Genomic DNA, 72,089 nt, shown 5'->3' with positions numbered 1-72,089 from the left:
AACTATTAACCTTGTCCTTAGTCAACTCTTCATCTTATGTGAGTATTTACTCATTTTTGGGGGATTTTTCTTTTATTTCTTTATTTATCTCCTCCCTACATTTGGATGAATCTTATTGGTCCATAGGATCCTTAATTTAAAATTTCAAAAAAATCTTCACCCCCAGGATAATGCCTCTTGAACAGATTATACTTAATTTCTAATGCACCTTCTGAAAATCTTTTTGAACTTCTATTTCAGGGGAACTTATTTTAATAAGATGAGGTATTTTTCTATCCAAAAATATTTAAAATCTAAATAACCACTCTCTAGAAGATTTTCTCTCTCTAGGCCAAAACTGATAGAAACAAGGTCTTTTATATTTCTGAAGAAGAGATTGATTACAGGGGAAGATACTAGACATCATGAGGGCTGGGGGGAGGAATCTTACATTCTACTCCACTTAAAAAACGCGAGATGTCCTCATCTCGCAGGTGGAGTATGATCTTTTTCATCTTCTTCTTCTTCTTCTTCAATCACTTCCAGCATTACTGCTTTGGAAGTGGACGGCCGATTTGGGAACAACTCTCTTTGACTTCCCCTATTCTGAGGTGGAGGTCTTGCATTACTTTGGGTTTTGGGTTGAAACTGCAGGTTGGATAGAGGGTCTGCCTCTGGGACTTCCCTGATTTTGGCGGATAGAACCATGATTACTCTGGATAGAAGGGGCTGGAGTCTGGAATCTTGATCTAAAAGGAGTTGGGCAATCCATGCTGTGATGTCTAAATCCTTGATAGTTATAGCATTTCACTCTCTTGTTCAAGGGTGGAACTTCTGAAGTTGAAATCCAGGGGTTCGGGAACAGGACATTTCTTCCATTCTGGAACTTCCCATATCCTGGGTTTTTGATCCTGATATCTCTTAGGTGGAGGAAGGCTGGAATCACCTTCTGGAAATAAAAATCTTTTGAAAGGCGATGGTGCTAGCTTTGGCGGGACTTTGACATCAAAGGCTTTGGCGAAATCCTTCGCCATCCGAACTGCTTCGGCCATGGAAATAGGTTTGGCATTCTTGACTAAAGTATCCAATGGCTCGTTCATTCCCCGAATGAACCTAGCCATCAACTGCTCTTCATCCAATTGAGGGGAGTATTTAAGGAGAAGGGCAAAAGCCTGATGGTACTCTTCAATTGTCCAGCTTTCCTGCTTTAGTTCCAAGAACTCATTCATCTTAGTTTCAAGAAAGCATGGGGAACAAAATCTCTTTCTGAGGCAAGCCTTGAGATCGGTCTAGGTTTGGGTATTTCGGTCGAGACAGTTTGTCTCACAGTGGTTTCTCCATGCCACTCTAGCTGTCTCCACTATCTTTAGCCTTGCAAGAGCCATTTTTCTCTTCTCATTGTACCCAATGACATCGAAGTATTCTTCCATTGATTCGATCCACTTCTCCACAGTCTCACCCAAGTTTTCCCCTTCACCTTTGAAAGGTCCAGGCTGCGAACTATGAAGAGTTTTATGAACATCCAGGTCAAGCTCTTCTTCATCGAGTTGGGGGTTAACATTTCTACCACGACGACCTCGATCCATGTTCCTATCAATACGAAAATTCTTGTTAAGTCTCTTTATTTATGATTCAATCCAAATTTTGATTCAACTGTCCGGGGTTCTCTAAATAGTTCAGCTCCCTACAGAATCAAGGGATAAAGATACTCATATAGAATGCATTATCAGTTAATAATTCATTCAGAATATCTCATTCATATCTTTAACACAGTAATGGTCCATCATCAGACTAAATTTTTTCATCTGAACAGTCCTCCATGGGGATTTCAAATTTTCAGATTTTTAATTTATTATCCCTTAACTTGATCCACTGATCAAAAGTTAACAGTAGTAATCTGGCAGCACAATCCACTAATTTGATAGTGATTGGCTGAAGTCATTAACTTCATTCTAGCTACGAACATTATCACAGGGACTCGTCCCATCTCATTACAGTTTCGCTCAGCTTATTACATTTCAACCAATTTTCAGGGATCATCATTTTTCAATCAGAATCCAAATCAACTCATCAGTTCTCAACCAGAATTTAGAAATCATATCAATCACATTCGAATTCATCAACTGGATAGCATTAATGCTTATAATTTCAAGTCTTAGATTTACTCGTATATACTGCCAGTAAAGAGCTGCAATTATACCCTTGGTATATACGGGTAGTCATGGTTCTTGGAACTATAAGGTAAATACCATCATGTCTAGGCCTCAAGCAAGTCAGGGATTCCATACAATTGCGGTACTTTCGTCTGAAGACCCAATTACCAATTTACGAATTTTAGTTTGAATATCAAATTGTATGAATTTTATCACACAATTACATCCTTTTAGTGCTTCTTGATAAATTTTTGACATATTTGGCTTCTTGGTTGATCCTCATTAACCAAATTGCTCTGATACCAACTGTGAGATCCCTGTCCCCACCACTGTGCAACGGATTCGGGGGTGCTAGCAGCGGAAGTAGCACTTCTTGCGTGGGGTAGGGTCCCACACTCGGGGCCTCGCCCCCACGGATATCCGGACTAGAGACGAATCCATCGGTTTTTCCAAAACCGAACCCAGAAAAATTCCTTTGCCCGGAAAGCACAGGTGATTCCACCAGGATAACTTTTTCCTAACATAGTCAAAAGCCTTAACTAATTGAACCGATCTAACCGATCTCATAAGTTCCATAGTCAGATCAAGGGACAGATTGCACTTGGATCATAGAGACACGCTTTTTTCCTCATGGTCGAGAGGCACAGCCGTTGATCCTTTTTCCATAGAACAATTTTTGTCCGGGATTTACTTCATCTATCGAACTAAACAGAAATTGAGTCTCGATTTAAGGATCCATCAGTCCAGCCTAACCCCATCTAGTCCCATGGGTTAGCCAATCGCCCAACCACTGTAGGTAGTGATGGGATCCAATTAGGAATTTGGTTAGGTTTTGTCCTAGGTACCAGGGAAAAGAGTTCCCAGGTCCCAGCTGGAAGTTCATGCAAACATAAAACTCGTCACACCACTTACATACCCAATATAAAATTGCCTTTTTCTCAGCATCAGCTAACTTTAAAACAATCCTTTAATGAAACCATTATGTCACTAATGACAATCCTCAAAATCTCTGGTTGAATCCATATTTCCAATCATACATTCATCGGTGCACTTATGGCATCATTGGCAACCAGAACGCTCACCACCTGTTCACTCAGGGGCCTTTTCAATAGTTCCTAGCTCATAGTACCCGACAATATTTTCACATATAAAAATCAAGATGGAATCCTCGTTGACGATCAGCAAGATCAATCAATAGATCCATATAAGAGAGCCATGGACTCATCCGTTGAGGACCAGCAAGGTCAATCAACCAGATCCATGCCCGGTTTCAGAAAACAACTCTTACTCCTTGTTCCAATATCTTCCACGATGCACGTGTGGGTATCTTCGGCGACCCAGAGCGCCCGAGCACCGTATGGTCAGCACCCTCTAGGATCCTTTGCAGGTCACCTAGCGCTTCACTCATAGGCCGCTTCCTTGGTCCTTCATCCACCGTACTGGAAGCTCACCATTTAAATCGAACCGAGGCTGGTCAAGACCTCGGCCGACCTTGCTACGCGAGACATCCTCCATTAACTCTCCGTCAGTAAATGCAACTTTATCAGTTAGGTCTCCACGACCTTAATCACAAGATGGTCAAAATGCTTCCCCAGCATTCTGGACATAAAACAGTCATTTACAAACAGGTCACAAATACAGTTTCTATATTGAACTCTTGTCTTTCCACATTATTCCACATTAATCCATATTATTTAATCCAATTCCAATTCATATGTGTCCATTCTTGACTAGATACATCATTTTCTATCCCATCACATAGGATTCATTCACTTCACATAACATCCATTCATATCTTTCTCAATTTACATTACGTCTCCTCACATCCATTTCTCATTATATCTCATTCGTTCAGATCTTATATTATTCATTCACATTCTGATTCACATGACATCTCATCTCATCCATTCGCTCATATCGACTTCATATACATTCACATTCATATTTGCATTCATTATTCCACACACACATCCACATTCGTACATCCACATTCACATCTACATTTATACATCCATTTTCACATCCACATTCATACATCCATATCCAAATCCACATTCATACATCCACATCCACATCTACATTCATACATCCACATTCACATTCACATCCATACATCCATATCCACATTCCACATCCTCATTCACATTTACATACATCCACATCCACATTCCATATCTACATCCATATCCCCATTCACACATCCACATTCATATTCACATGCATCCACATTCACATTCCATATCTACATCCATATCCCCGTTCACACATCCACATTCACATTCACATACATCCACATTCACATTCACATTCACATTCTCCATACATCCATATCCACATTCCACATCTACATCATTTCTTTCACATACATATAACTACATCTATTCTTTCACATACATACATCTCCATCTATTCCTCGTTCATTTTCATCTAATTGATTCGTTTCACATCCTCATATCTATTTATAGAATACAAGAGAATTCTATAAATAGATATGATTGATTCGTTTCACATCCTCATATCTATTTATAGAATACAAGAGAATTCTTATTTTCGATATAAGATTTCTTTACACATTTATTTATGTATAAATATCATTTTAAGGAGACACACACTTTCGAAATAAAAATCAATCTTTTATGCATCTTCCTATGCATAAATTCATTTTAAATGAGAATGACACTTTTGAATAGAAAATAAAATCTTTAATGCATCTTCCTATGTATAAAATCAAAATTGACGAAAATAGCTCTTTTGAACTAAAAATAGATTTCTTTATGCATCTTTTGATGCATAAATCCAATTTAGTAGGAATTACACTTTTAGAATAAAAGAATTTTTCTTATGCATCCTATTTATGCATAAAATCATTTATGATGAAAATCACTCTTTTAATATAAAAGAATTTCTTTTATGCATCTAATTTATGCATAAAATCATTTATGATGAAAGTAACTCTTTTATAAAAAAAATAATCTTTTATGCTAGCATACTTCTATTCATGAAAATCAAATATGATAAAAGTAACACTTTTATAATAAAATAATAATCTTTTATGCATACCTTTATGCATGAAAATCAAATATGATAGAAGTAACACTTTTATAATAAAATAATAATCTTTTATGCATACCTTTATGCATGAAAATTAAATATGGTAAAAGTAAGATTTTTATGCATAAAATGATGCATAAAAGAATTTTTTTATTATAAAAGTGTTACTTTCATCATTATTGTTTTTTATGCATAAAATGATGCATAAAAGATTTTTTTTATAAAAGTGTTACTTTCATCAATATTTATTTTTATGCATAAAATGATGCATAAAATAATTTTTTAAATTATAAAAGTGTTACTTTCACCAATATTGATTTTTATGCATAAAATGATGCATAAAAGAAATTTTTTAATTATAAAAGTGTTACTTTAACCAATATTAATTTTTATGCATAAAATGATGCATAAAAGATTTTTTTAAATTATAAAAGTGTTACTTTCATCATTATTGATTTTATGCATAAAAATGATGCATAAAAGATTTTTTTATTATAAAAGTGTTACTTTCATCAATATTGATTTTATGCATAAAAATGATGCATAAAAGATTTTTTATTATTATAAAAGTGTAACTTTCACCAATATTGATTTTTATGCATAAATAGATGCATAAAAGGATTTTCTTGTTTGTAAAAGTGTTATTTCCATAGAAGTTGGATTTTATGGATAAATAGATGCATACATAATTTTTTATATCAAAATAAGAGTTCTCTTTAATCCTATGTTTAAATCCCATGAATATTGGAAAATGAATAAGTAAATACTCTGTGAAGGAAAATTCTACCGTTTCATATTCTCTAGGATGATAATGAGAAAATTTAGTGAAGCTATCAAAGTCAGAATTTTAGATAAATGATTGATTCCTCATAGGAATTCGTGACTAGTTTTGAATTCAGTTAAGCAAAATACTCAATGAATGAAATTCACTAAAGTAGTAATTGAAATATTACTCTTCTAGAAAGATAGTTTAGGGAGAACCTTTCTAGACTCAAACAACCCTGAATCAAACCATGAACAAGACGTAACTCCTTCGTCAGTTTCAAGAAAAGACGATGTGATCAGGGAAGCCCTAGGTATGATCTACTCAATTACAAAGTTCAAGCACTACTTGGGTAATAAATTTACCTTCCATGTCGATCACTTTGTCTTGTTATACTTGGTGGATAAGCAGAGTATAGCAGGAAAATTGGCTAGATGGATACTAATACTCCAAGAATTTGACTTCACAATAGTCCACATAGTAGGTGCCAATCATACAGTAGCGGACTATCTTTCCTATGTGCCTGGAGTCCAAAGAAGCCCCAAGTGGAGTAGCAGATAATCTACCAGATGGTGGGTTGTTCATAACTAATGCAGTCATCCCAATTCCCCAAACATGGTATGATGAAATGCTAACATTCATTACCACAGATATGATGATGGACAATGATTTGTCTAGGGATAGGCAAAAGCGGATTGCTCTCCGTAGCAGGCATTTCCAAGTCATAGCTGGTCACCTCTAATACAAGAAAGGGATTGACCAAATACTTCAAAGATGCATACCACCACATGAGCAGGAAGCTGTGCTCAGAGAGAAGCTCATCAAGGGATTAGCGGTCGCCAGAGATATCACTGGAAGGAAAATCCTTCAAGTAGGACTTTGGCAGCCCACAGCACTTGGTGATGCCTATACAACTAGGCCAAACAGTGTGATGTCTATCAACACCTCAGCCAGCCAACAAGTAGGGACAGAATGCCATATAAATTGATACTCCCATTAGAATCATTCCAAAATGGGGCCTCGACTTTGTTGAGCCATTCAAGCCTCCAGCCTGTTTTATCGGTCACAAGTATATCCTAGTAGCCACAAATTACAGCACCAAGTGGCTAGAAGCTCGTGCTCTTTGGGATAACACAGCACAATCAACTACCAAATTTCCCTATGAGATGATCATCACTCGTTTTGGATGTCCCATCGGGTTGATTAGTGATCAAGGTAAACACTTTGTCAATGATGTCATCAAATAGCTAGTCACCCAACATCTCATCATCCACAAACGATCCACAGTGTACTATCCTCCCCAAGCCAGTATTCAGCTTTATGGGCTTTCCGCACAGCATACAAAATCTCTATTGGAATTACTATTCAAATTAGTATATGGCACAAAAGCAGTCGTCCCAATGGAATTCAAAGTACCAAGTCTTCGCATTGCTATTTCAAAAAAGTTAAGCCCAGAAGAATCCCTACAGCATCGCTTGTATCAACTCCTTGCCTTGGATGAAGCACGCTTCCAAAGTTTTTTCATCACCAAGGTCATCTAGAAAAGAAGAAAGAAATGGGTTGACCGTCAGTCCAAGTTCTGGATATTCAAAGCAGAAGATCCAGTTCTCTCATTTCAGCCTGAATGGGCCTTGAAAAATTAAAGCTCCGATGGACAAGATCGTTTTGGATTGTTGAAATTTTCTATGATGGCACTTTTCTTCTCAGCACACTCAACGATGAGCGATTTCAGAAGCTAGTCAAGAGCTATTGCCTATGGCCCTACCACGTACCAATGCCACCAAATCCATCCATCGATGTGACAACCCCACTAATCCACCACCTGGGCATCCATCCCCTTGATAACATCATTCCTCTCCGAACAATCATGGAAGATTCACCTCAAGTGCTCACCGACATAATGCAGTCCCATCAAGAATCAACATTTAACTCCGTGCCAATGCTACATGGTAACTCTTTTTAAACCTCCACGGGATACAACTAATACAATTATCTTTGTTTGTTTGCATACATCAACCCTTTCCACCGCAAGCTATAAGCCCTCGCCTCCAACCATCCTCTACATTCTCTCTTCCCTTCCATCTGCACACAGTCATGAAGAATACCATCTATATCCCCAAGATCCACCTTCCCACTTTAGAAAATCTCACCCCCAAACCTACAACTAAAGTACCACCTAAATGTACATCCACCCCTGCTAAAGAACCCCACACTTCCCACATCCCATAGCCCATAGCTCCTTCTGTTGTTCTCTCCCCCAAGCCACACTTACAATCACCCTAAAAAGAAACCGACCACATACAGAGGCCATCCACAATCTTGAAGCAGTTCTTCAATGAAGGAAAACCATCAAGGGATGCTAGGCAATATCCTTACAACAAAGGGACAAGCCACCAGCAACCAGAAAGAAATCCATTTTTCTCACCAAACTGGAGATCAAGGCATAAAGTACAAAAACTCACTTCTGGATACTCCGACGATCAAAGTTCAAATGACAAAGATAGTTACCATGAAAGGAGATGGCAAAGAAACCAGGAACCTACACAAGGAAGATACATTACCAATAATACCAGCAGAACAATACAAAGAAGATAGAATGGGTCTGAAGGTACCAATAGCACTACAATCTTTGAAGGACAATAACACAAGAAGACTCATATTCACGGATCATGGGCAACTCCTTGGCCGCCCATCTCTGTACTCCTACCAGACGTAGCGGTCATATCATTAGAATAGCCATCCTCACCTTAGCCTGAAAAAAGCATCCCCGCATCCCAACATAAGGAGGCTGCAGTTGTTTGGAAGCACTGGAAGATTATTCCACGGCTCTCAAGAAGCACTATGGCAAATCCAAAATCGGCTATTCACCATCATGATGTCTTCCAACAAAAAACAAAGCAACAACCAGCAAGAAAGGAACAACATCCACCACTAGCCAAGTAGCATGGGAAGAAGTACTACCCTGAGATGTTTCTTCAGGATGTCCACTTACAGGAATCAATCCCCGAAATTCCTCTCATGGAAGGTATCCTTCAACTTCTGCCTTTCGGATCTCAATATAAGATTCCTCCTCAGCCTGAATAATGAAAAAGCTTTTACCTCAATCCCTTGTAATCATTCCCTATTTCAGAATGCAAGAAAATATTGTTTCTTCTTGTTTTTGCCTAGAGAGAAGAAAAATTCTAGAGAGAGGTAATTCAATATTAAGATATTTTTGGATATAAAAATTCTCCTAATATCTAAAATATATTTCCCTGAAATGAGCCTCCTTCACATGTGTGGAAGGTTTTTTAATTCTAAAAAATTGTGATATTTTTATCTCTCCTCGATCAAACTAGATCAAAAGGGGAGCCAAACTGGTCCAAATTGAGTCAAACTGAAGCTGGAAAATTTTAGAACCCAGTTGGACTCAGTTAGTGGCCTCCCTCACCTATAAATAGACCCTCATTCTTTTGTATTCTCATCTGTGAGCTATACCATGCCAGTATTACATTCAAATAATCATATTTTCTATTATCCCTAAAAAATCCTCTACTTTTGGGGAGCTTGGAGCTTCTCTCCCTCTTCAACAACTCTTGGACTCCACTTGCTAAACAAATTGATTGGTTGGGGGTTTCACTTCTAGAAAAGAAGCAAGCTAATCCTTGAGGTAAGAATGAATTTTATGGTTTTTTGTTAAATTTTCTCAAATGACTTCTCTTCTCAACCCCTCTCAGGCTTGAGAAGTTTTCTAATTGGTTGTTTTAAATTCAAATCAAGCTTTCCCTAAGAATTTTAATATGTAGTCAAGAAAAAGTTAATCTTTATGCTTAATTAGAATGCTTTCTTATGTATATCTCTCTCTCAAAAAGTTAATCTTCAATTAGAATGCTTTCTTATGTATATCTCTCTCTAAAAAAGAATAGTCATTCCTATGGCTAATTCTTTAGCAAAAGAATGCTTCTCATTGATAAATTCTTAATTCAAAATCAAACTCTAAGCTTGTTAGGCTAGAGAATAAGAAAATGGTATTTTTATGCTTTTATGTTAACAAAATAATGGTTAATTCTTTTAGATTATTTATAAGTAGTTAAAAACTACTTTAATTGATTCTAAATGGGAAAGAGATAATCCTATCAATTTGGGAAAAGAGGAATAATGGAAATAGCTGAATCTAGTAGAATAATCATGAATAATTAAGTTTATGATTATGATTTAAATTCATAGTTTAGATTTAAGTTTAAGAATGGATCTTCTATCATATTTGCATTACAATAATAGTAGCGAAGCTATGGTAAAATTTTTAAAAAATAATACATATCTTATTTTTATGAATAATGCGAAAAGAGGACTTCCTACCATATTCTTGGATTGGACATCCTATGTAAAAAGAATGATTTTCATTATATTCATGGAAAATAAATTTTTAGTATTTATGCATAAATGTTTAATTAAAAGAAAAGAGAAACTTTTGGTAAATTTATTTTTATGCAAAAAGAGGAATTCCTATCATAATTGAGATCCAAGTAATTAAATAGTAAAAGGGAAATTTTTGGCACATTTAAAATAATGGATATTTTTATTTAATTTTAAAAAAGATAAATTTTAGATAAAATTATTTTATGTATAAGAATTTTTAAATGATAAAAGAGAAATTTCCATGACATTTGGATTTAAATATAAAAAAGAGAAATTTTAAGCATATTAAAAAAAATAGATATTTGTATTTAGTTAAAAGAAGAATTTTTATGGTATTTTAAGTAGAGAAAGGTTTAAATTAAATTTTGGTGACAAAAGAGGAATTTTCACCATAATTCCACCTAGAAACTTAGGGTTGATAATTAAATTGGTAGAAAGAATATTCTTAGATATTTTAGGTGGATAAATCACCAAATTGATATTTACCCAAAATTAGATTAATGGAAGAAAAGTATTTTTATAAAAACCCGATATTCTCATATAGAACCATTTCTTAATCTATTATGGTTAGGAAGGAATGAAATTCATAAAGGTGGAATTTTCCTTACTGTTAGAAGTTCAGTAGATTTTTATTAGAAAATCCTTAAGAATCAAAGTTAGAAGTAAACCGAATAATTTTGGTTAGATCACGACCGTGATGACAGGGGCGGCCAGTAAACTACTTGTCCATCTCTCGAATCTGAATCAAGCAAAAACCTCGTGACCAATTCCAATTCTTGACATAAAGAATAGACTACCGTTAAATTAGCATAGCTTTCCCTTAACCGAGATCACCAAGAATCTAGTTGAAAATTCAGTCAAATGATGGGTAGATTACCCTGATGAGAGATCAATGATTCTCATTAAGAAAATCTGGATTAAGGAAAAAGGGTTTTGTGGAACCAATCTCGAACCAGGAATTCTACTTGTGCATAGAACCTCTGTTTTCTTTTAAAGGACTGTTTTACGCTAGAATGCTGGAGGAAGCATTTGGTATGTGATTAACTAAGGAGAGACTCGTTGCGCAACAGCTGGCGGCGGGGAGTCATGAAGGGACATCACTCTCGCGGGCAGCAAAGCCTGTCGAGGTCTTAACCAGCCTCGGTATGGTTAAAATGGTGTGTTTCCGGTACGATGGGCGAGAACCGACAAAGCGGTCCCTGAGTGAAGTGCTAGGACACCTAAGTAGAATCCTAGAGGGTTCTAACCAGGTGATGCACGGGCTCACGGTTGCTAGGACACCCATGCGTACGTTGAGGAAGATACAGATAAACTGAAAAGAATGACTTTTGTGAACTGAATTTTAATATTGGATCTCGTTGGTTGACCAGCTGGTCTTCAACAACGGAGAATCCGGACGATATATTTTGTAAAACAATAGACTCAATATTTTGGAAGATTATGATCAGTAATACTATGATTTTATTAAAATATTATTTTAAAAACAACCGAATCTGTTGAAATGGCAATTTTATATTGGGTGTGTAAGTGGTATGACTACCTTGAATTTTGCTTGAAGCGCCGGCTAGGGGGCATGGGAACTCATTTCCTTGGTACCCGAGTAAAACATAATGAGATCGGGGGATTTCTACGATATAAATAGTTACGATTAAGTTACGTTAGTTAGAATAAGTCCTAGGAAATTCCTTCTTCTATGAAGGGGAATCAGCGGGGTTGTGCCTTGCTAAAGGAGGAAAAAAGCGGTGATTCTATGGACCAAGTGCAAGTCTCTTCCTTGATCTGACCATGTGACATTCGGGTTCGGTCGGATCAGTTTGGTTAGTTAAGACTTTGACTCATTAGATCAATTCTCCCGTTAGATGATTTTCCTGGTGGAATCGCCTGTGCCTTCCGCGCGAGGGAAGTTTTTCCGAGTTCGAGTTTCGGAGGAACCGCCGGGCTAGTCTCTTGTCTGGATATCCATGGGCGAGGCACCGAGTGTGGATATCCCTGCCCCGCGTGAGAGACTGACGCTGCTTCTGCCGCCCTTGGAGGGGGCATCGCGAAGGGGGCAGAGGTCTCACAACAACTAATATCAGAGCTTTGTTGGAAGCTAATAAGAAAAAATGAATTCTTATCAGAAATTTATAATAAAAACTCTAAAAGAGCATTTACGTATTGTATTTTCATTCCTTAAGCTTCATTAATGAAGATTTTTAAATAAAGAATTTGGCTGGAAGTTCCTCACTTATCCGGTATTCATGATCTCACCCAGTCACAAGACATGACTGCTTTCGCCTTCAAGCATCTCATCTCTTCCGCTACAACTCGAATGAGTCGAGCCAGACTCGCAAACAAGCCATTTTGAGGATTTATATTTCCTAGACCCAGCGAAGAGACGGCAACACAAGTGGTTTGCAGGGCAGTATGTCCACGCCTTTTGCGACCAACGCGTGATTCTAAGGGAAAATATCTCGTTGGTCATGATTCTGATGAGGCTAAAAAAGATCATGGTGTTATTTTATATCACCCTACGCCTCGAGACTTCAAACTTTCCTACCATATCTACAGACTTCTTAGCCGCTTTATTCCAAAGGAGAAGATAGTAGCTCCCTTAGCAATAAGGGAACATTTGTATCAGGGCATGTTTGTAGCCCAGTATCGCCGTCTTATGCATTTCTCGAGGGGGTTTTGACTTTCTGGAGCCGAGATGCTCTATGACGAATTGATGAAGCAAAATGTGCTACTCGGACATATGTCATAGATCTCCAATAAGATCTTTTATCTTGTTTAAGAAATTATTTTCCAAACCTGTTAAGTCTTAGGATCTCGTTGACGAAATCAAAATAAAAATTTAATAATGTCTCATTTTTGACAGAATTATGAGGCGAGGGAACCGTGGCTGACAGCCAGATCCTCTCACTGATGAGGGGAAGAGCTTGACCCCGACGTTCATAAGGCTCTTCACAAAACTCAGTCCCAGGACCCTTCAAAGGTGAAGGGGAGAACTTAGGCGAGGCTGTGGAGAAGTGGATTGAGGCCATGGAGGAATACTTTGATGTCACCGGATACAATGAGAGGAGCAAAATGACTCTTGCTCGGCTAAAGATTGTGAAAACAGCTAGGGTGGCATGGAGAAACCATTGTGACACTAACCATCTGGATAGAAATACCCAATCCTAGAATGATCTCAAAGCCTATCTAAGGAAGAGATTTTGTCCCCCGAATTTTTAGAAACCAAGATGAATGAATTCTTAGAGCTAAACTAGGGGAGAAAAACTATTGAAGAATATCACCACACATTTGCTCTTCTCCTCAAGTACTCACCAACCACCACTAGATGAAGAGAAACTTATGGCCAGGTTCATTCAGGGAATGAACAAACCTTTAGACACCCTGGTCAAGAATGCCAAGCCAATTTCCATGGCTGAAGCTATAAGAATGGCAAAGGACTTCGCCAAATCCTTCATTGTTAAAGTCCCGCCAAAGCCAGTTCCCTCATCCTTTAAGAGATTCCAGACATCGGGAAGTTCTTCCAACCTTCCGCCTCCAAAGAGACACTAAGGTCCCAACCAGAATCTGGAGTCACGAAGTTTCAGGAATGAAGGAAGACCTTTTCCTCGAAGCTCTTTCTCAGGAACTCCAACTCTTTCAAGAATGCAGAGGGAAGAGCTTTGAAGTGAGAACGGGTGCTTCGGATGTCAGGGGTTTGGGCACCAGCTCAAGGATTGCCCGTCTCCTTCTATGGGCCAAGGAAACCAGGGTCCCAAAGTTCAGAGACAAACTCCTATCAGTCCAATCAAGGTCCCTCACGTAAAAATCAGGACAACCCCAGAAGAGTGCCAGCTCAGCCTACAGCCTCCATGCAAAGCAGTCTCCGAACTCCCTCCCAGAATTGGGGAAACCAAAGAGAGAGAGTTCCACCTCAGACTGTAGCAGCTAGAGCCGTCACTATAGCTAAGGAAGTGGAGGAAGAAAGGGGACAAATCTATGCCACAATTGAGCATCAGGGGAATAATCGTCAATTTTCAATCCTCCAGACTCCAGCAAAGTACCAAGGTAAGCAATTCAAGCTTTTGATTGATTCAGCCAGTACTCATTCTTTTATTTCCCCAGGATGTCTGCGTAAGTTAGTCCTAAATTAAAAATCAGGGAAACCTATGCAAGTGGAATTGACCAGTGGAAAGATTCTTTTCACACACCTTGAGATAGACCTTATTCAGTTTAATCTAGATGGGAACGTAAAAGAGTGCCCGTTCAGAGTCCTACCCTTGGGAATCTATGATGGAATCCTTGGAATGGATTGGCTCCATAAGAATTAGGCTGACATTCATTGTCACAATGGAACCATCTCTTTCCTTGACCTTCACGGGAATAAAGTTCAAGGAACTGGAATTTTTGGATCCCCAATGCTGCAATTAGTCAAGGCTTCTAAATTGTTAAAAGGGCTCAGAAAGAGGCAAGCTATTTATGTCATTAATATGAATCCGATATATATAAAACACAAGGCTAAAAAACCAGAGTGGTTAAGTGAGTATGCAGATGTGTTCCCAGAAGAGCTGACTGAGATGCCTCTATCTCACGAAGTAGATCATGAGATTGAGTTAACCCCTGGAGCTCAGCCAGTAGCCCAATGTGCATACAAAATGCCAGTCCCCTGAAGCCATAGAACTTAAGGATTAGTTAAGGCAACTGTTAGAGTAGGGATTCATCAGACCCAGTGTCTCACCTTGGGGTGCGCTCGTTCTCTTTTAAAAGAAGAGAGATGGAACGTTAAGACTCTGCATTGACTATAGAGGATTGAATCAATTAACAATTAAAAATAAGTATCCTATCCTGAGGATTGATGAACTTCTAGATCGATTAAGTGGGACCCAAATGTTCAAAAGATAGTTCTCAAATCCGGGTACTACTAGATCAAAATCAAGGAACAGGGCATCCCGAAGACAGCATTCAATACTCACTATGGGCATTATGCGTTCATAGTCATGAATATCGTGAAGAGAGAAGATCACCTCCGCACCCTAAGCTGTAAGAGCACTCACTGACAAAAGGTTAAATGCCAAATCTGGAATGTACAAAACGTCAAAGAAGTACCTCTTGTCCTCGGAGGAGTAGAAGATGGGGATGGCGCCATGTCCATGAGAACTGGCACGGAAGAAGAATCACCCAAAGTGATATTGCCTATCCTAGCAGTAAAGTCCTCGAACCAATCCCGATGAGGTGCCATGTGAGTAGTAGCACCACTATCCACAATCCAAGACCCCGACTAAGAAGTCACAAGAGACAATACACGATGAGCACCGGCAGCTAATAAAAGAATAGCATCATCCTTCTTGGTTTGGGCACCGCTGTAGAGGTGTGGACCATCAAGTTCTCCTTTACCTTGTAAACAAACCCTGTACCACTAGCAGAATCACCGGCGGATGGCTACTAATTCTAATGGATTTTGACTTCACCAAACACATAGAGGTCCATTATCACTTTGTCAGAGAGAAAGTGCTGGATGGTACAGTGGATCTACAGTATGTGAAGACTGAAGAGCAGGTGGCTGATATCTTTACAAAGCCACTTAGCAGGGAGAAGTTTGAGTACTTCCGTACTATGTTGGGAGTACGTGGGATGAGCTTGAGGGGGGGTGTTGAGAGCTTTGATAGCCCAAGCTCATCTACATCTTCATCTATGGCAGTACATCATGAGCTTGAGAGGGGTTGTTGAGATTCAAGCTCAATGTTAGTATGTGCCAGCTATGCTATGTCCTGGCATGTTAGGTAGGAACATGTGTGAGACATAAATGACCACGTCCAGCTGGTCATAGTGTGTGGACATTAGCTAGGGTTAGTAGTGTGTGGACACAACACATAGTGTGTCTTGTGTATTATGGATTATGGCTTTATGCATAGTGTGTAAGATTCCTCCCCAGCCTCTCAGGATATCCAGTATCTTCCCCTGTAGTCAAATCCCTCTTCAGAAATATAAAAGATCTTGTTTCTACCAGTTTTGGCCTAGAGAGAGAAAATCTTCTAGAGAGTGGTAATTCAGTTTTTAAATATTTTTGGATAAAAAAATATCTCATCTTATTAAAATAAGTTCCCTTGAAATAGAAGTTCAAAAATATTTTCAGAAGGTGCACTAGAAATCAAGAATAATCTGTTCAAGAGGCCTTATCCTAGGGGTCAAGATTTTTTCGAAATTTTAAATTAAGGTTCCTATGGACCAATAAGATTCATCCAAATGTAGGGAGATAAACAAAAGAATAAAAGGAAAATCTCCCAAATAATGAGATATTTTTATCTCTCCTCTCTCCTGTTTCAACCAAATCCAAAAAATGAGCTAAATTGACCTAAAAATGGTCAAAAATTGACCAAACTGATCTGAAAAATTCTAGAATCAGTTGCTTGGTTAGAGGCTCACTTTTTCCTATAAATATAAGCCTTCCCCTTTGTTAAAGCTTAATAGTGTTTTTGCACTGTTACTCTACTTCTCCCAAGAGCCAGAAAATTGTGAATTTACTCATAATTCATTAGTTTTTTGACCTTCCCTCTTCTAAAGATTGGTGGCCACTCTTGTTTCAAACAAGAGTAGAACCCTCAAACCATCAAGCCAAAGGAAAGCTCTCAAATTCCTTCATAAGTTGGAGATTCTTCTCTTTTCTTTTCATTTTATGGGTTTTTATGATTTTTGTCTTCCCTAAATTGAATATGATGTTACGCCTCATTGAAAAAAGGCATTCCCCTCTCTTCTTTAGTAAATCCAACCATTCTTATCCTAGATGAATGATTAATGGATAAAATCAAGTTTTTCATAATGTTTCTCTTTGACAAAGTAGAAAATGTTTACATTAGAATGTTTTAAATACTCTTGGTGAACTTCTAATTGATTTTAGAGAGTTAAAAATTTGAAAAATGGTCAGCCATACAAAGGAGGTTATGGCAAAATTTTTCTAAAATTGTGAAAAATAAGTTTTACTTTTTTATTCAAAAAGAGTAATTCCCATCGTATATGTATTCTTAAAGTGTTATTTTTCATCCTAGGTATAGAAAAATGCATACTAAAAATATTTTATTAAAAAAATATTACTTTCTTTAGAATTAAATTCTATGCATAGAAGGGAGCATATTGAAATTTTTATTTTGATTATAAAAGCGTTATTTTCATCATAAATAATTTGTATGCATAAACATATGCATAAAAGATTATTTTTTTATATTAAAAGAGTGATTTTCATCATAAATGATTTGTATGCATAAACATATGCATAAAAGATTATTTTTTTATATTAAAAGTGTGATTTTTATCATAAATGATTTTTATGCATAAATGGATGCATAAAAGAAATTATTTTATATTAAAAGAGTGATTTTCATTAAAATGATTTGTATGCATAAACATATGCATAAAAGATTTTTTATATATTAAAAGTGTCATTTTCATCATAAATGGATTTTATGCATAGATTAGATACATAAGAGAAATTCTTTTATTCTAAAAGTGTAATTCCTACTAATTTGGATTTATGCATGGAAAGATGCATAAAGAATTTATTTTAATCCAAAAGTGTTATTCTCATCAATTTTGATTTTATGCATAAAAAGATGCAGAAAGAAATCTATTTTTATTTCAAAAGAGTTATTTTCATCAATTTTGATTTTATGCATAAAGAATTTATTTTTAATTCAAAAGAGTTATTTTCATCAATTTTGATTTTATGCATAGAAAGATGCATAGATAATTTATTTTTATTTTGAAAGTATTATTTTCATTGAAATTAAATTTATGCATAGATAGATAAAAGATTTATTTTTATTTTGAAAGTGTTATTCTCATTAAAATGGAATTTATGCATAGTAAAATGCATAAAAGGTTTATTTTTAATTCGAAAGTGTTATTTTTCTTAAAATTGAATTCATGCCTAAATAGATGCATAAAAGGATTTTTATAAAAGTGTTATTCCTACTAAAGTTGTCTTTGTGCCTAATTAGATGCGTAAAGAATCTCTATATCAAAAAAAATTAGAATTCTCTTACATTCTATAAATAGATGTGATGAGATGTGATAGGAATCGGATAGATGTAAATGGATGGATGGAAGTGATATGACTCAGATAAATGAAAATGGATGAATGGATGTGATGTCCTGTGAATTAGGATGTGAATGAATGGTATAGGATGTGAAGGAATGTGAATCGTGATATAAATGAATGATAAGGGATGTGAATGAATGATAAGGGATGTGAATGAATGACGGCATGTGAATTGGATGTGAATGGATGATGTGGTTTGATGTGTGAATGATGTGGATTGATGTAGATGGATGAATGGATGATGTGGTTTGATGTGTGAATGATGTAGATTAATGTGGATGGATGTATGGATGATGTGGTTTGATGTGTGAATGATGTGGATTGATGTAGATGGATGAATGGATGATGTGGTTTGATGTGTGAATGATGTAGATTAATGTAGATTGATGTATGGATGATGTGGTTTGATATGTGAATGATGTGGGTTGATGTGTTAATGATGTAGATGGATGAATGGATGATGTGGATGTGGATGTATGAATGTGGGTGTGTGGATGTGGATGTGGATGTGGATATGAAAATGGATGTATGGATGTGGATGTGGATGTGGATGTATGAATGAGGATGTGGAAATGGATGTGTGGATGTATGAATGTAGATGTGGATGTGGATGTATGAATGAGAATGTGGATGTGGATGTATGAATGTGAATGGGGATGTGGATGTGGATGGATGAATGTGAATGGGGATGTGGATGTATGAATGTGGATGTGGATATGGATATGGATGTGGATGTGGATATGGATGTATGAATGTGGATGTGGATATGGATGTATGAATGTGGATGTGAAAATGGATGTATGGATGTATGTGGATGTGAAAATGGATGTATGGATGTGTATGTATGAATGCAGATGTGGAAGTGGATGTATGGATGTGGATGTACGAATGTGGATGTGGATGTGGAATAATGAATGCAAATGTGTATGTGAAATGATGTGACGTCGATATGAGTGAATGGATGAGATGTGATGACATGTGAATAAATGATATGTGATGTGAATGAATCTGATGTGATGAGATGGAAAAATGATGTGATTGGATGAGAATGAGTACACATATGAATGGAATGTGGAATAAGTAATGTGGACTAATGAGGGATAATGTGGAAAGATGAGAGTTCATTATAGAAACTATAATTGTGACCTACTTGTAAATGACTGTTTTATGTCAAGAATGCTGGGGAGGCATTTTGACCGTCTTGTGGATTAAGGTCATGGAGACCTAATTGATAAAGTTACAATTGCTGACGGAGAGTCAATAGAGGACGTCTCGCGTAGCAAGGTCGGCCAAGGTCTTGACCAGCCTCGGTTCGATTTAAATGGTGAGCTTCCAGTACGGTGGATGAGGGACCAAGGAAGCGGCCTATGAGTGAAGCGCTAGGTGACCTGCGAAGGATCCTAAAGGGTGCTGACCATACGGTGCTCGGGCTCTGGGTCGCCGAAGATACCCACACGTGCGTCGTGGAAGATATTGAATCAAGGAGTAAGAGTTGTTTTCTGAAATCGGGCATGGATCTGGTTGATTGACCTTGCTAGTCCTCAACGGATGAGTCCATGACGCTTTTATATGGATCTGTTGGTTGATCTTGCTGATCTTCCATGGAGATTCCATTTTGTTATGTGAATTTATTGCCGATTACTATGAGCTAGGAACTATCGAATAGGCCCCTGTGTGAACAGGTGGTGAGCGTTCTGGTTGCCAATGATGCCATAAGTACACCGATGAAGGAATGATTGGAAATAAGGATTCAACCAGAGATTTTGAGGATTGTGATCAGTGACACAATAGTTTCATTAAAGGATTGTTTTAAAGATAACTGATGCTGAGAAAAAGGCAATTTCATGTTGGGTGTGTAAGTGGTGTGACTAGTTTTGCATGAACATCCGGCTAGGAGGCTTGGGAACTCTTTTCCTTGGTACCCACGACCAAACCTAACCAAATTCCTAATTGGATCCCATCACTACAGTGGTTGGGTGGTTGGCTAACCCATGGGACTGGATGGGGTTAGGCTGGACTGATGGATCCGTAAATCGAGACTCTATTTCTATTTAGTTCGATAGATGAAGTAAATTTCGGACAAAAATTGTTCTATGGAAAAGAATCAACGGATGTGCCTCTCAATAAGGAAAAAAGCATTGATCTCTATGATCCAAGTACAGTCTTTTTCCCTGGTCTAACTATGGGGCTTACGGGTTCGGTCAGATGAGCTCAGTTAGTTAAGGCTTTTGACTATGGTAGGTGGATTAGTCTCTTGTCCGGATATCCGTGGGCGAGGCCCCAAGTGTGGGACCTTGCCCCGCGCAAGAAGTGCTACTTCCACTGCTAGTACCCCTGAATTTGTTGTGCGGTGGGGACAGGGATCTTACATAGTGTGAGAAGGGAGATGGCTTCCCTCTATGGTTAGGGTTTACAATATACATTAGGGTTTACTCCTGTGTGTGTGTCTCTTCTCCCTCTACCTGTTTTTCATCATCATAAGGCGTATCTCTCTCTTTGTGAGGGCGCTTATTTATACCCAAGTATGTATTGATGCCCAAGATTGATACCTTGAAGCCCAAGTCGAATGTTTTGTCATTCAAGCTAGATGCCTTGAGGCCCAAGCCGGGTGCCCTGCAAGTCAATTTGGGGATTATTTGTAAAGAGAAACCTTACAAGCGCACTGCCTTCATGTGCACATGGGTGTAGTCCGAAAAGTGTACCTTTCAGAGTGAGGTTACGCTACCGACATGCTCGGTAGATAGCATTGTTGTAACTTGTAGCATACTCTATCAACAAGCTCGATAGATAGCATTTTTATGTTATGTGGTGGACAAAAAGGTGCAACCACTCACCCAAGCCACGTGGGCTATGTTACATTAATTTTGGAGCAATGTGCGTATAATGATTCCACTGACCCTTCGCAAGTCAGCATGTTAGCAACACAGTTATTTGTGCCTTTGACACGTTTGCATTTGAGCTTCCAGTAGGTAAACCATCCCGGCCACCGGAGAAGTCGATCGTTGTCGATTTTCGCACATTTTCCGAAGAGAGAAATCCCATGAAATTATTGAGATCTGTCTTTTGTGTGAATTCCATGGAAAGAACAAACAATAAAAAATTCTCAAAATAATTTTTGGCGGGTAGAAAGCTCCCTGGAAGAAGACATAAATAATATCACAAGAAGAGCTCCCTACATCCTCGATGACTCTGAAAGCGTCTTTGACTACAACAGATGGCTTGCAAAAACCGAACTCATCAGGAGCGATGGAAAGGTCAACATGGAAGTAGTCCCCTTTGAGAAAGGAGAGCCATCAGTAGAGCGAAGCTACTAAACAAAGGAGAACTACAATCAATAAACCTAGATGGCCTTACAAATCAACAAGCCAAAGCAGTTCTTGATAGAATGACTGCATACTTCTTCAGAAAAACCTCCATCGATCAAAAAGATCCAAATCAGGCGATGCTCACTCTACTCACCTTCTTTGAAGGAAATTTGAGAGCATGGTGGTACCGACTTCCTATAAAAACACAAACCATAGAGATGGGCAAAGGGATAGCCTCTCTTGAAAAGCTTCTACTCAGGTAATTTTTTGGAGAAGGAGTTGATGAGAAGGAACATTATAAAAATCAGTTCTAGAGAATGAAGTGCTATGATCTAACAAGAATCAACGAATATTGGGATAATACTCAACAATTGATCTACCAAAAGGGCAGCTATGGAATGATCCCTCGGCCAAGCACTTTTACATTAGCTCTTATCCAAAGGAGTTATCAGAAAAGGTTGTTAAAGATCTTCAAACCACAAAAGATGAAGCAAGTAACAGAGGTCTTGGAGCAACTTTAGAACATGACATTTGGAGAAGTGCATAGGCACATCCTCCTCACTCTGCAACAAATGTGCAAAGATAAAAGGGCATAAAAAATGATGAAGAGTTATAATGAAAGAGGAAACCTTCTAGTGAAGCTTTGTGATACTTGGAATGAATCTAGAAACTATGGATGCAAGTTTGGAACGGAAAATTTCTCTTGTCAGAAGTAAGATAAGGCAATACAAAAAGTCTCCAAAGGACACAAAAGGTTTTGCAAAAGAAAACCATTCAGAAGAGTCTTCAAAAAGAAAGCAGTAAATACATGTGATGCATGCTTTCTCTGTGCCAAGAAAGGCCACTATGCCAAAGATTTCCCTAAGGCAAGTAAAAGGAAGGTAAAGGCTCTCCTCATAGAAAATGCAGAGTATGAATTTATTTAAACAGATTCAGAACTTGCTAGAGATATCTTCGTGGATGTCCTCATGGACTTCTCAGGCCTCCACCATCGTCTACAAAAGAAGAACCAAGTCCTTCACCGTCGTCTACTGAAGAAGAATCCTCCTCCGACTTTAGAGAAGAATTAGTGAAGTTTATCAGAATCAACACTTTTAGAACTAAACCTCAGTTTCCCGGTTCTGAAAAGAAGAAATGGAAGCAAATCGAGCATCAACAGGGAAGCATTGGTGGACATTGGAAGCAAAAGGAGTACCAGCAGGGAAGCACTGGTAGACACCCTTAGCGCAAGCATGGTGGAAATAATAATAACCACCACTGGGAAACACCCGACTATAATAAAGAAGAAGAATTCCTCTACAACCATCGATCTTCAAAAAACAACATTACAAACAGCTTGAAGAACTACTATGACAATGAGAGGACTCAGAGGAAGAGGAATGTTCTAAAAAGAAGAAGAATTATCTCACCCTACAGCAAGTAGCAGAAATAACCAAGGGATTTTCTTGGAGTAGAGATGAATCTCCACCCAGAATGCCAGTCAAGGCGAAAGGGAAATTCCCTAGCAACATGGAAGAAGTGACAAAACTTAAAGCAGAATTGGCTAAACAATCAGAAGAACTAAGACAGGTGACCTTCTACTACAACTAGACCATAATGAATAATCAACCATCTGCCCATAATAATATGCAGTTGAAAGAAGAACATCAAAAGTACAAAAAGGTAATTGCGAGAGAGCAGGAAGATCTCGACTGTCTACTAGAAAAGAATTGTGAGCTCCTAGCCAAAATGGAGCTACTACAAATTTAATGCACAAAAGCACTAGCCAATTCCTTTGAGACTAGTATCAAGATGGTAAGTAGCTCTCTGGATCAAATAATTGTGGGAATAAGGATCAGAACAGAGATCGCTAACAATCAATATGCTTTCCTCCCCCTCGACATGTTCATCGACACTGGTGCCACAATAAGCCTAATCAAGCTAGGGCTCATTCGACCCAAAAGGATGAAAAAATGCAAAATAGATATCACTAATGCAAATGGCACTAAAGGCCTAATCACAGAGACATTTGTCATGGACATCTTGATCAATAATCTAGTAATTCTCATCAGATTGTATGTCCATGAGAAGCATGACTGCGATATCCTAATTGGCATCGATTTTGTGTGCACCTTCGAAATGTATGCAGTGTATCCTGAAAGGAATATCTTTAGAATCAAGATTAAAAAGGGACATTATGAAGATCTGAAGATAAAAGGAGTAGCCGCCCTTATAAACAGCCCTATCAAGAAGGTAGTCAAGCTACCAAACAAAGAGGATACAGAGGCGTTCTTCAACATTGAAAGGCAAAGGTATGCTGCAAAAATCGATGCTGTGCATAAAAAGTATCTAAACCTTTGCTCTGAGGACCCCCTTGCCAAATGGGAAAGATCAAAATTTGAAGTCGAGCTACCACTTAAAGAAGGAGCCACTCCGACCAAAGCCTCTCACCCTGGAATGAATCCTGATGATCTTGAAGAATGCAAGAGTTCTATCCAAGAAATGCTAGCCAAAGTATTAATCGAAGAAGCAGATTCAGATTGGTCTTCTCCTACTTTCTTCATCAACAGTCATAATGAAATCAAAAGAGGAAAAAAGAGAATGGTGAGATAGACTACAGGAAGCTGATAGATAAAAAGTATCCTATCCCCAACAAAGACAATCTGATCAGGTCAATCTCTGCTCTGCTAAATGGTTCTCTCAGCTAGACATGAAGTCCGGTTTTCATCAAATCAGGATTTTCGAGAAAGAAAAGCACAAAACGGCCTTTGTAGTCCCATAAGGACAATTTCATTTGGAAAGTGATGCCATTCGGATTAAAGAATGCACCCTCATAATTCCAAAGATGCATCGACTCAGTCTTCAGGCAATTCAGGAAGTTTGCAGCTCCTTACATCGACGACATTTTAATTTTCTCAAAATGTCTCAAAGAGCACCTTGAGCACATGGAACAAGTCTTCAATGAACTTCAGAAATTTGGATTTGTGATTTCTGAAACAAAGCTTCACATGTTCCTTCAGACGATAAATTTTTTAGAAGTAACAATTTATTTAGATAGATAATGCTCCAAGAACATGTTATACAAAAGATTTGCAGTTTTCGGATGTCAAGCTTGCACAAAAGTTCCTTGGATGTCTCAACTATGTCTCTTGGATCTACCCCCTCAACCTCTCCAAAAGTTCTTGACTCACAAGTCCGAATGGACTAGCAAATAGACAAAAGCAGTCAAGAAGATCAAGGAGAAATATTTGCCTCTCTTCCAAAGATGTGTCTCCCCACAGATGGACATCTTACAATCTATTCAGACACCTCTAACAAATATTGGGACAGAATTCTCATGGAATCGAAGGATGGGAAGGAAGAAATTTGCAAATATGCTGCAGGAAGATTTCATGATGTAGAACTATCCTTCTATCCATAAGGAAATTCTATCCACCAAAAATTGTTTTGAGAATTTTGGACTGTTTTTTCGTCTTGGGGAATTCACACTAAAGACAGATCTCAATAATTTCATGGGATTTCTCTCTTCAGAAAATGTGCTAAAAATTGGCAATGGTCGACTTCTCTGGTGGGCGGGATGGTTTGCCTGGTGGAAGTTCAAATGCGAACATGTCAAAGGCACAAATAATTGTGTTGCTGACATGCGGACTCGTCGCGAAGGGTCAATGGAATCATTATACGCACATTGCTCCAAAAATTATGTAACGTAGCCCATGTGGCTTGGGTGAGTGGTTGCACCTTTTTGTCAACCACATAATATAAAAATGCTATCTATTGGGCTTGTCGATAGAGTATGCTACAAATTACAATAGTGCTATCTACCGGGCATGTCGGTAGCATACACCTCACTCTAAAAGGTACACTTTTCGGACTACACCCATGTGCACATGAAGGTAGTGCGCTTGTAAAGTTTCTCTTTACAAATAATACCCGGCTTGGCCCGCAAGGCATCCGTTTTGGGCCTCAAGTCTTGTATTTTGATTTGTTAGTATCTTGATCTAAAGTTGATCTTAGTGAAATACTTGGCACCATCATGAAACCTATGAAAAATCTCATTAGTGTGGGGAATATGATATTTAGTATTGGTGGTGCATTGATTAAGGCCTTTGTAATAATCCACACACTAAGTCTTAGGGTGACATCCCCTTTCTTCTAGAAGAGAACGAGTGCTCCCTAGAGTGATATATAGGTTGAATAAACCCTTGAGTAATCAAATAAGAGAGCTGTTCCTTTAACTCAATTACTGTTGGGGCTTACATCTTGCACTTTCTCTTAGACAGTCTTTATCCCTAAATCATGATCAACTTCCCCCTAAGATGCAACAATTTAGCGATCTCCTCCGGGAATAGGTCCGTAGCCATTGAGGTTCCCATTTTGGAGACTTTTCATCAACCTCGATAGGTTTTACAATATATAAGCTTAATCGTTTTTGGGATGCTTTAACCATAATAACATGGCCAAAGAATAAAAAAAATACCCAAAAATGAGTAAATGTTGACATAAGATGAAGAGTTGACTGAGTACAAGGTTTATTAGTTAAAAATTAAGAGATATTACTAAAAAAATGAGATATTTTACAGAAATGATGAATTTTTGACACCTTGGTAAGGAGGAGGAGACCTTTGAGGTAGGTGTCTATTTCACACATGTGGATGAGTTTTTAATTCAAAAAATTTGTGATATTTTTATCTCTCCTCTCTCCTGGATCAAAACAAATCAAAAAGGGAGCCAAACTGGTTCAAATCTTGTCCAAATTAGCCAAACTGAAGCTGGAAAATTCTAGAACTTAGTTGGACTCAGTTAGTGGCCTCCCTCACCTATAAATAGACCCTCATTGTTTTGTATTCTCATCTTTGAGCTATACCATGCTAGTATTACATTAAAATACTTATATTTTCTATTATCCCTTAAAAATCCTCTACTTTTGGAGAGATTGGAGCTTCTCTCTCTCTTCAACAATCCTTGGAGCTTTCTTCTCAACATACTAAACCAATTGATTGGTTGGGGACTTCCTTTAAAGATAAAGAAGCAAGCCAAACCAAGAGGTAAGAAGTAATTTCATGGTTTTCTTTAATATTCTCAATGATTTCACTTCTCAACCCCTCTCAAGCTTGAGAAGTTTCTAATGAATTGTTTTTCAATGCAAATTAAGCTTTCTATAAGAATTCTAATGATTAATCACAAAAAGTTTATATTTATGCTTAATTAGGATGCTTTTTATGTATATCTCTTTGTCCCCAAAAGAATTATCATTCCTATGACTAATTATTATTCAAATGGATGCTTCTCATTGATAAATTCTCAATTCAAAAATCAAACTCTATGCTAGTTGAGCTAGAGGTTAGAAAATGGCTTTTTTATGCTAATAAAATTAGAGTAAACTTATGATTTAATTCCATAAATTGGATTTAGGTCTAATGATAGTTATTCTGTCATAATTGTATTATAAAGTCTTATTCTTTTTAAAAATATTGAGAATTATAAGTAATAGCAGCGGAGCTATGGCAAAAATTTTAGAAATTAATACATAACTCATTTTTATGCATAATGAGAAAAGAGGACTTCCTACCATATTCTAGGATTGGACATCCTATGCTAAAAGAATGATTTTTATCAAATTCATGGGAAACTAAATTTTTAGTATTTATGCATAAATAATTAAATTAAGAAAAGAGAAATTTTTGGTATTTTTATTTTTATGCAAAAAGAGGAATTCCCATGATAATGGCGATCCATGTAATAAAATGGAAAAAGTAAAATTTTGGTATATTAAAATAATGAATATTTTTATTTAAAGAGAAATTTAAGATAAATTTATTTTATGTATGAGAAAAATTTAAATGATAAAAGAGGAATTCCCATGACATTTGGAATTCAATCATTTAAATGCAAAAGAAGGAATTCCCATGATATTTGAGATCCAAGAAATTAAATGAAAAAAGAGAAATTTTTAGCATAATTCAAATTATGAGTATTTATCAAAAGTGGAATTTCGAGCATTATTGGGAAATATGGGTAGAATTGATTTTTGTAAATCCCATGAATCTTTTACTCAAAAGAAGAATATTGAATATATTTCACTTGAGAAAATTGAGAAAGAATATGAAAATATCCATTGAGAAAAAGAACCTTTACCTAGGCCAAGAAATTGGCAGAAATTTAGAAAAGTCTCATCGGTATCAAAAATAGAAAATGTTACTAAATGTGAAATGGATGTGGATGTGAATGAAGAGATAAGAATGAGATGTGAGGATATGTGAAAGGATGTGATGTAAATGGATGTGGATGTGGATGTGATGTAAATGGATGTGGATGTGATAGGATGTGATGTGATGGATGTGGATGTGAATGTGATAAGATGTGAAGTGATGTGAATATATGTGGATGTGAATGTAAATGAATGGATGGATGGGGATGAATGAGATGGAATGTGTAGGGATGTGATGAGATATGGATGGATGTGGATGTGATGTAATGTGGATGGAATGAATGAGATATGATGTGGATAGATGTGGATGTGATGTAATGTGGATAGAATGTATGTGATGGGATGGGGATACAATGAATGTGATGGATGAGATGTGATGTGAATGAATGTGTTGTGATGTGATGTGAATCGGGATAGATGTGAATGGATGAGATGTGAGGATATGTGAAAGGATGTGATATAAATGGATGTGGATGTGGATGAAGAGATGAGAATGAGATGTGAGGATATGTGAAAAGATGTGATATAAATGGATGTGGATGTGAATGAAGAGATGATTGAGATGTGAGGATATGTGAAAGGATGTGATGTGGTATAAATGGATGTGGATGTGGATGTGATAAGATGTAATGTGATGTAAATGGATGTGGATGTGGATGTGATAAGATGTGATGTGATGTGATGTAAATGGATGTGGATGTGGATGTGGATGTGGATGTGGATGTGGATGTGATAGGAAGTGATGTGATGTAAATGGATGTGGATGTGGATGTGGTAAGATATGATGTGATGTAAACGAATGTGGATGTGATGTGATGTAAATGGATGTGGATGTGGATGGGATAAGGTGTGATGTGATGTAAATGGATGTGGATGTGGATGAGATGAGATGTGACGTAAAAGGGATGTAGATGTGAATGTGATGAGATGTGGATGAAATGTGATGTGATGTGAATATATGTGGATGTGAATGTGAATGAATGGATGGATTTGGATAGACGTGCATGTGAATGCCTGGATTGATGTGGATGAATGAGATGGAATGTGTATGGATGTGATGAGATATGGATAGATGTGGATGGAATAAATGAGATATGATGTGGATGTGATGTAATGTGAATAGAATGTATGTGATGGGATGGGGATACAATGAATGTGATAGATGTGAATGGATGAGATGTGATGTGAATGGATGTGATGTGAATCAGGATAGATGTGAATGGATGAGATGTGATGTGAATGGATGTGATGTGAATCGAGATAGATGTGAATGGATGAGATGTGATGTGAATGGATGTGATGTGGATCGGGCTAGATGTGAATGGATGAGATGAGATGTGATGTGGATCGGGCTAGATGTGAATGGATGAGATGAGATGTGAATGAATGTGATGTGGTGTGATGTGGATATAGGTAGATGATAATAGATGAGATGTGATGAGGATAGATGTGGATAGATGTGATGAGATGTAATATGATGTGATTGGATGAGAATGGATGAGATGTGGATAGATATGATGAGATGTAATATGATGTGATTGGATGAGAATGGATGAGATGTGATGAGAATGGATGAGATGTGATGAGGATAGATGTGGATAGATGTGATGAGATGTAATATGATGTGATTGGATGAGAATGGATGAATGACGATGAGAATACGTATGATTGGATGTGGATTAAGCAAAGTGAATTGATTTAGAAGAATGTGGGATAACAAGAAATGATGTGAAAAGATGAGAGTTCGTTAGAATTTGTATTTATGACTTGTTTTTAAATGACTATTTTATGTCAAGAAACTGTATTTATGACTTGTTTTTAAATGATTGTTTTATGTCAAGAATGCTAGGGAAGCATTTTGACCATCTTGTGAATGAGGTCGTGGAGACCTAAGTGATAAAGTTGCAACAGACAAAGAGTCAACGGAGGACGTCTCACGTAGCAAGGTCGGCCGAGGTCTTGACCAGCCTCGATTTGATTTAAATGGTGAGCTTTCAGTACGGTGGATGAGGGACCAAGGAAGCGGCCTATGAGTGAAGCGCTAGGTGACCTGTGAAGTATCCTAGAGGGTGCTGACCATACGGTGCTTAGGCTCTGGGTTGCCAAAGATACCCACGCGTGCATCCAGGAAGAAAAATGGAACAAGGTGTTAGAGTTATTTTCTAAACTCGGGCATGGATTTGGTTGATTGACCTTGCTGGTCCTCAATGGATGAGCCCATGGCTCTTTTATATGGATCTGTTGGTTGATCTTGCTGATCTTCAATGGGAGTCCATCTGGATTTTTATAAGTGAATATATTTCCGGGTACTATGAGCTAGGAACTATTGAAAAGGCCCCATAGTGGACAAGTGGTGAGCATTCTAGTTGCCAATGATGCCATAGGTACACCAATGAAGGAATGATTGGAAATTAGAATTCAACCTGGATATTTTGGAGGATTACGATCAGTGATACTATGGTTTCATAAAAAGATTATTTTAAAGACAGTTAAATCTGTGAAAAAGGCAATTTCATATTGGGTGTGTAAGTGGTGTGACTATCTTGAACTTTGCTTGAAGCGCCAGCTAGGGGGCCTAGGAACTCTTTTCCCAGGTACCCGGGGCAAAACATAACATAACCAAATTCCTAAATGGATCCTATCACTACTACAGTGGTTGGCCTAACCCATGGGATTGGATGGGGTCAGGCTGGACTCATGGATCCCTAAAATGAGCCTCAATTCTGTTATGGTACGATAGATGAAGTAAATCTCGGATAGTCTTGTTCTATGGAAAAGAATCAATGATGAAAAAAGCGTTGGTCTCTATGATCCAAGTGCAAGATTCTTCCTTGATCTAACCATGTGACTTACAGGTTCAGTTGGATCAGTTTGGTTAGTTAAGGCTCTTGACTACGTTAGAAAAAAAATATCCTGGAGGAATCGCCCATGCTTTCTAGGCGAGGGAAGTTTTTACGGGCTCGGTTTTGGAAGGACCGAGGGATTAGTCTCCAGTGTCCAGATATCCGTGGGCGAGGCTTTGCCTTGTGCAAGAAGTGCTACTTCCACTGCTAGCACCCCCGATTTCGTTGCGTGGAGGGGGTAGGGATCTTTCAATTGGTGCTTAGAGCGGTTACAAAAAAAGATGGATTACAAAGGTAATGTGCTAGCCACACGAAAGGTAATGTTAACCACAGTGGTAATGTAAAAAGATGGATTACAAAGGTAATGTGGTAGCCACACGAAAGGTCATGTTAACCACAGTGGTTAACATACCCCCCTCCTGATTGGAGGTCCGTCCTCGGAACTGGTCAAAAAAGGCTATCTATAGGTGATAGAGTATGTGTGGATGAAGTCCCATCTCGAAGTAGGAGTGGGAGGGGCACAATGGAAGACATGGTAGCTCGTCCAGAACATGATCTCCATCATGTCTTTGAAAGTTTGGAGCCGCCAAGCAGGCATCCACATGATAAGTTTGTAGTAGCCAAATAGCTACTTGAGTGTGGGCCCTTTGTTGATGTCAAAGGTGAGGCCCTGGGCTCCCTTGAAGTAGTGGTCCTATGTTGGGAAGGACTCCTGCAAAGTGATGATAACGTTGAAGAAGCGGATGGTTGCAATCACTGCTGGGTCCAGGACCTGGTCGTAAATGGCGGATGAAATCGTTGAAGCACCTCTGACCATGGTTTCTTCTGTACATGGGTTGTGCGATGACGGGGGTGAGAACCAAGGGAAGTTAAATTGCAACTTTGGGTTCTTTTCTTATTTGGCGTGGAAGGTTGTCCAGGCCCACCGTCTGTGGATGGGGAGGTAATCTGGGCTGATTCTCAATGTGTGGGGCACGTTGCAATAAACCTCCCAAATAAAGGGCCTACTGAGGAAGGGTCGTTTTGCCAGGTGGCTTGCTACTCTCCCATGAGATCAAGGTGATGGGACGAGTAGCAGCAGGTGGCCAGTGGTAGCCGCCAGGGGTTCGGAGTGGGTGAACTTGCCATCAAGGTACGGGTGGAGGACATGGAGATCAAGGCGATTGGCAATGCAGGTGATGGGGTGATGCTAGACCTGTTGACCGAGCAAGATGGCGATGGCCTGCTTGAACTCCGTGAGATCTAGGGGATCGCACCAATTCAAGGAGTTTGGCAAAGGGTTGACTTCCTCGCGCTCAGATGGTGGTGGGATCTCCCCTTCTTTGAGTGGTGGATTGGTGGGTGGCGGAGCCGGTGACAAGGGTGGAGGGGGTCTCGATGACGAAGGTCAGGTGGTGAGGCTTGAGTCGAGGAACTGTGGGGGTCTAGCAGAGGTGGAGGAGATATCCCTAAATGCTGTGTGCATTCCTAAGTTAAGGGATAATGAAGGTGGCGAGGGGGGTGTGGGTGATGAGGGTGGAGTGGGAAAGTGAAGGGGGGGAGAAGAAGTTGGGGAACCAAAAAGTGGAAGTGTGGAGGTGCTTGAGGGGGGTGGTGGGGGTGGGGATGCTTGAGGGGGATGGTGGGGGTGGGGGTTGTGTGTGAGGAGATGCAGATGAGGGTCTTGAGGGTGGAGGAGGGGGTGGTGAAAAGGCTTGTTGGTTCGGAGGTGGCAAGCTGCCCTGCCCATGTGTGCCATCATCGTTATCGGGGTTAGGGCCAGCTGTAGCGGCATCCTAAGGACCATGGGCATGGAAAAAAGTAACTACAAGGGTAGCCTCAGCTTTGCTAAAATCCCATGGAAAAGCGATGTGTGTGTCATTAAACTGGCATATGCCGGTGGCCTCCATGATCTCGATTTGGGTGAAGCAATGGTGGTAGAGAATGAGGAGGCCGGGTGCTGAGTAGGGTGGTAGAGGATCCTTGAGGAGGGAGATATAGGAGTCATGGATGAGATGCTAGCCGTGGTGCGGAGGTACTGCAGTGCCTAGCTCGAGAGGAGGGGGAGATAAGGGTAAGGGCAGACACCATCTGGTAATAAGGATAACTCAATGAGGTCAGATGGGGCTGAGATAGGAAAACCATAGCGAAGTAATAGGTTCCAGGTTGTTTTAGGGTGGCTTGAAGGGGGTGGAAGGGGAGCTCAAAGAAGTCATGAGGGTGTTGGAAAGTGATCAGCCCTTGGAAAAAAAAAAGGGGAATGAGGCTTAGGCTATTGAGGGGGATCTTGGAGAGAGCATAAATGAACTGCTGGCAGGACAGGGACTCCTTTATATAAATATTGTGTTGGAGGAGGTTGAGGCTCGATACTGCAAGTCAAGGAGATTACCAGGGGCTTGAGGGGGGAATGCCAAAATAGGGAGCTCACTTGTGGTCTCCATAAGTGCGTCCACCTTATGATCGAGCGGCTCATGGGGTGGCTGGGCAGCCCGGGCCTCTGCCTCTCTGAGTTGCTGCTCGTGTAAGTGATGGAGGGTGGCCTCTGTTAAGTTTCGGTGCCTTGCAAAATCCACGGTGGTGCGGGCAAGAGCTTCCTCTGCTATTTGGGCCCAGCTCACGGCCTCCTGATATAGTCCCTTGATGACCGTAAGCTCTTTATGGGCTATCACGACCGCTGCATTGGCTTGGTTAACCTATTCGTGGAGCTCCGTAATCCTAGAAATGGCCGTGCCCAACTGCTCTGTTTGTTGGATCAATTTTTTTTTACAGCTCTATATGAACTAGATGTTTGTCTGGTATAACTCCTCAGATATTGCTCTCTCCTAGGATTTGGCTAATAAAATGTATCTCTATCAAATTTGTGCCACTTCTTGCTGTTGAGACATGTAGTCTGTCATCTGTTGGATGAGCTCTCGCACCATATTAGCAAAAACTTGGGCAAAATTAGACATGTCTCCCTCGGGCCACATGGATGCTTTTTGCACAATTGTGGCTAGAAATGAAATGTAAGATTCCTCCTCAGCCTGGATCCATGTCTCCCTCGGGCCACATGGATGCTTTTTGCGCAATTGTGGCTAGAGATGAAATGTAAGATTCCTCCTCAGCCTGAATAATAAATAAGCCTTTACCTCAATACCCTCTAATCATTCCCTGTTTTTGAATATAAGAAAATAATATTTTTCCTTATTTTTGCCTAGTGAGATAAAAATTTCTAGAGAGTGGTAATTCAATATCGAGATATTTTTGGATATATAAATTCTACAAATATGAAAAATATGTTTTCCTGAAACAAAAAATCAAAATAAAATTTCCAAGGTGCAATTGGAATCAATTAAAAATGATTTAAAAGACCTTAGCCTAAGGGTCAAGATTTTGTGAAATTTTTGGATTATGGTCCAATTAAGGTTCCTATGGACCAATAAGATTAATCCAAGTGTTGGGATGAGATAAATCCAATGAATAAAAGAAAATACCCAAAAATGAGTAAATGCCCACATAAGATGAAGAGTTGAGACTGAGTACAAGATTTATTAGTTAAAAATTATGAAATATTACTAAAAAAATGAGATACTTTGGAGTAATCATACAATTTTGACACCTTGGTAAGGAAAGGGGGAGCCTTCAAGGAGGTACCTATTTCACACATGTGAAGGAGTTTTAAACTCAAAAATATTAAGATATTTTTATCTCTCCTCTCTCCTGGATCAAACCAAATCAAAAAGGGAGACAAACTAGTCCAAATCTTGTCCAAATTCAGCCAAACTTAAGCTAGAAAATTCTAGAACTTAGTTGGACTCAGGTAGTGGTCTCCCTCACCTATAAATAGACTCTCATTCTTTTGTATTCTCATCTGTGAAACTAGACCATGCTAGTATTACTCTAAAATAAGCATATTTTTTATTATCCTCTAAAAATCCTCTACAATTTGAAGAGATTGGAGCTTCTCTCTCTCGTCAACCTTCTTTGGAGCTTTCCTCAACATACTAACCAATTGATTGGTTGAAGGCCTCTCCTCAGACTAAAGAATCAAGCAAAACAAGAGGTAAAGTGTGACTTTATGGTCTTTTTTCTAACCAATTGATTGGTTGAAGGCCTCTCCTCAGACTAAAGAATCAAGCAAAACAAGAGGTAAAGTGTGACTTTATGGTCTTTTTTCTTAATCTTCTAATGTTTTTGACTTCTCAACCCCTCTCAAGCTTGAGAAGTATTCAATTGCATGGTTCTTCAATGCAAACAAAGCTCTCTAATGAATTTTAGTGATTAATCACATAAAGTTTACATTTATGATTAATTTAAAATATTTTTTTAAGCATATCTCTCCCCCCCCAAAGAATGGTCATTCCTATGACCAATTCTATATTCAAATGATGCTTCTCATGGAGCAATTCTTAATTCTACAAGTAAACTCTATGCTAGTCAAATTAGAGGCCAAAGAAGTGGCTTTTTAATGCTTTTATGTTACTTAAATTATGGTGAACTTAGGAATCAAGTCCATAAATTGGATATTGATCCAAATGATAGTTATTCTATTATATTGTATTACTAAACCTTATGCTTTTCAAAATTATTAAAAATTATCAGTAATAGCATCAGCGGAGCTATGGCAAAATTTCTGGAAAATTAACACATAAATCATTTTTATGCATAATGTGAAAAAAGGACTTCCTACCATATTCTAGGATTAGTCATCCTATGTTAAATGAATAATTTTCATCATATCCATGGAAAATTGATTTTAATGTCTATGCATAAATAGTTAATTAGAGAAAAAGAGAAATTTCTAGTAATTTCATTTTTATGATAAAAGGGGAATTCCCATGATAATGGAGATCCATGTATTCGAATGGAGAAAGAGAAAACTTGGAATACCAAAGTAATAGATATTTTATTTAAAATTAAAGAAGAATTTTAGTTAAATTTATTTTTATGCATAAATAAAATTAAATGATGAAAGAGGAATTCCCACCATATTTAGAATTCAAATATTTAAATGAGAAAAGTAAAATTTCTAGTATAATGAAATTAATGGATATTTTTATTTAATTTTTAGGAGAAAATTTAGTTAAATTTATTTTTATGCATGAATAAATTTAAATGATGAAAGAGTAATTCCCACCATATTTGGAATTCAATCATTTAAATGGAAAAAGTGGAATTCTTATCATATTAGGATTAATGGATATTTGAAAAATTTTAGTTACAATTATTTTATGCATGAATAGATTTAAATGATGAAAGAGGAATTCCCATCATATTTGGAATTCAATCATTTAAATGGAAAAAAAAGAATTCTTAGTATATTTGGAATATTGAATATTTTTATTTAATTTAAAGAGAAAATTTAGATAGATTTAATTTATGATAAAAGAGAAATTCCCATGACATTTGGATTGCACTCATTAAATGAGAAAAAGAGGGATTTCAAGCTTATTCAAAAAAATAGATATTGGTATTTAGTTAAAAGAAGAATTTTTATGATATTTAAGAAAAGAAGGATTTGAATTAATTTTTAGTGTCAAAAGATGAATTTCCACCATAATTCTACCTAGGGAATTAAGGTCAAGAAATTAAGTGATAGAAAGAATATCTTTAAATATTTTAATTGGTTAAATCACTAAATTGGTATTTACCCAAAAATAGATGTTTATCTGAAGGGAATGCTTGTTAGAACTAAACCGAATGAATTTGGTTAGACTACGAGAGGGACGGACAATAAACCTACGTGTCCATCTCTCGATTTGAATCAAGCAAAAACTTCATGACCAATTCCAGTTCCTAAATATAAAGAATAGACTACCTTTGAACTTAACTAGTTTTTCTTTGACCGAACTCACCAAGAATCTAGTTGGACAATCAGTCAAATGATGGGTAGATTACCCTGATGAGAGATCAAGGATTCTCATTATGAAACTAGGAATTATGGAAAAAAGGGTTTTGTGGAACCAATCTCAAACTGGGAATTTTACTTGCATTGGAACCTCTGTTTTTCATTTCAAGGATTGTTTTACGCTAGAATGCTGGAGGAAGCATTTGGCATGTGTTTTACTAAGAGGAGGTTTGTTGCAACAAACTATGGCGGGGAGTCATGGAGGGATGTCGCTCGCGGCAAAGCCTGTCGAGGTCTTGACCACCCTCGGTACAATTAAAATGGTGCGATTTCGATACGATGGGCGAGGACCGATGAAGCGGTCCCTGAGTGAAGTACTAGGACACCTAAGGAGGATATTTTATGGTTTTGACCAGGCGATGCACGGGCTCGCGGTTGCTAGGGCACCCATGCGTGCGTCGAGGAAGATTCGGATGGACTAAAAGGAAAGATTTTTGTGAATCAAATTTTGATACTGGATCTCGTTGGTTGGCCAGCTGGTCTTCAACGAAGAGTCCGAGGACACATTTTGTAATACAATGGACTCAGAATTTTGGAGGATGATGATCAATAATATTATGTTTTCTATTGAAGGATTGTTTTAAAGCCAGCCGAATATATTATAAATAGGAATTGAAGGATTGAGAAGGATTATTTTAAAGCCAGCTGAATCTATTATAAATGGCAATTTCATGTTGGGTGTGTACGTGGTATGCCTACCTTAATTTTTGTATGAAACGTAGGCTAGGGGACCTAGAAACTCTTTTCCGCGGTACCCAAGCAAAACACAACCAAATTTTTATAAAGGAATTCCTCCAATACAGTGGTCGGTTGGTTGGCATGGGCCGGTTGGCTGGATTGGAGGATTCTTGTGAAATAATTAAGATGTGATTAGCTACGTTAGTCAGATTAAGTCCCGAGAAGACCTTGTTCTGTGGGATCAGTCGGCGGCGGCTGTGCCTCGTTAAAGGAGGAAAAAAGCGGTGATTCCATGGACCAAGTGCAAGTCTCTTCTTGATTTGACCATGTGACTTCAGGTTTGGTTAAATCAATTTAACTAGTTAAGACTTTGACTCAGAGTAATTCCCCCGTTAGAAGATTTTCCCATAGAGGAATTGCTCGTGCCTTTCAGGCGAGGGGAGTTTTTCCAGGCTTGGTTTCGGAGGAACCGCCCGAGCTAGTCTCTCATCCAGACATTCGTGGGGGCGAGGCCTTGAGTGTGGATCCCCGCCCCACACGAGAGGCCGACGTTGCTTCCGCTGCCACCGGCGCACCGCGAAGGGGGGGTCTCACAGCTGGTATCAGAATTTGTTGAAATCTAATAAGGACAAATAAATTCTTATTAGACATTGATAATAAAAACTCAAAAAAAGCATTTTCATATTGTATTTTCATTCCGTATGCTTCATTAATGAAGAATTTAATCAAAGAAAATTTTTTTATAGATGGAAGTTCCACACTTATCTAGTGTTTCCGACCTCACCCAGTCACACAAGACATGACTACGTTCGCCTTCGAGCATCTCATCTCTTCCGCTACAACTCGAACGAGCCATTTTGAGGATCTATATTTTCCTGACCCAGCAGAGAGATGGCAGCACAACTGGTTTGCAGGGCAGTATGTCCATGCCTCTTGAGACCAACGTACGATGGTGAGGCATAATCTCTCATTGGCCATGATTCTGATGAAGCTGAAAGTGATACATGGTGTCATTTTATATCACTCAAGGCCTCAAAATTTCACACTTTCCTACCAAATCTACAGACTCCTTAGTCGCTTTATTCCTAAGGAGAAGATAGTAACTCCCTTGGTGGCAATAAGGGAACATTTGTATCAGGGCATGTCTATAGCCCAGTACCAAGTAAGGGAACATTTGTATCAAGGCATGTCTATAGCCCAGTACCGTTGTCTTTATGCATCTCCTGAGGATATTTTGACTTCTGGAGCTGAGCTGCTCTATGTACATATTGTAACTTTTATATAAATAAAGAAATATTTTGTGACGAAAAATTCTCTCTTGTATAAGTGATTGTTTATAGCCGAACTGATAGAGAAAAATCTGTTACTGGCATATATCTCCAATAAGATCATTTATCTTGTTTAAGAAATTATTTTTTGAACCTCTTAAGTCTTAGGATCTCGTGGACGATATTAAAATAAAAATTTAATAATATATCATTTTTGGCAGAATCATGAGGCGAGGAAACTGTGGCCATCAGCTAGACCCTCTCTCTGAAGAGGAAGAGCTTGACCCCGACGTTCACAAGGCTCTTCATAGAACTCAGCCAAGACCCTTCAAAGGAAGGGGAGAACCTAGGCGAGGCTGTGGAGAAATAGATGGAAGCCATGGAAGAGTATTTTGATGTCACAAGCTATAATGAGCGGAGCAAAAAGTCTTGGAATAATCTTAAAGCCTATCTAAGGAAGAGATTTTGTCCCCTCGGGTTTTTAGAAACCAAAATGAATGGATTCTTAGAGCTAAACTAGGGGAGAAAAACCATCAAAGAATATCACTAGGCATTTTCTCTTCTACTCAAGTATTCACCACCTCTAGACAAAGGGTAACTTATGGCCAGGTTCATTCGAGGAATATGAACGAACCCTTAGACATAAAGGAATCCCTCCAATACAGTGGTCAGGTGGTTGGCTAGCCCATGGGCCCATTGGGATTATAGGCTAGATCGGAGGATTCTTGCGAAACAATTAAGATGCGACTAGCTACATTAGTTAGATTAAGTCCTGAGAAGACCTTGTTCTGTGGGAGGAGATCAGCGGTGGCTATGCCTCGTTAAAGGAGGAAAAAAGCCATGATTCCATGGACCAAGTGCAAGTCTCTTCTTGATCTGACCATGTGACTTCAGGTTCGGTCAGATCAGTTCAACTAGTTAAGACTTTGACTATTAGAGTAATTCCCCCGTTAGAAGATTTTCCCATGGAAGAATCGCCCATGCCTTCCGGGCAAGGGATTTTTTTTCGGGCTCGGTTTTCGGAGGAACCGCCTGGGCTAGTCTCTCATCCGGACATCCGCAGGCAAGGCCCCAAGTGTGGATCCCCACCCCGCGCGGGAGGCTGACGCTGCTTGCACCACCGTCGACGCACGCGGAGGGGGGGTCTCACAGCACTTGGTATTAGAGCTTTGTTGAAAGTTAATAAGGACAACCAAATTCTTATCAAAAATTGATAGTAAAAATTCACAAAAAGCATTTTCATATTGTATTTTCATTCCGTAAGCTTCATTATTGAGGAATTTTTAATCAAAGATTTTTTTTTATAGATGGAAGTTCCACACTTATCTGTTGTTTCTGACTTCACCCAGTCACAAGACATGATTGCGTTTGCCTTCAAGCATCTTATCTCTTTCGCTACAACTCGAACGAGCGGAGCCATACTTGCAAGCCATTTCGAGGATCTATATTTTGCTGACCCAGCGGAGACATGGCAGCATAACTGGTTTGCAGGGTAGTATGTCCATGCCTCTTGCGACCGCGTTCGATGCTGAGGCAAAATCTCTCATTGGCCATGATTCTGATGAAGGTGAAAGTGATACATGGTGTCATTTTATATCACTTAAGGCTTTAAAATTTTAGACTTTCTTGCCAAATCTATAGACTCCTTAGTCGCTTTATTCCTAAGGAGAAGATAGTAGCTCCCGTGGCAGTAAGGGAACATTTGTATCAGGGCATGTCTATAGCCCAGTACTGTCGTCTTATGCGTCTCCCGAGGAGATTTTGACTTCTAGAGCTGAGCTGCTCTATGTACATATTGTAACTTTTATATAAATAAAGAAATGTTTTGTGAAGAAAAGTTTCCTCTGTTGTATAAGTGATTGTTTATGGACGAACTGATAAAGAAAAATCTATTACCGGACATATGTCATAGATCTCCAATAAGATCATTTATCTTGTTTTAAGAAATTATTTTTTGAACATCTTAAGTCTTAGGATCGTGTGGAAGATATCAAAACAAAAATGTAATAATATATCAATTTTGGCATAATCATGAGGCGAGGAAACCGTGGCCGTCAACCAGACCCTCTCTCTGAAGAGAAAGATCTTGATCTCGACATTCACAAGGCACTTCAGAGAACTCAGCCAGGACCCTTCAAAGGAGAAGGGGAGAACTTGGGCGAGGCTGTGGAGAAATGGGTGGAAGCCATGGAAGAGTATTTTGATGTCACAAGCTACAATGAGCGGAGCAAAACAGCTCTTGCCCGCAGGGCTAAAAATTGTGGAAGCAGCCAGGGTGGCATGGAGGAACCATTGTGACATCAACCATCCGGATAGGAATACCCAATCCTGGAATGATCCTAAAGCCTATCTAAGAAAGAGATATTGTGGAAGCAGCCAGGGTGGCATGGAGGAACCATTGTGACATCAACCATCCGGATAGGAATACCCAATCCTGGAATGATCCTAAAGCCTATCTAAGAAAGAGATATTGTCTTTTTATTGAAACCAAAATGAATGAAGACTTAAAGCTAAACCAGGGGAGCAAAACCATCGAAGAATATCACCAGGCATTTGCTCTTCTACTCAAGTATTCACCAGCTCCAGAGACGAAGAGCAACTTATGGCCAGGTTCATTCGGGGAATGAACAAATCCTTAGATACACTAGTCAAGAATTCCAAGCCTGTGTCCATGGCAGAAGCTGTCAGAATGGCAAAGGACTTCGCTAAAGCTTTCATCGTAAAAGTCCCGCCAAAGCTAGCTCCCTCATCCTTCAAAAGATTCTAGACACCGGGAAGTTCTTCCAACCTTCCGCCTTCAAAGAGACACCAGGAAGTTCTTCCAACCTTCCGCCTTCAAAGAGACACACCAAGGTCCCAAACAGAATCTGGAGATGGGAAGCTTCAGGAATGAAGGAGGACCTTTCCCTCGAAGTACTTTCTCAAGAAATCCGACTCTCTCAAGAATGCAAAGGGAAGAGCTTTGAAGTGAGAACAGGTGCTTCGGATGTCAGGGATTTGGGCACCAGATCAAGGATTGTCCATCTCCTTTTGTGGGCCAAGGAAGCCACGCTCCTAGAATTCAAAGACAGACTCCTTCGTATCAGTCCAATCAGGGTCCCCCGTGCCATAATCAAGGTAACCCTAGAAGAGTGCCAGCTCAGCCTCCCTGCAGCCTCCATGCAAAGCAGTCTCCGAACACCCTCCCAGAATTGGAACAATCCAAGAGAGAGTTGCACCTTAGTTTGCAGTAGCCAGAGCAGTCACTATAGCTGAGGAAGTGGAGGAAGAGAAAGGATAGATTTATGCAGCAATAGAGCATCATGGGGAGAACCGTCAATTCTCAGTCCTCCAGACTCTAGCAGAGTACCAGGGTAAGAGATTCAAGCTTTTGATTGATTCAGACTCATTCTTTTATTTCCCTAGGATGTCTGCGTAAATTATTCCTAAATAAAAAATCAGGGAAACCTATGCAAGTGGAGTTGGCCAGTGGAAAGATTCTTTTCACACACCTTAAGACAGACCTTATTTAATTTTGCCTAGATGAGAACGTAACAGAGTGCCAGTTCAGAGTCCTACCCTTGGGAGTCTATGATGGAATCCTTGGAATGGATTGGCTCCATAAGAATCAAGCTGACATTCATTGTCACAAAGGAACCATCTCTTTCCTTGACCTTCACGGGAATAAAGTTCAAGGAATTGGAATTTCTGGATCCCCAGTGCTACAATTAGTCAAGGCTTCCAAATTATTAAAAGGGCTCAAAAAGAGGCAAGCTGTTTATGTCATTTTAAGATGAATCCAGTAGACATAAAATGCAAGGCTAAAGAACCAGAGTGGTTAAGTGAGTATGCAAATGTGTTTCCTAAAGAGCTGATTGAGATGCCTCCATCTCGCGAAGTAGATCATGAGATCGAGTTAACCCCCAGTGGCTCAATGTGCATACAAAATGCGAGTCCCTGAAGCCATAGACCTTAAGGAGAAGTTAAGAGATAACTATTAGAGCAGGGATTCGTCAGACCCACCAGTGTCTCACCTTGGGGTGCGCCCGTTCTCTTTCAAAAGAAGAAAGATAGAACGTTAAGACTCTGTATTGACTAGAGGATTGAATCAATTTAAAAATTAAGAATAAGTATTCTATTCCTAAGATTGATGAACTTCTGGATTGGTTAAGTGGGACCCAAATGTTCACAAAGATAGATCTGAAATTTGAGTACTACCAGATCAGAATCAAGGAGAAGGACATCCCAAAGACAGCATTCAATACTCGCTATGGGCATTATGAGTTCACAATCATGCTGTTTGGATTGACTAATGCCCCTACAACGATTAATTATCTTATGCAGGATATTCTCAGAGAATACTTGGATGATTTTGTTCTTGTCTTCTTTGATAATATCTTAGTATACTCAAAGACTGATGCAGATCATGAAGATCATGTGCGCAAGGTCCTGGAAATCCTAAGGAAACACCAACTCTTTGCAAAAAAGAGCAAGTGTTCTTTCTCTGTTGACCAGGTGGAATACTTGGGATTCATAGTATCAAAAGATGGGATTTCTCTTGACCCCGCAAAGATCCAAGCAATTTTTGTAGAATGGCCAGAACCCGAGACAGTAAAGGAAGTCAGAGGATTCCTAGGATTAACTGGATGGTATAGGATCTTTATACCCAGATATGCTCAGATAGCATCCCCTTTAACTAACCTTCTCAAGAAGAGTTCAATTTTTCAGTGGACTACAATGTGTCGGAGTGTCTTTGATAAGGTGAAGACAGCCTTAGTAACCAACCCTGTCCTTAAGTTGCCACATTTTACCAAACCCTTTGAGGTAGCTAGTGATGCAGTGAGTTTGCCTTAGGCAGTGCTCTTATGTAGGAAGGTCATGCAGTGGCCTATGAATCCAAAAAACTAATAACACATGAGAGAAATTATGCCATCCATGACTTGGAGTTACTCTCAGTAGTGTATGCTCTGAAGTTGTGGAGACATTATCTTTTGGGACAGAGGTTCACCTTGATGACAGATCATCAAAGTCTGAAGTGGATCTTCACCCAAAAAGATCTCAACATGCGTTAAAGGAGATGGATGCAGACCCTGTGAATTTGATTTTGAAATTAAGTATCGACCGGGGAAAGAAAATGTGGTTGCAGATGTGCTCCGCAAAAAAACCTCCTTGCTTGCAATTACAGTGGTGTCAAATCCATTGATCAGTAAAGCCAAGGAGAAAATCATGTAGGATAAATTCTTTGCTCCTATTGCTACCCTTTTGATGCAGGAAAGCAAGACTCCTCAGGAAATGAGTCAAGTTCTTGGGTACAAACTGGATGAAGGATGCATGTTTTATAATAATCGGCTATGTATCCCCAATGATGAGGGTATAAAGGGAAGAATTCTGAGAGAAGCCCATGATAGCCTGATAGCTGGACATCCAGGGTTTATAAAAAACTATATGTCTCTGAAGAAAAGCTTCTTCTTGCTAAGACTCAAAAAGGATATACTTGATCATGTGCGGAAATGCTTAATATGTTAAAGAGTCGAGGCAAAGAGAGTCAAGATGCCAGGGAAATTGCAGCCTCTAGACATTCCATAGATGAAGTGGAAATGTATCAGTATGGACTTTGTCACTGGATTACCTTCAGTGCAATCAGGTTACAACTCCATTTTTGTGGTAGTTGATAGGCTAACCAAAGTTGCCCATCTGATCCCAGTGAAAGGAACATACACTATAGTGGATGTTGCCAAGTTTTCCTTAAAGAGATCTTCAGATTGCATGGCTTACCCAGGAGGATAGTAAGTGACAGAGATCCCAAATTCACATCGAAATTCTAGACTGCATTCTTTGAAGAAGTAGGAACGTTCTTGAATCTCAGCACAGCCTATCACCCTGAAAGAGATGGCCAGACTGAAAGAGTGAACCACGTAATAGAAGATATCCTTCGGGCAAGGAACCCAAAAAGTGTTTAAGCCATTTGCATCTGGCCAAATTTGTTTACAATGCTTCTTATCATCGAAGCATTGGGATGAGTCCTTTCAAAGCCTTGTATGGGCAAGATTGCCTTACACCGTTGACTTGGTCTGACCCATTGATCAGAGTCGAAATGTCCAAACAAATGCTTGATGACATGGACCAGCAAATGCAATCCGTAAAGATGTAAAGGTAGCCTAAGATAGGCAAAAGCAGTATGCAGATAAAAAGAGATCAGAGAGAGAGTTTGAAGAATCACATATGGTCTTCATTCGAGTACGGCCAAAGAGAAGTTTCTTATCCTTAGGGAAGTACAAGAAGCTCTCTCCCAGATACTTTGGGCCATATGCAATTATAAAAAAAGTGGACGATCTAGCCTACAAACTTCTTCTGCCTCCCCATCTCAAGGTACATGATGTAATGTCAGTTTGCTTAAGAAATATGTACCCAGCCCGAGTCACGTGCTTGATGAACAATTGATCTCTTGGCCTCAAGGCTGGATGGTACTCCAACCTGAGGAAATCCTTGACGTTCGAGAGAAGATTCTCAAGAGCACAGTCCTCATAGAATTTTTAGTAAAGTGGAAGTTCTTCCCTCTAGAAGATGCCACCTAGGAGAAAGAAGAAGAGTTGGCGAAAGACTACCCCCACTTTGCGAGATGAGGACATCTCACGTTTTTCAAGTGAAAGAGGATGTAAGATTCCTCCTCAACCCGAATAATAAATAAGCCTTTACCTCAATACCCTGTAATCATTCCCTATTTGTGAATACAAGAAAATATTATTTTTCCTTATTTTTGCCTAGTGAGATAAAAATTTCTAGAGAGTGGTAGTTGAATATTGAGATATTTTTGGATATATAAATTATACAAATATCAAAAATATGTTTCTCTGAAACAAAAAATCAAAATAAAATTTCTAAGATACAATTGGAATTAATTAAAAATGATGTAAAAGACCTTAGCCTAAGGGTCAAGATTTTGTGAAATTTTTGGATTATGGTCCAATTAAGGTTCCTATGGACCAATAAGATTAATCCAAGTGTTGGGATGAGATAAATCCAATGAATAAAAGAAAATACCCAAAAATGAGTAAATGCCCACATAAGATGAAGAGTTGAGACTGAGTACAAGATTTATTAGTTAAAAATTATGAAATATTAATAAAAAAATGAGATACTTTGGAGTAATCATACAATTTTGACACCTTGGTAAGGAAGGGGGGATCCTTCAAGGAGGTACCTATTTCACACATGTGAAGGAGTTTTAAACTCAAAAATATTAAGATATTTTTATCTCTCCTCTCTCCTGGAGGATCAAACCAAATCAAAAAGGGAGACAAACTAGTCCAAATCTTGTCCAAATTCAGCCAAACTGAAGCTAGAAAATTCTAGAACTTAGTTGGACTCAGTTAGTGGTCTCCCTCACCTATAAATAGACCCTCATTCTTTTGTATTCTCATCTGTGAAACTAGACCATGCTAGTATTACTCTAAAATAAGCATATTTTCTATTATCCTCTAAAAATCCTCTACAATTTGGAGAGATTGGAGCTTCTCTCTCTTCAACCTTCTTTGGAGCTTTCCTCAACACATTAACCAATTTATTGGTTGGGGGCCTCTCCTAGGACTAAAGAATCAAGCAAAACAAGAGGCAAAGTGTGACTTTATGGTCTTTTTTCTTAATCTTCTAAATGTTTTTCACTTCTCAACCCCTCCCAAGCTTGAGAAGTATTCAATTGAATGGTTCTTCAATGAAAATGAAGCTCTCTAATGAATTTTAGTGATTAATCACATAAAGTTTACATTTATGTGATTAATCACATAAAGTTTACATTTATGCTTACTTTAGATGTCTAGAGAAAGGTAATTCAAAATTGAGATATCTTTGGATACAAAAATTCTCCTAGTGTCTAAAATGGATTCTCCTAAAATAGAAGTTCAAAATGAACTATCCAATGTGCATTAGGAATTAATTGAAAATGGTATAAGGGACCTTAGACTAAGGGTCCAGATTTTAAGAAACTTTTAGATTATGGTCCAATTAAGGTTCCAATGGGCGAAGCTATGGTAAATTTTTTAGAAAATAATACATACCTTATTTTTATGCATAATGCTAAAAGAAGACTTCCTACCATATTCTAGGATTAGACATCTTATGCAAAAGAATGATTTTTATCATATTCATGGGAAATAATTTTTTAGTATTTATGAATAAATATTTAATTAAGAGAAAAGAGAAATTTTTGGTAAATTTATTTTTTATGCAAAAAGAGGAATTCCCATGATATTCGAGACCTAAACAATTAAATGTTAAAAGAGGAATTTTGGCATAATTCAAATTATGAGTATTTATCAAAAGTGGAATTCTAAGTATTTTTATTTTATTAAGAAATATGGGTAGAATTGATTTTTGTAAATCCCATGAATCTTTTATTCAAAAAGAAGAATATTGAATATATCTTAATTGAGAAATTTGAGAAAGAATGTGAAAATATCCATCGAGAAAGCTTGGATAATTCTTATTCAGAAAAGGGAATCTAGAATCCCTCAGAGGATCGAGGATCCAATGATGAGTAAACAGAAGTTTAGAATTAGTTCTTATTAATGAAGCTTAAGGAATGAAAATACAATACGTAAATGCTCTTTCTGATTTTTATTATTCAATTTTGATAAGGTTTATTTTCTCTTTTTAAACCTTCAACAACACTTTGATACTTAGATTTAATGGGATCGAGAAAAAGTACCTTTAACTAGGTCAAGCAATTGGCAGAAACTTAGAAAAGTCCTATCAGTATCGAAAGTAGAGAAACTGTACTAAAAGTGGATGTGATGAGATGTGAATGGATGTGATGAGATGAAGATGTGAATGGTGTGATGAGATGAAGATGGATGTGATGAGATGTGATGTGGATCTAAATGAATGTAAATGGATGTGATGGGATGTAAATGGATGCAATGTGATGAGATGAGATGTGAATGGATGTGATGAGATGTGAGTGGATGTGATGAGATGTGAATGTGATGTGATGAGATGTGAGTGGATGTGATGAGATGAGGGTCTGATGAGATGTGAATGTGTGTGATGAGATGTGAATGAATGGATGGATGTGAATGGATGAGATGTGATGTGATAGATGTGAATGTGAATGGATGGATGGATGTGAATGAATGTGATGAGATGTGAATGGATGAGATGTGATGTGATAGATGTGAATGTGAATGAATGGATGGATGTGGATGAATGTGATGAGATGTGAATGGATGTGATGTGATATGGATAGATGTGGATGTGATGTAATGTGGATGGAATGAATGTGATGTGATATGGATAGATGTGGATGTGATGTGATGTAATGTGGATAGAATGAATGTGATGTGATGTGGATAGAATGAATGTGATGTGATGTGGATGGATGTGAACGAGATGTGAATGAATGTGATGTGATGTAAATGGATGTGAATGGGAGTGATGAGATGTGAATGAATGTGAATGGGAGTGATGAGATGTGAGTGGATGTGATGAGATGTGAGTGGGTGTGATGAGATGTGTGTTAAATTTGCAGCAATGTGATGAGCTATGGTGGATCAAATGCTAGAATCAACATCATTAAAAAAGAGATTAAATGATAATTAAGACATGATTAGTGAGCAATTAACTGATAGCTTAATGTAGGCATGGATAATAAAAAACCAGCAAATTCTCATTAGGCCAATGCCTCAATTTATAGAGTTTACATCCAAGCATCTAATCCCACTGATCTCTCCTTGATTCACTCCACCTCTTTTGCTTGATTCTCTCCACCTCTTCCCAGAATATCTCCACACCTCCTAAATCTCCTCATGCTACCCTTTATTCTCTCCTAGTAGATACTTCTCACCTTTTCACAGCTTCTCTCACATTTACAGATTCTCTTTTATAGCCTCTTGCTAAGGGCTTGTTCCTGCACACACCCTATTCACTTGTATATTTCAACACCTCCCCTTAAGTGAATACTCCTAGCACTCCTGGACTCATAGTCCTCTCTATGTGTCCAAGGCTACTACAAGTGCCCGTGACCTTGACTAAAGTGCTCACACATACATCTACTACATGGCCTACAACATCATCGGTGGCTCAGAGGTGGTTTTACTCTGTTGGGACAGGTTACATTGGGTTGTGGGGTTTCTCTCTCTCTCTCTCTCTCTCTCTCTCTCTCTCTCTCTCTCTCTCTCTCTCTCTTAGAAAAGATGATCTGACTCCACTTCCTTATTTAGGAGCTTCCATGAAGTTTGTTGATGTCATTTCTTCTCCATTGGGTTTGCGGTAGCAGTCTCTTGCCATGTGTCCTGGCTTTCCACAGTTGTGGCAAGTGAAGGTCCTTCCTCCTACTCTGCCTCTTCCTTGTCCTCGTCCTCGAGAGAATCCTCCTCGGGTGAAGAATGTTTTTTCTTCTCCAGTCGTTGAGTCTAGCCATTTCTTCTCTCTTTGACTCTGGTCTCTTGCTCTAGTATAGCTCCTTCTATCTCGTGCAGCTTCAATTCAGGTACATTCTTTAATGTTGCTATAATGTTTTCATATTCACCTTTGTCCACACTCTTTAGCTACTAGTGCCTCATCATCTTCTACCTTTTTGCCAATAGCTGACAGTTGTTGCTTAATGCTTTTATATTTGTTCAAGTGTGTGATTAAAGTTTCACTTTCCTTCATATCCAGTTTGTAGAATTGCATTAACAGATTTATCTTTGAATTTTTTGCTTGAGTGCCAAATAATTTATTGAGTTCATCCCATGCATCTTTTGCCCATTGTATCCCTCTGAAGTGATGAATGATTTCATCATTCAAACTAAGTGCGATAAGTCCTAATGCTTTCTCATTCCTGCTCTTCCACTCATTTTTCCCTCTCACCTCTAGGCATTCATCTCTTCCCTCAACTAGCCCCCACAGATTTTTCCTCCTGAGTAAATACATGTTTTTTGTCTGCCATGTGTAAAACTGCTCCCCATTAAATTTGGCTATCTCTTGTGCCGTACTCATGAGATGATGTGAAGGGGGTCTTACCTCTTGATCCAATTTCAAGATTCAAGGGCAGTGTCTACCCTTTTACAACTCAATCTAGTGTTTAGGTGATGATTACAACAGATTTATCATGAGCATAAATTCACTAGAAATTACATTAAACCAAGGGTAACAAATCTGTATGGAATGGTTGGAGTATCAAACCATCTCCGAATTGTAATTTGAAGTTATAGGGATCTGTATCAGATACCCAATGGTTAATTTGAACCCTCAATTGTACCAAAATATAGTGATTAGTGTTGATTAGCAAATTTATCCTCTGTTTTGTGTGCAAAAAACATAGTATGCGAGGAGTCTAGATCTGGGGCCTTAGAGTTCAAATGAGCTCAAATCCTTTCAAGGCCATCAATAGCAATTAGTCTAGTAGAGGATTAAGCCAAGAAACACAAGATTTGACCAAACATTGAATGCTTAATCTCTGTTTTACCAAAGTCACCTGCAGATTTGATGAAGAGCTTGGATCTCACTGTAGACTTGATCAAATGAAAAATTGTCTTCACCAGCTTGTAGAGAACCCTTGAAAACCCCTAGGGCCAAGAGGAATTAGAGCCATTCCATCTAGTGTAGACAATATCTCCAATTCTCCTCAAAAAAAAAGGGGCTAGCGTTTTAGCAAAAATCGGCAGCTCCAGTAGAGGCGGTTTGATGAATTTCTTGAATGGGCTAGAGCATGTGGCTTGTGGCTATATGTGGCTAAAAGCTTGGAGGCTATTGTTAAGCCTGGAGGGAGATCAAGCCCCTCCACGGGGGTGCAGAGAGCTCTTTAAAAAAGAGGTAAAAACTTAATTATCTACTAATCCTAATTAGCTAAGCGATTACCAAGATAAAGGGCTCATAAACTTGATGGATTCTAGGCTAGGCTCTTATCCCATGTTAAATTTACAGCAATGTGATGAGCTATGGTGGATCAAATGCTAGAATCAACATCATTAAAAAAGAGATTAGATGATAATTAAGATGTGATTAGTGAGAGCAATTAACTAATAGCTTAATGTAGGCATAGATAATCAAAAAGAGATTACATGATAATTAAGATGTGATTAGTGAGCAATTAACTGATAGCTTAATGTAGGCATAGATAATAAAAAACTAGCAAATTCTCATTAGGCCAATGCCTCAATTTATAAAGTTTACATCCAAGCATCTAATCCCACTGATCTCTCCTTGATTCACTCCACCTCTTTTGCTTGATTCTCTCTACCTCTTCCCAGAATATCTCCACACCTCTTAAATCTCCTCATGCTACCCCTTATTCTCTCCCAGTAGATACTTCTCACCTTTTCACAGCTTCTCTCACATTTACAGATTCTCTTTTACAACCTCTTGCTAAAGGCTTGTTCCCGCACACACACCCTATTCACTTGTATATTTCAACAATGTGAATGGGTGTGATGAGATGTAGATGGATGTGATGTGGATCTGAATGAATTTAAATGGATGTGATGGGATGTAAATGGATGCGATGTGATGAGATGAGATGTGAATGAATGTGATGAGATGTGAGTGGATGTGATGAGATGTGAATGGATGCGATGAGATGTGAATGTGATGTGACGATATCTGAATGGATGTGGTGAGATGTGAATGTGATGTGATGAGATGTGAATGGATGAGATGTGATGTGGATCTGGGTTAGATATAAATGAATTTAAATGGATGTGATGGGATGTAAATGGATGCGATGTGATGAGATGAGATGTGAATGAATGTGATGAGATGTGAGTGGATGTGATGAGATGTGAATGTGATGTGATGAGATGTGAATGGATGAGATGTGATGTGGATCTGGTTAGATATGAATGGATGAGATATGATGTGGATAGATGAGATGTGATGTGATGTGGATAGATGAGATGTGATGTGATGTGGATCTGGGTAGATGTGAATGGATGTGAAGTAATGTAAATAGATGTGAACGTGATGTGATGATATGTGGATGTGATGTGGATCTGAATGAATGTAGATGGATGTGATGATATGTGGATGTGATGTGGATCTGAATGAATGTAGATGGATGTGATGTGATATGAATGGATGAGATGTGATGTGGATATGTTGTGATGTGGATAGATGTGATGTGGACCTGGATAGATGTGAATGGATGAGATGTGATGTGGATGGATGTGATGTGATGTGATGTGATGAGGATAGATGTGGATAGATGTAATATGATGTGATTGGATGAGATGTGATGTGGATGGATGTGACGTGATGTGATGTGGATGGATGTGACATGATGTGATGAGGATAGATGTGGATAGATGTAATATGATGTGATTGGATGCGAATGGATGAAGGATGATGGGAATACATATGACTGGATGTGGAATAAGCAATGTGAATTGATGTAGAAGAATGTGGAATAACGAGAAATAATGTGGAACAATGTGGAAAGATGAGAGTTTGTTAGAAACTATATTTATGAAACCTATTTTTAAATGATTATTTTATGTCAAGAATGCTGAGGAAGCATTTTGACCATCTTGTGAAGAGGTCGTTGGTGGAGACCTAAGTGATAAAGTTGCAACAGCTGACGGAGATTCAATTTAGGACGTCTCACATAGCAAGGCCAGCCAAGGTCTTGACCAGCCTCGCTTCGATTTAAATGGTGAGCTTACGGTGGATGAGGGACCAAGGAAGCGGCCTATCAGTGAAGCACTAGGTGACCTGCGAAGGAGCCTACAGGGTGCTGACCATACGGTGCTCGAGCTCTGGGTCACCAAGATACCCACGCATGTGTTGGGGAAGAAAATGAAACAAGGAGTTAGAGTTGTTTTCTGAAATCGGGCATGGATCTGGGTGATTGGCCTTGCTGGTCCTCAATGGATGAGTCCATGGCTCTTTTATATGGATTTGTTGGTTGATCTTGCTGATCTTCAACGGAGAGTCAATCTGGATTTTTCTTGTCTCTTGAGGGTGGTATACATGAGTGTGCATGATATGTTCCAGAAGATGATGCAAACAATCGTATAACAAAGCACCAAATGGGAAGAGCCAATCTTTATTTTAGATTTACATCATTATAATAAATCAAATACACCATTCGTGGTGGGGGACCTACAGAGGGTATTTGGGACCCAATATTGTGTCCTCTTCTCCCTCCCTCCCTCCCCCTCTCTCTCTCTCTCTCTCTCTCTCTCATTTCTGCAAATCTTCTCCTATGTTATACATTATCTTTGTCATGAACGATTGCTGAATTATGAGCATTGAAGTTACCGATTCTTCCACCGAGCTTCCGCATGTTACATCATCATTAGCCTAATAGAAGCATGTAGAAAAGAGGCTTGAAGGTCAACCCCTTGAGGATGACCAATGCCCACCCATGTATAAGCATTTATCAAACTTTTTGTACCATATATAAGTAAGTACAGAAAACCCCTGACACCAATTTCTCTTCTTCTCTCTCCTCTGTCTTAATCATGTGTTAGTCAGTATCAGTGTTTTTAATCGGGCTTAGGGCTGTGGATCACTATAGAAAGGCTTCCGTGCATGAAACATTGGTATCATAGCATTTAGGCTCAGCCACTAAGCATAGTCCCAAGGAAGGTGCACAATTCTAGGATAAAGGATGCAGTAGGGTAGAAGATGGAATGGTCTGCAAACAAACGAAGCCAGAGGAAGCATTCCCTAAGGGTAGGTACGCATACCCAATACCTCATTAAGCTCTCAAATCATTTCCAAAGTCCTAGCAACAAGCATGATCAGTTTCAGCAGGTGACCCATTGCTGTGTCAAGGTTAAGTGTCACGTGCACACCCATGCTATGGATAATCTTTGTGGCATGAACATTATTAATCCTTAAATTAGGCAACGATTTAGCATCATCAGTAACATTAGAAATATCAGCTTCAACATAAGTATTAGCTTCAGCATCATCATCATTCTTAGCACCATCATCATCATGGAGGGTCTAGGACCCTAGTTGGTAAAACCATCAGAGGCAACCAGCCTACAGTCGGTAGCCACCATCAAGGGGGGTCCCATGCAGCAGGTGACAACCTAGGCAATGGCCAATTAATGGGCTAGCATGTACCATGAAGCATATCATTTAAAGGGATCTTATGGGAATATTTCATGTCCCAGCAGGCTGACAGTTCTACTGGCCAACCTATACTTCTTAGCATATATATAAGCTTAATTCAAAATTCAGCATTCCATCAAGTGTTCATTCACTCATTCATCCATTAGCATCAATCTAAGTCATGTAGAAAGGGGCCAAAGTCAACCCGATGAGGCTGACCATAGGCCTAATTCATGTACAAGCATCAAAGCAACCTTTTTCTACCATATGAATAGGGATGTGGATCAATATATCAGGGCTTCTGTGCATGCAACATTAAGGGAAAGCATGCATGGGGGTAGTAGTTGAATAGATGCTCAGTTCTTCAGCAAGACTTGGAAGTGTAGATCAGGAGAGTGAAGGTGTTTAGATAAAAATATCAGTTAAAGTCAAAGTAAATAAAGTAGAAGGTCAAAGTCAGTAGAGTAGTTTAGAGTCAGTTTTAGTAGTCCAAGGAGGAAGGATGATAGAGTGTCCATCCTGTCATCAAGTTTAGCAGAAGGGAATGTCATGTACGCGCCCATGCCATGGCTTGACTTATTCTTGAAATCCTTGGCCAAATGTCCTTGCTTTTTACAAAAGTAGTAGTGACACCATCCTGTCTTTTGCACTGTAGCAAGTGCGTGATCCTTTCCACTAGGAGGGAACCTTACCTTCTCCATAAAAACAAGGACATATGCCTCCTCCAAAAGGGAACCCATGTCCATGGCAATAGCAAACCTCTGCAAGCAATACTTTTTCCACTAGGAGAAGACCTTACCTTCTCCATATAGAAACAAGGACATATGCCTCCTCCAAGAGGGAACCCATTTCCATGGAAATAGCAGACCTCCGTAAGCAAGCCTTTGTGCCACAAATGATCTCAGCTATCTCTAGTTCCTCTTGGTGCTTCGGTTTTTTGGGGTGCTCTACAAGCTGGTAACTTCAGTATTTTCATTTGATGCCTCCACCATAGAGATCTTAGCATGTGTGCTTCACATAAAGGTAATTTAGCGAAAGTGCTATTAATCCATGATTATCTCATCAAATCTCATGCTTCTTATCTTGGATCATAACTAGACATACTGCTATATTGTAACAAAAAAGTGATTAATTTCACTAATTAAATATTGATCAACCCTAATCCCAACCAATGGGTTGAATCTTGCCATTAGGGACCTGCCCACAGCTACCTATCACTTCATATTGTAAAATCCCCTTGTTTATTTATCATTATGCTTAATCCACCATATTAATCCTCTTTCGGGATCCACCTTAAATCCTTCAATCACACACACACACACACACACCTCATATGCACACACACATCACTCTCTCACTCTCTCACACACACCACCTCTCTCTCTCTCTCTCTCTCTCTCTCTCTCTCTCTCTCTCTCTCTCTCGGCATGGAGGAAGGTAGCATGGACGGGCTAAGGAAAGGGTATGGACTAGCCTTGACGGGCTGCGGCAAATAAGTGATTGATGGATAGGCATCGAGCATGGCTGGAATAGATGGCTCCATGATTTCACAAGAGCCATCTGTTTTAGGTTTTTTTAAAACATCCCAGTACGTCACTTAAGCGACACCTGCTTAAGCAATGTCGCTTAAATGATGCTTTGTAATTTGTAAGTGTTGTTTACAATGTCGTAATAAGCGATGATAGAGAACATGTCGCATATGCGACTAGTCATGCGACGGTCCCTACTACAACATTTTTTAAAGCTCTAAAAAGTGTCGTTTATAAGATATTTGTCATCATCGCATAAATGACACTTTTGTAAAACCCTCATTTCTGGCCTGTTGCTAGGGGGGTTGTGTTATAGTGATTTGGCTCAACAAGTACCCTAAAAGATGAAGGTTTCAAAAGAGGTTTACAAATGAGGAACCTAAAGTAAAGTGTGGAAATAATTTTTATGCATTGGATGAATCATTACAAGTTGTTCATGTTACGAGCTTGCCTTAGCCTTTTCAAATAATGTATCATTGGGTCTTTTCTTGGAGCCATAAATACAACTCCATGATATGGGTGCACTAGCTCATTCATCACATCTTCGCCCCGTCATATCCTCACTTCATTATCACACAACAATGCTCCATTAGGACCTCAATGGAAGGCTTCTTGGGCCCTTTTATTTGGCAGTTTAAGGGAGTCAAACCTTTTCTCTTAAGAAGAAACGTTTTCTAATTAGAAGCTTCAAAACGGCTACTTTATTCGAATTTGAATTTTGGGGGGAAAATGGAATTTAAAATCTAGCGGATAAAACCATATCATGTCACATATCTATGGAAAGCTCTTGATGCGTAGATCACGGATCTGTAATCTCCACTCAAATCGGAGCTTGTATGTAGAAGTTATGGAGGTCCGAAAATTGTAAAATTGTCCCCCCCCCCCCTTTTTGGAAAAAAAGTGCACCCTTTGACCACTCTTACACCTCTCTTAAAAACCCAACATTTCAGTCCACATGGCAACCCCCATTTACCTATTCCTTAATCACCTTGATTAGGCTTGGGTAAATTAAAGGGCCCAAGAAGACCCCATTCACTTCCTAATGCCAAGGCTATGGGACTGAAGGAAGAGCTCTCTACTATGACTAGCTAGAGACAAAAAGAGAATGGGGGGGTTGAAGGAATAGGTCTCTATGGGGGTGAACAAAGACCTCTCTATGCCTAGCTAGAGGTAAAAAGAGAATGGCCTTGGCCTTCATGTGATGGCTTTCTCACAAACGCAGATGAAGAAGCTAATAAGGGGGAGTAATTGACAAACCTATTCATTCAAGCATTCCATCTAGCATGCAAGAATCCAATAGCATATACATATACATATGCAAGAGTAGAGAAGAAAAAATCTCACAAGTATTCTATTGCATTTTTTCTTCTCTACTCTTGCATATACATATGCAAGAGTAGAGAAGAAAAAATCTCACAAGTATTCTATTGCAAGGAAATGAATGTGTATTAGTGTCAAAATTGACTTATATATAAGCGATTAGTTTTCACACTAGAACCGGCCAACTTGAAAATGGTCCAATGAATATTGCTAGTCTTAAAAAAAGTACGTACATGAAATCCTTAGACTTTCCCTAGTTGAGAACATTAAGTCCACTTTATATGTTCAAGCATTGTCTTATAAAAAATAGGTACCCGTTCAAGCATTAAGCTTATGTTAAGGCCACTTTATATGTTCAAGCATCATCTTATAAAAGATAAGCTCATGTTAAGGCCAATGTATATATATTCAAGCGTCATCTTATAAAAGATAAGTGCCTATTCAAGCAGGTAAGATGGATTTTAGTCATGAACTCTATGGTCAAATGGGGATGCTCATGTGGTCATTGCTTTCACATAGGAATGTGGGGTGATGCCATTATTTTAATTCCATATGTGAAGTATGTAGATTAGGTTAGTATTTGTGTATGGGATGCACCTTTTATTTATATCATTTTCTAGAATTAATATGTTTAATTAGCTGTGTACGCTAGTATGATATAAGGATTAATGTGTTTAATCGGGCTGACTAATATTATTTCGGTATAGGTGATGAAGTGGCGGACTATGTGTTAGTAGCGGGTGGAACCTATGTTGGACCACAACGAGATATCTTGGAAGACATGTGATCACCTCTTACGTTTTAATAATTGGCATTTATATTTTTGGAAGGCCCTAGCCTCAAACCTTTGTATATACCAAATAGTATTTTATGCTTTTGGTAGGCCCAATACTCTATAATTAGGCTTTGGAAGGAGCTTGTATGCTCAAAGACTCTAAAAGCTATTAGGCTTTATTTTTGGAGCATCTTTTTGTAAAAACAAGCATCAATATATTTAAATATGGGTGAGCGGTACAAGGGGCCACACTCACCCAGGGGGAGATTGAACCCAACCATATGTCGACGACCTCTTCTCTATTTTCAAGCTTTCATGATTTATGCTATTTTGTTGAATTGTTTACGTAAGGTTTTGGTGTTCAATTTGTGTGAAGTCTATGTTCTATTAATTTTTGTGTTTGAGTTTGAGTAATTCTTCTCCGAGTGTCATAAGATCTTGATAATGGTATTAGAGCTTCGAGACCATTCAAGGAGAAGAATTCTTGGAGAAAAAAAATTTGAAGGTAAAAATTTATTTGAAGCTTTTTGGAGAAAATAAGGTTACTCAAATTATTTTTGGAGAATTATAAAGCTTCATCAAATCAAAAGGAAGTATTATAGTGTGTGGGGAATCTATGACCCCTCCTCAAATCCAGTGCATAGATGGATGTAAAGTATGGGAGGTCATGTATGGTGAATCCGAGCTGGTGGAAAGGCAATGTGGAAGCCAAGAAAAAAGGCACAGGTGCACAAATCAAAATAGCAAGAACATGGGTGATTATGGGAGATAGGCGATGCAGATTCTAGAAGAAGGCAAGGAGGTGGTGATGGGCCAAAAGAGGGCAACAGAGTTCTTTTGATGATATAGGCACAGGGGTGGGCTTGAGAGACCACCAATGGCAAGGTTATAGTTGAGAGTGTCTCTTGTAGATCTGTGTGCCTAAAAGAGGGCGACGGAGTTCTCTTGATGATATAGGGAGAGGGGTGGGCTTGAGAGACCACCAATGGCAAGGTTATAGTTGAGAGTGTCTCCTGCAGATCTGTGTGCCTAAAAGAGGGCGACGGAGTTCTCTTGATGATATAGGGAGAGGGGTGGGATTGAGAGACCACCAGTGGCAAGGTTATAGTTGAGAGTGTCTCGTGTAGATCTGTGTGCCTAATTGTTGTGTGTAGGCAAGAGTTCCTGTAACTTTCTTCCGATTTGCTAAGAAGTTAGTGCAATGTGAGAAAGAGGTTTGGATCAGAGTAGAGAGGTGGAGACTGGAGAATTGGTCGTGGTGTGATCCTGGGTTCTGAGAGAGCAGTTACTCTGTTAGAGACTTGATCCTTTTGATTCTTCTTCGACTGCATTTGCTGAAGATTGCATTTTGGAGTGAAGTTGCCGATGTCCGAGGGAACCTATGAGCTTTCTTTTTTCTTTTCTCATGATTGTGCCCATGTCTTCGGGCTGTTTTGATGTGAGGTCCCCCACCCGCTCCGGGGCTCTTGCTAGGCGACAGAAGCGGCGTTGACCTCCCACGTGGGGCGGGGGTCTTGCACACTCGGGGCCTCGCTCGCGGATGTCTAGGATGAGAGGCTAGCTCGAGGGACGGTCCCAAGCTCGGAAGACTCCCCTGGCCCGGAAGGCACAGGCGATTCCGCCAGGAAGGGAAAAATCTTCTAACTAGGAGATTACTCTAATGAGTCAAGTCTTGACTAAATTAAACTGATCTGACCGCCGAACCTGAAGTCCCATGATGAGATCAAGAAGAGACTTGCACTTGGTCCATGGAATCACCGCTTTTTTCCTCATTTTCGAGGCACAACCGCCGATGATCCCCTCCCACAGAACAAGGTCTTCTCATGATTTAAACTGATTAACGTAACTAATCGTATCTAGTTGTTTCTCAGGAATCCTCCGATCCAGCCTAACCCCATCAGGCCCATGGGTTAGCCAACCACTCGACCACTGAATTGGTGGGATTCCTTTATAAAGATTTGATTGGGTTTTTTTTGCCTGGGTACCGAGGAAAAGAGTTCCCAGGCTCCTTAGCTGACAATTCATACAAAAATAAATAGGCATACCACGTACACACCCAATATGAAATTGCCATTTATAATAGATTCGATTGGCTTTAAGACAATCCTTGAATAAAATCATAATATTTTTGATCATCATTTTCCAAAATTCCAAGTCCATTCTATTACAAAAATGCATCTTCTGAACTCTCCATTGAAGACCAGCTGGCCAACCAACGAGATCTAGTATCAAAATTTGGTTCCCAAAAATATTTTCTCCATCAGATATCTTCCTCGATGTATGCTTGGTTGTCCTAGCAACCGCGAGCCACCCGTGCATCGCCTGGTCATAACCCTCTAGGATCCTCCTCAGGTGTCCTAGCACTTCACTCAGGGACCGCTTCGTCAGTCCTCGCCCATCATACCAGAAGTGCACCATTTTGACCATACCGAGGCGGGTCAGGACCTCGGCAGGCTTTGCCGCAGGCAATGTCCCTTGAGGACTCCCCGCCAGCTGTTCCAACAAACCTCCCTTTAGAAAAACATAAGCCAAATGCTTTCTCCAGCATTCTGGCGTAAAACAATCGGGCACGTGGTCAATACAAAATCCACAATGCGGTGCTGTGGGGACAGCATAGCCTTTGGGTACAAAACTTATTTCAGGGTGCCCACAAAAAAAAAATCACATTTTCCATAGCAGTTCCTTTGCAAGTTCTAAAGTGCCATGACTGTTCCAGAATTGCCCCGGCCTTTCCAACCTACCCAAGCCTTGCCAAATTTGGATATAACAATTGTTCTCACACTGCTACCAAGAAAGCACCTTTTGAGATAGTTTATGGAAAGACTTTGCCAACTCCTATGACTCATCTTTCACATTCTATAGAGGTTGTAGACTCATTTGTTAGATACTTTGACCAAATACATAATTTAGTGAAAGAGAACATTCAAAAAGATCAAGAAAATTACATGAAATATGTAAATCGTAAACGCAAGCATGTCATCTTTAACAAAGGGTACTATGTACTTCTTCACAGAAAAGGAGACTCAAGTTTGTAGAGACCAACCTTGTAGTTAAGCTAGCTCTTAGATTTTATGGACCTTTCAAGATCATTGCAAACATTAATCATAATTCCTTTAAATTGGAGCTACCTTCTAATTGGTGTATTCATAATTCTTTCCATATGTTAGGCTTTTGAGACCATTCAAGGGACCTCTACCTTCTCATAATCCTATGCTAGAAAAACTTCCTAAATTAGTAGATGAAGAAGAATGTCTAGAACCTGAGTCTAATATTGACCACATGAGACCACCACAACATGTATTTGGCAACACTTATGTCAAGTATCTTGTGTGTGCGAGAAAGATTTTTTTGTTCTTACCAAAATCTCATCCACTCATACCATACACGCAATTGATAATTGTAACTTGAGCAAGAGGGAATGTTAGTTGTGAACTCTATGGTCAAGTTTGGATGCCCATGCGTCATTGCTTTCACATAAGAATGTGTGTGATGCCATTATTTTAATTTTATATGTGAAGTATGTAGATCAGGTTAGTATTTATGTATGTTATTTATATCCATTTTCAGGACTAATATGTTTAATCACCTGTGTGCAGCACTGGTATGATATAGTCAAGATTAATGTGTTTAATCGACTGTGTGCATTGACTAATATTATTTTGGTGTAGGTGATGATTGAGTGGCAGAGTATGTGTTAGTCGCGGGTGGAACATGTGTTGGAACATGTGTTGGACGCAAATGAGATATCTTGGAAGAAATTTGATCACCTCTTAGGTTTTCATATTTGGCATTTATATATTTGGAAGGCCTTAGCCTCAAACCTTTGTATATACCAATTAGTATTCTATGCTTTTGGAAGGCCCACAACTCTATAATTAGGCTTGCTATATTTTTGGAAGGAGCTTGTATGCTCAAAGACTCTAAAATCTATAAGGCTTTATTTTTGGAATATCTTTTTGTAAAATAAAGCATCAATATATTTGAATATGGGTGAGCAGTATGAGGGGCCACACTCACCCAGGGGGAGATTTCTCCACTATGGCTAGAGGGCATGGCTAGACGATGAGGCTTGGGATGTTGAAGGGTTTGGAATATCCTCATTCACTAAGAGTATGGTAACCATTCCATAGGAGAGCTCAAGTGTTGTAGTTAGTCTTTGCCAAATGGCTATGCAATTAGTAGTTGCGATTCATCCCCTTCCGAGGATAATGCATTCTTTCATTATACCTATGAGAGTCACATAAAGCTGGCAAGATGGAGGTTTAGATCCAATGAAAAACTCCACATCAAAACAACCAACAATCATGGATTGGGAATTGTTTTAATGTGTATGGTGTGAGGGGTGGGTTGTTTAACAAGGTCCATGTCTCTTAAGGCAAGACATTGTGACTAGCCTCGGTGTCAACCATGGTTGGCCACATAGCTAGGTGGTCTTTTGGGGGCAACTCTAGCTCAAGGCAAGTAAGTTCCTATAAGATTCCTCCCTCCAGCTTTTGAGGTGTACATGCGTAAGAACCTCCCTTTTTGATCTTATAATTATTCCCTTCTCTAAAATAAAAGAAAGATCTTGTTTTACCCTGTTTTGGCTTAGAGAGAAAAAATGTCTAGAGGGAGGTAATTCAAAATTGAGATAGTTTTGGATATAAAAATCTTCCTAGTGTTTAAAATGATTTCCCCTGAAACAGAAATTCAAAAAGAACTTTCCAATGTGCAATTGGAATTAATTGAAAATAGGTAAAAAGGACCTTATAATCCCGAGGGTCCAGATTTTCTGAAAATTTTGGATTCAAAATGATTTCCCCTGAAATAGAAATTCAAAAAGAACTTTCCAATGTGCAATTGGAATTAATTGAAAATAGGTAAAAAGGACCTTATAATCCCGAGGGTCCAGATTTTCTGAAAATTCAAAAAGAACTTTCCAATGTGCAATTGGAATTAATTGAAAATAGGTAAAAAGGACCTTATAATCTCGAGGGTCCAGATTTTCTGAAAATTTTGGATTAAGGTTCCTATGGACCAATAAGATTAATCCAAATGTAGGGAGGAGATAAATTGAAGAATAAAAGAAAATCCCCCAAAAATGAGTAAATACTCACATAAGATGAAGAGTTGACTAAGGACAAGGTTTATTAGTTAAAAAAGAAGAGATATTTAGAGGAAATGATGCATTTTTGATGCCTCAGTGTGGGGAATTCCCCTCATGAAGGAGGCACCTATTTCACATGTGTAGATGAGTTTTAAACTCACAAATAATGAGATATTTGTTAAAATTATAGCAATGTGATGAGCTATGGTAGATCAAATGCTAGAATCAACATCATTAACAAAGTGAGTAGATGATAATTAAGATGTGATTAGTGAGTAATTAACTAATAGCTTAATGTAGGCATGGATAATCAAAAACCACCAAGTTCTCATTAGGCCAATGTCTCAATTTATAGAGTTTACATCCAAGCATCTAATCCCACTGATTTCTCCTTGATTCACTCCATCTCTTTTGCTTGATTCTCTCCACCTCTCCCAGAATATCTCCACACTTCCTAAATCTTCTCATGCTACCCTTTATTCTCTCCCAGTAGATTCTTCTCACCTTTTTACAAGTTCTCTCACATTTACACATTCTCTTTTACAGCCTCTAGCCAAGGGCTTGTTCCCGCACACACCCTATTCACTTGTATATTTCAACACCTCCCCTCAAGTGAATAATCCTAGCACACCTAGACCCTATACCAAGTTTCCCTCTTACTTGATAGTCCGCGACCAGTGCCTAGCACACCTCCCCTCAAGTGAACAATCTTAGCACACATGGACCCTATACCAAGTTTCTCTCTCCCAGTGCCTCAAGTCCCTAAACTCAGTCCTTGACACTCTCTCTCTCTCTCTCTCTGTCCAAGTTTCTCTCTACCAGTGCCTCAAGTCCCTAAACTCAGTCCTTGACACTCTCTCTCTCTCTCTCTCTCTCTGTCCAAGGATACTACAAGTGCCCATGACCTTGACTAAAGTGCTCACACATACATCTACCACGTGGCCTACATCATCGGTGGCTCAGAGGTGGTTTTACTTTGTTGGGGCAGGTTACATTGGGTTGTGGGGTCTCCCTCTCTCTCTCTCTCTCTCTCTCTCTCTCAGAGATTTTCACATGGCTCCTCACTCTTTGGAGCCTCACATCTTCTCTTGACTTCACTCTTCTTGTCGTGGCAGCTTCTCTTCACGCGTCCATGTCTTCCTCTTCTTGCAGTCTTCTTGTGGCCACTTCTCTTCACGTGTCCATGTCTTCCTTCAATGCTTCCTTTAGCTTTTCTTCTTGGTGTGGATCTTCCTCTTGGAAAATTCTTCTTCTTTCATGGGACCATGAGCTTGTCCGTCAGTTCTTCTTGCTCCATGTGAGCAACATGTTTAAATGTTTTGTTGACAGTTCTTTTAGTCTTTTGATGTTTATCTTGTGTTATTATGCAATGCAAACCCAAATCTATGCGGGAGGTCTTACCTCTTGCCTTATTCTGGAAGGACAGTGTCTGATCCCATTTTTACACTGATGTAATGTGCCCAATACATAATGCATATAGAATTCATTCTTATGCACATTCCCAAATGCAACTCTGGCTGTGAATAATCTTGAATTTGAGTGTGATTTGCAGGCATTAACCAAGGGTTAAATGCAAAATGATGATTACCACAAGTTTATCACTATAATTTTACCAGAAATTACATTAAATCAAGGGTAACCAATTTGTATGGAATGGTTGGAGTATCAAACCATCTCCGAATTACAATATGAAGTTATAGGGATGTGTATCAGATACCTAATGGTTAATTTGAACCCTCAATTGTACCAAAATATAATGATTAGTACTGATGATTAATCATTGATTAGCAAATTTATCCTCTGTTTTGTGTGTAAAAAACAGAGTATGCGGGGAGCCCAGATCTGAGGCCTTAGAGTTCAAATGAGCTCAAATCCTTTCAAGGCCATCAATGGCAATTAGTCTAGTAGAGAATTAAGCCAAAAACACAAGATTTGACCAAACATTGAATTCTTAATCTCTGTTTTACCAAAGTCACCAGCAGATTTGATGAAGAGCTTGGATCTCACTATAGACTTGATCAAATCAATTTCTGACTTCACTAGCTTGTAGAGCATGCTTGAAAACCCCCGGGGCTAAGAGAAATTAGACCCATTTGATCTGTGGAAGAGAAGATCTCAATTTTACTCTCCCAGAAACAAGCGCTTGACAAAATCGTTATTTCTCCTGAATGCGCCAGCGGTTTGCGCTTCTGATTTGATGAGCTGAATGATGGAGAGGCTGGCTATGTGTGGCTAAAGAGGTTTGGGCTAATTTTGAGCCTACAAGGAGAGGGAGAGCTCCTCCCACTGGTGGCTGGGGGTACATAAAGCTTCTTGAAAATAACAAAATTTGATTATTTCCTGATTATCTACTACTAATCCTAATTAACTAGATAATGGGCTCATAAACTTGATGGATTCTAGCCTTGGCTTTGATACCATGTTAAAATTACAGCAATGTGATGAGCTAAGGTGGATCAAATGCTAGAATCAATATCATTAACAAAGTGATTAGATGATAATTAAGATATGATTAGTGAGTAATTAACTAATAGCTTAATGTAGGCATGGATAATCAAAAACCAGCAAGTTCTCATTAGGCCAATGCCTCAATTTATAGAGTTTACATCCAAGCATCTAATCCCACTGATTTCTCCTTGATTCACTCCACCTCTTTTGCTTGATTCTCTCCACCTCTCCTAGAATATCTCTCCACTTCCTAAATCTTCTCATGCTACCCTTTATTCTTTCCCAATAGATTCTTCTCACCTTTTCATAGGTTCTCTCACATTTACACATTCTCTTTTACAGCCTCTAGCCAAGGGCTTGTTCTCGTACACACCCTATTCACTTGTATATTTCAACAATATTTTCATCTCTCCTCTCTCCTGTTTCAACTAGATCCAAAAAGTAAGCTAAACTGACCTAAAAATGGTCAAAAACTGATCTGGAAAATTCTAGAATCAGTTTGCTTGGTTAGAGGCTCACTTTTTCCTATAAATAGAAGCCTCCCCCTTTGTAAAAGCTTCATGGTGTTTATGCACTATTACTCTGCTTCTAAACATAGGAAAGTTCAAGGTGGATTGGCATCTTGGGGGAGATTTGAAGACAATTAATGCATGATGGGTTGTGCTTACGGGGCGACATAAAGATGGCCTTGTCCATACTGCAATGCTCATATTGATATTCCTAGGCAGAAAAGGACAACTGGAAAAGGTATACATAAAGTTGGTTCTGTTGGGAAGGATACCTCGAAAGGTCCCAAGAAAGGGAAGAATCAACAAGAAGATGCAGTAGATCCAACCGAGTCAACTGATGAAGATGAGAAACAACCAAATGGAAAAGGTATACATAAGGTTGGTTCTGTTGGGAAGGATGCCTCGAAAGGTCCCAAGAAAGGGAAGAAGCAACAAGAAGAAGATGTAGTAGATCCAACCGAGTCAACTAATGAAGATGAGGAACAACAAATGCAAGATGGGTGAAAGGTGTCATGTCTCCTAATATGCTAGGAGAACCAAACACGAATTCAAATTGGAGCCCCATCATTAATTTTTCACTAAAAAATATTCACTTTTGCACACTTCATGCATTCATGAGAATCTTTGATCGATTGCTTAAGTGCCATATCGATTATGCATTCACAATGTCTACACAAGAGAGGAAAAATGTAGCCCTTGGTAAATTAGAGCATCTTTTAAATTCTCTGGGCTGCCATGGCGGAAACGTGAAAATTGAAGTGAATAAGTAGGCCTCTGGTATGTCATACAAGGTTTCTCAAAAGGTCTTCATGACTGGATCAAAGGCAAGGAGAATTTTGGAGAAGCCAGCAAACATAGAGAATTCAGAGAAGACTTGGGAACTCTAGAGAGTCCTGTGTGCAATCACCACAAATGTAGATTGTCCGATGCCAGCTCTTGTAAATATGTGCAAATAGCTTTGGATAAATTTCAATAACATGGTTCGCATTATGAATCAAAGTAGCACAACTGTCCAAGAACGAGCATCATTCAAACAACATATCATAGAATTCACCAAAAGTATAGGTGCTTGAGGAGAGAGTAAAGTAACACACTATATGGTAAGTTCTACAGTAAAAAAATAAACTGGTGTTTTAACCTTGACTTTTTCTAATTAAATTCTATTGTCATGTGTACAGCACATAGTTTATGCGCATGGTGCGTATTTCATGAACAAGTATGGATCGCTCTCGACATGTGGAGTACCCAAGGGATGGAGAAATCACATTATAAAGAAAGAGGGGTTTATTTCAAAAATATAAGACATGGAGGTGGAGCTTTTGCACAGGAGGAACACGTACAAACTATCTACAAGAGATGTTCAATTGGTTTTTAGCACGCAAGGCTGCAAAAAGTCATGCTCGGCTTGAATGGTTGCAGACCAATGCTCCCCATAGGCATGGTGCTTGGCATGCACGAATGAGGAGACAAGGGAGGCGTTGGGTTGTGCACGCAGCACCAGCATAAATCTAGATGTAATAAGGCTAAGAAAATAAGTTTAGTTAGGTTTTTTTTTCCCTTAAAAAAAACTATTAATAGTTCCTTCTCACTTCATTTTTATTTCACTTTTTTAGAGAGCTTGAGCTCAAGATCTATGTAGACACCCACGTAAGGACACCAGCACATCACCACGCTAGCATAGACGTACATGGATATGGCACGCACCAAGAACACCGCACGTGTTACCATGCCTTCACAAAACACAATGCAAGGCACCCAACGACCACATACTGTGGCGACACCATGGAAGAGAGTGACCCCTTGGATTCTAGGACACGCCCAATGGGATCACCAGAGTCCACCAATCCTCCTCCCATAGCAACACCAACGCACACACATGCAGGCCCTTCTAGTGGGAGCAAGCGTGTGAAGAAGACCCCACAATGCAGCCACCCCAGACATCAAGACAGAGAGGTCGATTTGATGAGGAGTTCGACTGGGTTGGTGAAAACATTCCTACATTGCACAAAACCATAGGTGGCAAGACCCTACTACTAGGACAGGGTCCCCTACCTACCCGGAGGAACTTGATACACAGGTACCACAGCAACAGGAGGAGGAGGATTCAGACTATGAGAGAGACCAAGAGGAGGTTCCTGCAAGTGCGTGCAAGCGTAGAAAGGTCAAGCTCTTCAAGCCAAGGAAGTCCCAACCTCGCCAACACACTAACACAACACAGAGAGCTCCAAGGAGAAGGATGCGCTAAGGACATAGGGCTCTACAAGAAATCAAGTTTTATCAGAGGAACACTGAGTTGCTGATAAGAAGATCCCCTTTCGCTCGCACAGTGAAGGAGATTCTCCAACGATATAGAACAGAGTTCCGTGTGCAAGGGATTGCCCTTGAAGCATTGCAAGAAGCCTCTGAGGCTTACCTTGTTGGGCTTTTTAAAGACACCAACCTCCTTGCAATACGTGCAAAGAGGATTACCATATCTGCCAAGGACATGCAACTAGCTCGACGCATTCGAGGCGAGCGAGACACGATCTAGAGATCTTAGATGTTAACCTTTTTTTTGAAGCAACTCTTTTGTTTCAAACCCCCCTTTGTAAACAACTGAAGCCTATCTAGCTTTCATTTGTAACCTTCTGATAATTAAAATTTTAAGTTTCTCTTACAATGTCTCGGTGTCATCATGTTTGTTTAACATGGAGTGTCTATCATGTGGTGCCAGTTTGTCACCCAAGTCATCAAAAATGCTCCTAGAGGACTAAGGAAGCTGTGCCACAACAGTGCGAATTTGGCCTCTGCAAGGCTCAAAATTCGCAATGTTCTGGCACTTCTCCCCTAGCCACTCAAGATCATTTCTGATGCATTTATAATGAAGTTGAGCACACTAATTGTGAGAAACATTAGTTTACAAGATAAAAACACCTTTAATCATGCGTAAAAATATAGTATTTATCATCCAATGCATCAAAATTGCTCCTGGAGGACTGGGGAAGCTATGCCAGAATAGTGCGAATTTAGGCTCTGTAGCGACGATGCAGGCTCAAAATTTTCATTGTTCTAGCACTGCTCTCCTAGCCACTCAGGATCATTTCTGATGCATTTATAATGAAGTTGAGTACACTAATTGTGAGAAACAATAGTTTATAAGATAAAAACGGCTTTAATCATGTATAAAATTACATTTTTTTATCATCCAATGCATCAGAATTGCTCCTGGAGGACTGGGGAAGCTATGCCAGAATAGTGCGAATTTAGGCTTTGCGCGACGGCGGTGCACGCTCAAAATTCAAACTGTTGTGGCACTGCTCCCCCACAGGATCATTTCTCATGCATTTATAATGAAGTTGAGTACATTAATTATAAAAAATAATAATTTATAAGATAAAAATACCTTTAATCATGTGTAAAAATACATTATTTGTCATCCAATGCATCAGAATTGCTCCTGGAGGGCTGGGAAAGCTATGCCAGAACAGTGCAAATTTGGGCTCTACAGTAGCGGTGCAGGCTCAAAATTCGCAGTGTTCTGGCACTGCTCCCCCAGCCACTCAAAATCATTTCTGATGCATTTATAATTAAGTTGAGTACATTGATTATGAGAAACAGTAATTTACAAGATAAAAATACCTTTAATCATGTATAAAAATACATTATTTGTCATCCAATGTATCAGAATTACTCCTGAAGGGCTGGGGAAGTTGTGCCAAAATAGTGCGAATTTGGACTCTACAGCAACGGTGCATGCTCAAAATTCGCACTGTTCTAGCACTGCTCCCCCAGGCTCCCAGGGTACGAGAGGAACCTAGTTCCTAAATTTTCCTTTCCCGACCTCTTCGCCTCCTGCTTATTGAAGGTACAGGAACCTCCTGCGGGGATGCCGATGTCGATGAAGCGTTCAAGGTGCTGGATATAGAGACGGGCATATTGTTGAATGTACTTAAACTCAACAGGCACCCGTCGATCATTAGGGCAATGGAGCAAGGAGATGGAGTGGGAAGCCAAGTATTGCTCCATGTATGCAATCTGCGTCTCATAATGTTGGGATACAAGGACGAGCGACTTTTCAAAGTCGACTTCACGAGAGAACATGACAAAGAGCTCGCTCTTGCCCACCCACGGGGTGGTGGAGAGGAACTCATAGAAGTTGTCAAGGTGGGTAGCCATGTGAATGCAAAGAGATAGTGTGAGTTCGTGCTTGGTTTCTATCGCGTGAGACAATTTATTTTCGACCTAATCAGAATTTCATTAAATTGGTCTATCTTACTATCTCGATAAAAGCCCCTCTTATTTACCATTGGAATACATAACACAATCTGTACACTAGAAACTGTAAGGTAAGATACTCGTATGTCTATATATAAGATCAAAAGGAACGCAGTTAAAAGAAATTAGAATCTTTGAGGAAAGCTAACAAGTTTATTGTAGAGCTAATAAGAATTCCACTTAATTGGTCTATCTTAGTGTCTCAGTAAAACTTATAAATTACATTAATGAAAGCCGGTTTTTTAACACTGCAATACATACCACAATCTGTACACTAGAGTCTGCACGGTTGTCATACCAAGACTTGCAAACTTGAGGCGTTTAAACCACGAGCTGGTTGTTTATACTGCCGTACGATGCTCTAATGGAGCGTTTGATCAGAGGAAACACGATTGCCTACATCATAGCTGATTGTCCCATGACTTTGCCTTGGATTGACTGCTCATGTTTTCTTCATCGGAGCTAAGATTTTCCTTCGAAATATTGTAATGATAGTCCATCCCAAGGTCTCTTTGAGAGAGAGATTTTGCCATTCTTTCTAATACGCCGTTGTCTCCTCTCACGCCGAGAAAGTCCCTTGTAAAATTATCAGCTGCAGCTCCATCCTCTCCCTTGATGCATACAGGCAAACCCATTAAGGAATGTTTTGATCCAGCTGATGATCTATGGTCAACTAAAGCCTGCTGAGAATGAACTCTTGGAGATTCAGTTGACAATATGGGAAGGTTATAAACCATGACACTGGGGGTTGCTCTAGAAGATAAATTACTCATTTCACCGCCCGTGAAAAAGCCTGCAGATGCTCCACCATTAAAAGAGGATAGCATTTCATGAATGCCAGTTCCACTATCCATGATATTGCTTCGTCTTGCGTCAACACTCAATATAGGGCTGCCCTTATCCCCAAAACCATTACAGGGTCCTCTGCTAAAATGGTTTGCACCAACGCTTGATGAGCCATTACAGCCTTGATTTGATGAGGTTGGCCAATACATTGGGTTTGAGTTATCTGATGAATTTGCCATTCCGACGCCTTTAAAAAGAGAGGGATTACTTGAGGTTACACTGCCCATCTGAGCAGCTTTTTGTAGCAAAGAAGTGGCTGAGATTTGTGCAGAAGAAGGAGAATCAGGTGCATGGACTTGCTTATTATAAACACTTGGAACTGAAGTAAATGCTGGCAGGCCATTAAAGCTGGACATCACTGCAATATTCCCATTGCTGCCGTTGCTCACTAGGTCAAGTTCGGAAACATTATTGCCATACATTAGACCATAAGCTTGCCCTAAACTAGTCGCAGTAGGTGGTAATAAGCTTGGGTTGCTACAGTAATGGCTGCTTCCGGACCCTCCAATGCCATTATATGAGTCCAATAGTGTAGGATTTAATGGAAGTTCAAGTTGTGAAGGGTTACTGATTAACTGCTGATGATCATTGATCATACTGCCGGGTGCTCCATGATTTAACCACAAGGGTGGCCTTGTGCGTGAAGATGGTGTAGCTGTGTCAGCTACTAGGCTGTTCTCAAATAGAGAGGTTTCAAGAAACCCATGACTTTTTGCATGGGATGAAGAACGGACTCCTCCAATCATGTTGCCTAAAGGAACCCCTTGTAGCATAGCTGTTGAAAATGTGGTGTTGCCAGGAAAATCTGCATTGAATGGATTCCCTCCGCTCTGATTAACCCTTAGCGCGCTTTCTTCTGCAAGCGCATCACAAAAAGCTCTGTGTGTGATGAAGCTATCGCGTCTGCAAACACAAACGTGCACATGGGTTAGTCAGCTATTTATAACCCAAATTGGCTGAAAAATCGCAAATTTCACGTAGTAAGCGTCTATAACGTCGAGGTGCATTAGGATGTGTTTACGGTAGCATTCATAATTAACGTGAGGCAACCGGATCAGAGAATGGTTGTAGGGGAATTATCAATCATTCAAAATTACTTTCATTCAATCAGACCTATATAACGGGCATCCACCTTGTTAATCTTGATCGTGTCTTGCAGATGTTGCTCTTTGCATGACTATACTAAGAGCGTCTGCATGCGCTGCGTGCGAGAGACTGAGAGAGTGTGCGTCTGTGTACTGTGTGTGTGTGAGAGAGAGAGAGAGAGAGACCGTGTGTGTGTGTGTGTGTGTGTGTGTGTGAGAGAGAGAGAGAGAGAGAGAGAGAGAGAGACCGTGTGTGTGTGTGGGAGAGAAGAAGAAGGAGCGGGGGGGGGGGGGGGGGGGGGCGTTACCTAGAGAAGAGGGTGCCGCAGTCGCAGCGGTACTCTCGCGTGCCGCAGACCTTGGAGTGCGCCTTCCAGTCGGACTGGACGGCGTAGCGCTTAGAGCATTTGTCACACTTCCACTTCTTCTCGCCGTGCTTGCGGCTAAAATGCTTCTTGATGCCCGTCAAATCCCCGAGCGCCCTCGCCGGGTCGTGGTGCACGCACACCGTCTCCGGGCACACGTACACCTTCTTCCTCGGCTCCTTGCTCCCCCTCTGCTTCAGTTTCCACGGCAAGTTGTGGCCCCTCCGGTGCAGCTGCAAATTCTGATCACGCTGGAAACCCTTGTTACATATCTCGCACACAAATCTGTTCGTCGCCAACAGCG

At 39.3% G+C, this 72,089-nt stretch overlaps 2 protein-coding genes across 2 annotated transcripts in view; one reads left to right on the top strand and one right to left on the bottom strand.

Moving 5' to 3' along the window:
• Positions 1–23,502: 23,502 nt before the first annotated feature.
• LOC147607711 (uncharacterized) lies at positions 23,503–24,472 on the top strand. Its single transcript, XM_086790800.1, has 2 exons — positions 23,503–24,294; positions 24,395–24,472. Exons 1-2 carry the CDS (start codon positions 23,503–23,505, stop codon positions 24,470–24,472), a joined length of 870 nt encoding a protein of 289 aa, XP_086646926.1.
• A 45,215-nt stretch (positions 24,473–69,687) lies between these two features.
• Positions 69,688–72,089, bottom strand: part of LOC147607710 (protein indeterminate-domain 4, chloroplastic-like) — a 3,401-nt gene continuing 999 nt past the window's right edge. The window contains exons 2-3 of the mRNA XM_086790359.1: positions 71,729–72,089; positions 69,688–71,238 (exon numbers count right to left, since the gene is read on the bottom strand). The exon at positions 71,729–72,089 is cut by the window's right edge and continues 36 nt beyond it. Coding sequence (XP_086646485.1) covers positions 69,891–71,238; positions 71,729–72,089 — 1,709 coding nt within the window. The 3' untranslated portion in view covers positions 69,688–69,890. The remainder of the gene's footprint in view (positions 71,239–71,728) is intronic.

The sequence above is a fragment of the Cibotium barometz genome, chromosome 55 (genome assembly GCF_041138505.1).
Source record: "Cibotium barometz isolate CiBa-2024 chromosome 55, ASM4113850v1, whole genome shotgun sequence".
Classification (NCBI taxonomy): Eukaryota; Viridiplantae; Streptophyta; class Polypodiopsida; order Cyatheales; family Cibotiaceae; genus Cibotium; species Cibotium barometz.
Note: the sequence above shows the minus strand (reverse complement) of the source record. Positions and strands in the feature narration are given on the sequence as shown.

Bases quoted from the DNA above. Each gene is read 5' to 3' on its own strand.
- LOC147607711 (XM_086790800.1), top strand. From the start codon at position 23,503: ATGGTAAGTAGCTCTCTGGATCAAATAATTGTGGGAATAAGGATCAGA. The intron at 24,295-24,394 runs GTGAGATAGACT...TGGTTCTCTCAG, and splicing joins AAAGAGGAAAAAAGAGAATG to CTAGACATGAAGTCCGGTTT.